At 37.4% G+C, this 67,278-nt stretch overlaps 5 protein-coding genes and 1 pseudogene across 5 annotated transcripts in view; all 6 read left to right on the plus strand.

The window, feature by feature from the left end:
* The window catches only part of LOC127430949 (G-protein coupled receptor 4-like), a 22,442-nt gene extending 193 nt beyond the window's left edge, over positions 1-22,249 (plus strand). Inside the window, exons 1-3 of the mRNA XM_051681079.1 lie at positions 1-485; positions 1,243-1,321; positions 22,122-22,249. The exon at positions 1-485 is cut by the window's left edge and continues 193 nt beyond it. Coding sequence (XP_051537039.1) covers positions 1-485; positions 1,243-1,321; positions 22,122-22,249 — 692 coding nt within the window. The remainder of the gene's footprint in view (positions 486-1,242; positions 1,322-22,121) is intronic.
* A 7,653-nt stretch (positions 22,250-29,902) lies between these two features.
* LOC127430950 (uncharacterized) lies at positions 29,903-37,733 on the plus strand. Its single transcript, XM_051681080.1, has 3 exons — positions 29,903-30,697; positions 35,556-36,024; positions 37,582-37,733. The coding sequence occupies exons 1-3, from the start codon at positions 29,903-29,905 to the stop codon at positions 37,731-37,733; spliced, it is 1,416 nt and encodes a 471-aa protein (XP_051537040.1).
* Positions 37,734-40,707: 2,974 nt separating this feature from the next.
* Positions 40,708-42,445, plus strand: LOC127430951 (C-C chemokine receptor type 4-like; annotated as a pseudogene).
* A 3,399-nt stretch (positions 42,446-45,844) lies between these two features.
* On the plus strand, positions 45,845-48,930 carry LOC127430953 (G-protein coupled receptor 4-like). The gene is made up of 3 exons (XM_051681081.1): positions 45,845-46,602; positions 48,408-48,501; positions 48,919-48,930. Exons 1-3 carry the CDS (start codon positions 45,845-45,847, stop codon positions 48,928-48,930), a joined length of 864 nt encoding a protein of 287 aa, XP_051537041.1.
* Positions 48,931-48,932: 2 nt separating this feature from the next.
* LOC127430954 (chemokine XC receptor 1-like) lies at positions 48,933-49,784 on the plus strand. Its single transcript, XM_051681082.1, has one exon. It carries the CDS (start codon positions 48,933-48,935, stop codon positions 49,782-49,784), a length of 852 nt encoding a protein of 283 aa, XP_051537042.1.
* Positions 49,785-56,515: 6,731 nt separating this feature from the next.
* On the plus strand, positions 56,516-57,364 carry LOC127430955 (C-C chemokine receptor type 8-like). Its single transcript, XM_051681083.1, has one exon. It carries the CDS (start codon positions 56,516-56,518, stop codon positions 57,362-57,364), a length of 849 nt encoding a protein of 282 aa, XP_051537043.1.
* The last annotated feature ends 9,914 nt before the right edge of the window (positions 57,365-67,278 follow it).

A 67,278-nucleotide genomic window follows, 5' to 3' on the forward strand; every position in this document is an offset into this window, starting at 1 on the left:
ACCTCAATCTCTCTGTCTGTGAGATTGGTAACTGTCTGAATAGTTTCTTGACTGTAATGGATTGTGTTCACTCGTTTTCTAGTCTCAAGGTTTTAACAAATTTCACTTTGGGACTAGCCATCACTGGTCGTCCTGTGTTTCAGTGTCTGATCTGTGTTGAGCGTTACCTTGCAGTGGTTCATCCTGTAACCTTTCTAAAGTTCAAACCTCTCAGATACAGAGTGATCTGTTCCACTGCTGCCTGGATAATTAGTCTGGGCTCCTGTTTTAGCATGTTAAGTGTAGTATCACAAAACAAATATATTAGTGTATGGTTCTTCTCTATGCAGTTCCTAATATGTATCTCTGTTCAGTTGTTTTGCCTTTTGGCTGTTCTCAGAGCTCTGAAGCAGTCAGGACCAGGAGAGAGAGGGAGAGAAAGAGAGGAGGAAAACCACATGAAGAGAAGAGCGTTTTATCTCATTCTAATAATTACTGTGAGCATGGTTGTCATATATGGACCATTTATTATCTCAGGGTTGTTTTACATTCTGACACAACAGTTTATTTCTGAGAGTTTCACTGTTGGATTTATTTGCTTTATTCTGGCTGGTTTTGTACAGCCTGTTCTTTATCTGCAGCGGACTGGAAAACTTTCATGCAGTTGTTCACTTTAAAACCTGCCAATTCAATGTTTTTCTTTTCTTATTGTGTGCATCATGTCCTATAATGTAAAAAAAAAAAAAAGTTCTGTAAGATGCATTTGTCTGTTCCAGTTTTTACTCAGTTAAAGGGATAGTTTACCCAAAAATGAAAATTCTCTCATCATTTACTCACCCTCATGCCATCCCAGCTGTGTATAATTTTCTCTCTACTGCAGGACACAAATGAAGATTTCTAGAAGAATATCTCAGCTCTGTATGACCATACAATGCAAATGATTGGTGGCCAGAATTTTGAATCTACACAAATCACATAAAGGCATAAAAAAAGTATTCCATAAAGACTCCAGTGGTTAAATTCATATATTCTGAAGTGAGATGATAGGTGTGAGTGTAAAACAGATCAATACTTAAGTCCTATTTTTCTTTAAATCTCCACCTTTGACCAGCGAGAAACCACCAGTTTGACCACCAGCAAGTGGCGATATGCACGAAGAATGCAAATCACCAAAAAGCAAAAGAAGAAGAATGTGGAAGTGAAAATGAAAGTGGAGATTCATGGTAAAAAAGGGCTTAAATATTGATCTGTTTCTCTCTGCAGTTCCTACTCCTCTTCTCCATTCAGTTGTTTTGCCTTTCGGCTGTTCTCAGAGCTCTCAAGCAGTCAGGACCAGTGTTGGGTAATGCTACTTTTAATAGTAACTTGTCAGAATGTTGCGTTACTTCTTAAAAAGTAACTAAATGAATTAAATAGTTACTTATAATGGAAAGAAAAACGTTAAGTTACTTTTGCATTTCTTTTGAGTTACTTTTTCTAATCATCACTCTTCTGCTGTGCATTCAATACAAATACAAGAGATATGTAGAGACATTACAGGTCATGCTATCTATTGTACAATACTCACGTCAAAACAACATACCAAACAGATATTTAGAAAGTCTACAATCAGTAGGTCTTCACGTCATATTTATAATAAAGACTCAATAACTGGAATATGCATGATTTGTTTCTCCATCAACATGGCAGCCAACATGAATAATGAAGAATAACCACTGTCTTACCTAAAGCAGCAAAGTCCAACACTTGAACCTGCATCATATATGTCATCAAGTGCTGTGCCCATCGACAATGCCAGAGTCAACTTGAGATGTTTTTCAAAAGTAAGGATAAAATTCAGTGGGGAATGCCAACCTAACATGTTCAAGGAATAAGACTGATGATGAATATCTCAGAAATCATCTCAGTGCACGTTTGTTTTGAGCTGATCCACGGTGTGTACAGACGCCACTGGTTGATCGCATACAACTGCAAACGCGCATGTTGATACAACTTGAATGGAATCATTTTTAATGCCACCAAATGTCATCAAAACTTTGTTTCACGAATCAAATTACTTGTTTATTATAGAACAAAAATGTCAAATATTTTTGAGAAATTAAGAAATTTTGTCTGTGTACACAAACCAGTACGTTGCTCGCAGCTGCTGATCCAGAGTCAGCTTTTCTCATCCCATTCTCCCAGTTAAGGGGAGCTGTTTCACGGAGCAGTTCAGCAGCGTAAGTCAGTAAATTGAGCGAGTATTTCACCCTGTATATCATGCCATGGCCAGTGGAAGACTAGTCTTATAATCCCTCTGCCTAAATGCGTTTACTGATTTATTAATGCAGTGTGTATTAACACATGAATCAATCACATTTCACTCAACTGAAAGTTGAATGTTAAATGCTTTAACACAGAGCAGCACGGATGCTGCTGAGAAGTAGTTACGGGTAGCTTTAAAACAAAGCAATCTGGATGCACAAACAGTCAGCGATCATTTCACGTTGTATGTATCTGTATAATCATGCTGTGGCCATGGGAAGACTTCTCTGGCTTATGCCTCTGCTATATTATACCACGAAAATGTGTGTTTACACACTTTTAAATGCAACTTACATAAATCAGTCGTGAGAATTAAAGTATCTCTTACCCGACTTTTGCCTTATGAGAGCACATTTCTTATCTCTTGCTGTGATTGTCATGACAATGGCAAAGTTTATGACGGCTTTTTAAGCTCCAGTGCATAAAAAAAATCCACCGCAGTAAATTATGAGTACAACTGGATTCCACTGAAGCATTCAGATTTACATTCCTTTACCAGAAATATTTTGCCAAACTCTCCTGCCTCAATTCTTTACAAAACTTGCAATTGTGATATTTTACAAAATTAAGTTACTTTACTCATTAATAATGTTTTTACTCTAAGGAAAAAAACAGAATTGTTTTTACACTGGGCGACAGACAGCAGCTTTTTGTGATACATTGTTTCCCGCAACTGTAATAATTCCTGTGTAAATAAACTTTTTGCACCTTTACTGCATTAAAAAGTCTTTGTAAATGTACCTTTTTTATAAACTGCTTATGCCACTACAAATGTGGCTCCAGTGTAATCCTCTGTCATTCACTTTTGAGAGAAGTCCCCCACTGCAAACTGACCTACTACAAACTGATTAAGTTTATTCTGGGTGTGTTTATCAGATATGGCTGTGAAATGGGTTTTGTGTACATATGTCTTTTGTAATGTGTGTGTATTTTATTATTTTTTTTTTATTATTTTTTTTTTTTGTGAAGTCTTGTGCTTTCAGTTCCTCTTGTTCCTGTTTCTTGTACTTATTGATTTGACACCATGGGAGAAAATTGCCATCCGTAGTTCCTGCCAGTCTACTCTGCCTTACAGGCTCCATATGTTTAGGAGTAGGGTAGGCATGGGGTTAGGGCATCTGCTGCCTGCCAGGAACAAACCGTGGCCCCAATATACAATGGGCTTGATTTGAGGTGTTTTCTGTTTGTTGTTCATCAATGTTTTATAGCCCATATGTTTGCCATTATCATTTTGTCAGTTATTGCTGTGTGTAACTTGGTTTAATTTGTAGTTTTCCTGTGTGCATTGTCTCTGGTTCTTGTTCATGGTCTTACAATTGTGTTTCGTTGTACTTTTTAGTGAACAATAAACACTGCATGTATAATTTGCTTTTGCTAGCCCATGTTACAGGGTTTTATAAAGTAGTTGCTATTTTTTTTAATCAAACACTTCATCAATGACCCAGCGTAACCTTGTTCTGTTGCCACAGATATTAATGCAGTAAGCTTGACATCCTGTCAAAACACAGATATATAGTATGATCATATTTTTTTGAATGTTGGGTCTTCATTTGTCTCAGAAAATTTGCATATCAGGTGTTGAGTGTGTGCCACCTGTGGAAGCCCAGTCTCAGATTTATAATGATCATTTGGGAAGACCGAACACTAAATTCTTTTTTTCAAAATTTACCCTGATAATTAATGCTAATAAAATATACTTTTATTCTCATAACTTTTGATAGCTAAATCTTTGGTTTTTACCCTTTAAGAAATATTGCATAATGACATTGTTCTCAAAATTAAAGCACAAAATAATTAGTACAATTCAAGACTGCAACTAAAAACAAGATGGAACGTGGAGCAATGTATTAATTCTCACAATAAGTCAAAATATTTTCTTAATCTTCACTGTTTTTTTCATGCATCATATTCCAAAAGATACTACAACAAAAACTACTAACTACTACTACTACTGCTATTATTATTTAGTTAAATTATTTTAGTAATTTTTCACAGAAGTAAAATAAATGTGTCTATTCAAATGTTTACTCGAATAGGCTTGTCTGTATTTTGAACCTTGCATTTATGTACTTTAAATATATACATATTTGGTTTTTAATGCGATGTTAGTTTAGAGTCCTTGATGAGGGGTGATTGGTGACAAGTGGTACTGATTAGAATTAGTAGTGAGTACAAGCCTGAAGGCAGATGAAGCAGAGAATGATGGAGGTGTGACACTACACATAAACAGACACATATCAAATGCAAGGTGTTTGTGATGCATGGTTAGTTTTTCTGACTATTAAAACATGAACAATACAAGATTAAAGATCAAACTCTTCAACTTTTTAATTATACGAGTGATTACAAGTCATCATAACATATTTTAAGGGTCATCATTTGTGTAAGATTAATTAGAATCCAGTTTTTGGTATCGAAAATGGACTGATACACTCTTCATCGCTCCAATGAACAGTCCTTTTTTTTTTGTCTTTTTCTTTTTTGTCTGCTTATTACATAAACATACAATGTGCTTGAAAAGACTCTTGAATGTAGCTGTTTGTGTGACGACTGATAATCGCTACTAATGTAAACAAATATGGCTGCACGCATCGAAGGAAGTTTGATGTGTTGAAGGTGCGTATATGAGCTATTAAATTTTTTATCATGGTATTTTGGTGATGAGTTGGATGTACAGTATGTGTATAAATTAAACTTATCCAGTGCTTCAAAAGACTATATGAGTAACTGTTTTAGTGAATATAAATTACAGGCGCTTGACCAGTGCAGCCTGAGTTGGCGTGAAAGCCGATTTGAAACTGCCAGCTTGTAACGTAACTGGCTGTTGCAGAAACACATACAGTGGTGGCCAAAAATATTGGCACCTTGGTTAAATATGAGCAAAGAAGGCTGTGAAAAAAACAAATCTGCATTGTTTATCCTTTTGATCTTTCATTAAAAAAAAATAAATAAATAAAAAAAAATCACAAAAATCTTTAATTGAAACAGTGGAAATATCTCATTATTAAATACATATTTTTCTCCAGCCATAATTATTGGCACCCTTTTATTCAATATTTTGCAACCTCCCTTTGCCAAGATAACAGCTCTGAGTCTTCTCTTATAATGCCTAATGAGGTTGGAGAACACCTGGCAAGGGATCTGAGACCATTCCTTCATACGGAATCTCTACAGATCCTTCAAATTCAGAGGTCCGTGTTGGTGGACTCTCCTCTTCAGTTCACCTCACAAATTTTCTATGGGGTTCAGGTCAGGGAACTGGGATGGCCATGGCAGAACATTAATTTTGTGGTCAGTGAACCATTTTTGTGTTGATTTCGATTGTTTGTTTTGGATCATTGTCCTGCCGGAAGGTCCAACCAGGGCCCATTGTAAGCTTTCTGGTAGAGGCAGCCAGGTTTTTATCTGTTGGTATTTGTTAGAGTCCGTAATGCCATATATCCGAACAAGATATCCAGGACCTCTGGCAGAAAAACAGCCCCATAACATTAAAGATCCAGCACCACATTTAACCGTGGGCATTGAGTTTTACTTCATCTCTGTGTGCACCAAACCAATCTCTGGTGTTTGCTGCCAAAATGCTCTTTTTTTTTTTTTTGTTTCATCTGACCATAGAACCCGGCTGCATTTGAAGTTCCAGCAGTGTCTGGCAAACTGAAGACACTTGAGTTTGTTGTTGGATGAGAGCAGAGGCTCTTTTTTTTTTCTTGAAACTCTTCCAAACAACTTGTGGTGATGTAGGTGATAGTCTAATAGTCTTTTTTTTTTTTTTTTACTTTCTGACCCCAAGACCCAACTAATTTATGCAATTCTCCAGCTGTGATCCTTGGTGATTCTTTTGCCATTTGGCCTCCTATCTGTGCGTGGAGACAATATAGACACACCTCCTTTTCCAGGCCGATTCTTAAGATCTCCAGTTGATTGGAACTTGTTAATTATTGCCCTGATGGTGGAAATGGGCATTTTCAATGCTTTGGCTATTTTCTTATAGCCACTTCCCATTTTGTGAAACTCAACAACCTTTTGCCACACATCAGAACTATATTCTTTAGTCTAACCCACTATGATTGATGATTAAGGGAATTTGGCCTATGTTACCTCATATTTATACCCCTGTGAAACAGGAAGTCATGGCTGAACAATTTCATGTTCCTAGTCACCCAGGTGCACTAAAAATATAAAATATGAATGGGAATATACTTCAAATATATTTTACTCATAAGAATTTCTAGGGGTGCCAATAATTGTGGTCAATGTGTTTTGGAGAAAAATGTTTATTTAATAATTATATTTCCCCTCTTTCAGTTGTTTTGCTTCATTTAAAAGACTTTTTTTTTTTTTTTTTTTTTTTTTTTAAATGAAAGATCAAAAGGATAAACAGTGCAGAGTTGTGTTTTTTTTTTTCTTTTTTTTTTTCTCCACAGCCTTCTTTGCTCATATTTACCAAGGGTGCCAATATTTTTGGCCACCACTGTATGTGTGATGCCCTTCTGCGGGGGCCCATTATTAACCGTCACATATGTGTGACGGTATGTACAACCCCAATTCCCAAAAAGTTAGGACAGTAGGAAAAATGCTAATAGAAACAAAAAGGAGTGATTTGAAAATTATATTCACACTTTTCTATATTGAAAGCACTATAACTAAACATTATATAATGTTTTACCATGTGAATTTCATTTTTTAATTATTTTTTAATTTTATTTTTTATGTACAGTAATTTCAAATCAGATGATTGCAACACTCCAAAAAAAAAAATAAAAAAGTTGAGACAGTCAAGTGTTTACCACTGTGAAACATCACCATTTCTTCTAATAACACTTATTAAGCATTTAGACACTGAAGACAAAAGTTTAAGTTTAAAAAGTGAGTGGAATTTTCCCCCATTCATCCATTATGCAGGTTTTCAGCTGCACAAATATACGGGGTCACTTGCCTAGTTTCCATCCACTATTTTGTTACAGACAAAGTGAAAATGCCTAAAACAAATTTTGTGAAATTTGCCATCTTCTGACTGTTTCCATTCAAATGGCCTTTTATCGATAAAAATGGTGTGCAAGATGACGTCATGCCTAAAAAAACACTTTGTCGCATAAGTTTTGGTTTAACGCAAAAGAAATGTGCCCTTAAGCCGTTTCCATACAGAAATGTGTGTTTAACGCTAATTTGCCTCCCAGATGTCCCTAATTTTTTCCTCTGAAATTCTGGTAAATGGGGAGAGTATTGAGACAATTCATTGAAATTAGCCAGCTTACTGTCATTTTAATTTCACAAATAAAAGCAATCAGAAGAGAAAGAATAGCAATCAAAAGGGAGCAGTTGCCCTTCTGATAGGACTGTAATATTGGTCCTGATATTGCGCCTATCGTAGGTACCGACCCGAAAGCGAATCATCATTGCCCTGTTCAAGCTGGTGACCTGCATCATGTAGTGGGAGAAACTTTTGGTCTAAGTATAAGGACCATCCATCTATGTGTATATATGCTGTGTGCACAGCTATTAAAGAAAAACTGATGCGGTGTAATATCAGGGTTTACATATGATACATTCCTGATATTCAATATGATATTTTGGACAATCATCTAATCTAAAGCATTGCCATCACAACTTCATTGTGTCCTGCATATTTGTCCAGCAACTTTTAACGACCAACTGAACTTGATTGTCATCTAAAATTAATTTTAGCATCATATTGCAATTGAAATTTTCTGAAGAAGCTCAGCAAATGCTATCCGAGGTAAAGAGGTTTAGATTTAAAATATTTAAAAGTTTTAAATGTTCAAAAGCTCTTTTTCTGAAAGTGAACTCCGCATTGGACAAATAGTTCTGATAGTTTATAGTCTTGAAAAAAGTGTAGAACATTCTGAGAACGTCATTCAGCCTACTTTTTTTTGTCTACAGAACAGAGTAAAGCCAATTTAAGTTTGTGTAAAAAGGCATATATAGGTCTATATAATTATTATTTTTTTTATTTTTATTTTTTTTTCATTTGGTAATTTATTTAATTTAATACAGGGAATTTTGCCGGCATTTTTTCAAAAGTAAGCTAAACAATAATTTAATAGAATTGGGCTATATGTTAGTGTTCCAAAAAATCACACTGATGTTTTTCTCCTAGTATTGTGTATTTATTTTTAATTTTAAATGTCTTTGTGCACAGAAATATGTTTTATTGTATTGTGGGCTAATTCTGTGACTGCCGTATGTTATTTTGAATGGTGTGAAAAAGCAACTTTAATAAATAAATTGATGGCTACCACGATTAAATTAATCATAAAGAGTGGCCATACATTTGTTCTCTGTGCACTTGTCGATGTGCATTACGAGATATTTGTGTTGGCACTCCTGGAAGTGTCATGTTTGCAGCATCGGATCTGTGCCATGCCTTTAAGATCAATCCATAATCACATACAATAAATTGGATTTTACAGATGTATACCTTGTTGTCATGATTAACACAAGCTAACTATTGGTGTAAACTCTGTCATGTGACACTACATTTTTGCATTAATGCCAATTTTCTGGACAAAAAGTGTTTCCAAACCAGTTTTTCGCAACATTTGAAGTATCGACATAAAGTTTGTGCGCTAGAGTTAAACGGAAAAATATTATGTCGACACATTAGCGTTGATTTGTGTTTCCATCAGTTTTATTTTGATGCGCTAAAACTTTTTCTGCAAAAAATCCTTGGATGGAAACGTAGTTATTGTTGCTGTGCTATGTGCGTCATAATGCACCACACATTCTCAACTGGAGATGGTCAGGACTGCAGGCAGGCTAATCTAGCACCCGCAGTCTCTGCTTATTTGGCCAATATGTGGTTTGATGTTCTCCTGCTGAAAATTCCGTGACGGCCCTGGAGAAGATTGTGCTGGATGACAGTATATGCTGCTCCAAAATTTACATACCTGTCTGCATTAATGGTGCCCTCACAGATGTGTGAGTAAACCATGCCATGGGCACTGACACACCCCTGGCCCATACAGACACTGGCTTTTGAACCTGATGCTAATAACAGCATGGATGGTCCTTTTCCTCTTTGGCCTGGAGAATACGATGGCTGTGTTTTTCAAAAATGATTTGAAATGTGGACTCATCGGACCAAAAAACATGGTTCCACTGTTCTACTTTCCATCTCAAGATGAGGCTGAGCCCAAAGAAGTCGGCAGCACTTCTTGACAGTGTTGATGTAGGGCTTCTGCTTTTTATAGTAAAATCTTAACTTGGTGGTGAATGGTGGTGAAAGTGGTGAATGGTGTTGATTAACAAAGGTTTACTAAAGTATTTCCAAGCCCATGTTCATGAATATCCATTACAGATGAATGATGTTTTTTAAGACAGTGACGTCTGAGGGATCAGAGATGGTTTTTGTCTCGCCCTTTACGCACCGAGATTTGACCAGATTCCTTGAATTTTTTAACTATTTTATGCACTGTAGAGGGTGAAATGCCCCAAATCCTTCCAATTTGTCTGTGAAGAACATTGTTCTCAAAGTGCTGGATTATTTGCTGAAGCATCTGTTGGCAAATTGACAAGTTTTGAATGATCCTTGCTCTTGAAGTACTAGGCTGTTTTTGGAGGCTCCTTATATACTATGACACGATTGCCTCACCTGTTTAACATCTCTTGTTTCACATTGCCTTGCTATTATAATTTGTAAAATTGTTATTAGTCTTAAATTGCCCCTGTCTCAACTTGTTTGGAGCGTGTTGCAATCATCTGATTTGAAATTACTGTACATAAAAAAAATAAAAAATAAAAATTCATAAGAGAAAACCATATAATGTGTAGTTGTGGTGTTTTCAATTTAGCAAAGGGTGAATATAATTTACAAATCACTACTTTTTGTTTTTACTATCATTTTTTATACTGTCCCAACTTTTTTGGAATTGGGGTTGTATGATGGTAGGCATCTTTATACATCTTAAACTAGCTAGCACAGTAAACACATGATATGCACATTTTTGACTAAGCATTTAAAATTATGAGGAGAAAATACCGTACGTACCTGTGTTATGAGAAGATATCAGGTTTGATCCAACACTCTCAATAGTAACTCTTAATATGCAAAAAGGTGATGTTGATTAAGTATTTTAATTGAAAAAACAAACTGCACACACACACACACACACACACACACACACACACACACACACACACACAATAGCAACCACTTATAACAACCATAATCTCATAAAAAAACAGAGCATGCCAAGATTAAATGACTTACCAGGTGTATTCACTTTAACAAACCACAATGACTATCATTCTGCATGATATAAAATGAATCAAAAGTTTGTCACCTGAGGAGTGAAGGCCCAGTGTCTCTCTGGTTGTATAAACTGGAAATCTCTGAACTGTGTTTTGAAGATTGACAACAAAACAGACACAAGGTTTTATGTGCTTGGCTTCATATGTACGTCATAAACATATGTCAAATAAAACAGCAGATATGGAAATATTTAAAGTAAAAATGACGTTATAAAAGACTTAAAGGGATAGTTCACCTAAAAATGAAAATTCTCTCATCATTTACTCACCATCATGCCATCCTAGGTGTAGATGAAACTGAAGACAAACAAAGACATTTAGAAGAATATTTCAGCTCTGTGGGTCCTCACAAAGCAATTGAATGTTGGCCAGAACTTTGAATCTCCAAAAATAACATAAGTCAGCATAAAAGTAATCCATAATACTCCAGTGGTTAAATCCATATCTTCAGAAGAGATATGATAGGTGTGGGTGAGAAATATTTAAGTCCTTTTTTACCATGAATCTCCACTTTCATTTTCACTTCCACATTCTTCTTCTTTTGTTTTTTGGTGATTCGCATTCTTCATGCATATCGCCACCTGCTGGTGGTCAAACTGGTGGTCAAACTGATGGTTTCTCGCTGGTCAAAGATGGAGATTTATAGAAAAATAGGACTTAAGTATTGATCTGTTTCTCACCCACACCTATCATCTCACTTCAGAATACATGGATTTAACCACTGGAGTCTTAAGGATTACATTTATTCTGCCTTTATGTGATTTGTGTAGATTCAAAGTTCTGGCCAACAATCATTTGCATTGTATGGAATTTACTGAATTTACTGTGCTGAAAAAGAATTGAGAAAATGAAAGGTAAGTGGCTTGTTTGAAGTTGCTACTGTCGGTGTTGTTTTAACTAATCGAATTAGCTATTAGCTAATGAATGAAGTATCGCTGGATAATAGTGAACCCATGTGAATGAGGCATCCAGAATTTATTTAAAATCATTCTTAAGCTTGTCATGCTCCCAGCATTTTTTCCAGGTGGAGAAAATGGATCATTCAAAAATTTCTCTCATTGAAACTTATCATATTTGATAGTGTATTGCTAAACATTTTATGGTTGTAAATTTAAAGTTACCTCTTTTATTGGAGTATTTTGTGGTAATACCTGATTTATTCTTAAAATGACCTTAAACCTGAAGACACTATGTATTTTTTTCCTTAACATGTCAGTCAGCATGAGAGCCCTGAGCCTGCCTGGGGACCACTTAATTTTGTGGTAAGTGTAAAATAATGAGGTGCTACAATAGGGTTTGAAATGTATTCTGTATAGTTTAGTCTGGCTCTTATTGTAAGTCTATTGCATGTTCATGTAAAAGAAGGTAAATGTTAATTAACTTTAATTATCTAATGCGTATCATTTGTAATAGTACATGTAAGTTTATAAACTTTTAACAGCTTGCCGCGTAGGACATGAAGAATTTGGAAAAAGTTATTAAAATGCATCACAGGTGACTGGCATGCATGCCATTTCTAGAAAGTGGGCCAAGAACAGACCTTCATTTTTAAATCACTCTGGGATTTTAAGGTAATTCAATTAACTTTTTTTTTCTTTTTTTTTTTTTCTTAATCTCATATTAACAGGTCATTGTATCCAAGTGGAGGATGTAGTGGGACGCATGTTTAGGTTGGCTGCACTCTTAATCTGCTGGAGTTACTGAGAGTAAGATGCAACCCTACAATGCTGATGGGTTTAGATCATGGTCTAGCTCAGAAACCTTAAAATCTGCCACTTTCCTGCCAAAGTTCTAATTGGCTTTAGCATAGAAAGGTTTAATTTATTTTAACCGGACAAAACATAAATGCATGCAAAGAATGCTGCATTGACCAAAATCTATTTACAGTAAACTCTCTCGACTAGTCACTAGTTGAGCTTTAAAATACTACTAATATAACTTTCATACTGTATGGATCCAGAAACTGAAAGAACAGACAGCATTGTGCCACTAACAACCACACATGCCGCTAAGTTCAGTGGCATGTGCAAATCTGTTATAAATCTGTTCTTTCAGTTTCTGGATCCATAGGGTATTAAAGTTTTATTAGTAGTTGGGTGAGTTTACTGTAAATAGATTTTGGTAAATGCTGCATTCCTACACATTCTCACGACTTTTCTAAATTTGGCTTATTCGTATGATATCGTGTGGCTGCACTCATTTGAGTTCCTACGACTTTCACTACAGCCAATGATGTCGCTGGACATCGTTTCTATCTAATATGCAACAATTACTTGCTTTTGTCACACACAACATCTTCCTATCATGTTTACACACTCTACTGATTGGTTAAGTTTAGATAAGGGGTTTGGGCAAGGGCATAATATTAATAAGTATATCCTTAACGCCTCGTGCGCTGAACTTGTGCTTCCGCTTTAGACATCCGGGAATTTGCACGTGATTAAGTCAGAGTTTATGCGAACAACATCGTGCGAGACCATACGAAATAGCCAACTCGTAAATTCTTAACGAATTTTCATGAGATCAGGTTGAGCATTCGTATTTGCATGCATTTGTTTTATCTGGTTAAAATCAATCAAACCTTACTATGGCAAAGGTTTGTGTTTAAAAACTGAATGTGCCAAGTTTCAGTAGCATTGGCACGTGCCACAAGATATAGCAGCAGGTGCCAATGGCACCAGAACGTATGATGCCATAATGAAAAATGTGTGGCACGTCTGGTAGTGACTGGCACATGCCATTGTATTTTGAGATACGTGGGTGACACTTGTGGAGTCGGCAGTTTAGACGGGCTATTTTGTTAGGGGAAAAAAAGGTAAGTGGCTTGTTTGATATTGTGTGTGTGTGTGTGGAATGCGCCGTCAGATCCAGCAGAGGTGAATGAACAGTAAGAATTCAGCTCAGTGAGCATGACCGTTCGGCACCGAAGAGAAAATCTGAATGAGTGGTTGCATACCAGCTCCTTTTATACCTGCATGTCTGGGGGAGTGGCATGCAAATACCACTCGCCAATTTTCATTGGCCTTTTATCAAAGACCAGAGGTGTCTCGGGCTCCCAAGAATGACCCCTAGTGTCACTACATCGACACAACGTCGAGTAGTGTAATGAAATTATATATAGTAATGAAAGTACTATTGACTGAATAGTATCTCAATGTAGGAATGATTACAAGTTAATTTAAAATACAGAAATCGAAGATAATTAATGTGGTTAAGTATTGGTGGCTTTAAATTTCATTTATGCAAACAATTTGGAGGAATTATAGATTAAGATATATATTTCTCTTTTGCTATTCTTTTTTACAATGTGAGAGGAATGGAAGTATACATTAAAGTATGCATTAATTAAATTGCCAGTTCATAGATGTCCAGGACACATGTGATTTCATCTGTGGGTGCCTTTCATATGTAATTCCAGACAAAGGACAAAAGGTGCCACTGTATAATCTTGTCATATTCCACATTGCTAGTCTACAAATGATCTAAGCCATACCTGAATGTAAATTATTGGTGGCAATTGTCCTTTCTCTCTCTTTAAATTTTACAGTTGTAGCCACTACTCTACATAGACTCAAAAGAATACAATTATACATTGGTGATCACAATCACATCTCTTAACCACACAAATATAATGAAAAGTTAAGCAGTTTAAATAGTTAAGCTGTCAGAGCACAGTGACCATTTTCAAAATAAAACGCTTATGTTGTTTAAGCAAAGTAATAAAAGACCAACATGAGTAATTAAATGACATTGGCTTTATTAGAAGAAAATAAAATACATTTCACGCATAACGTGCATTACAGCGGAACACGAGACAGACCTAAACAGCAGTGTAAAACAATCCATTTTGCTTATCTATTCAATTTAGGTGCGGGCAGCCTGCTAAAATCTAATGTCTGGATGCAACGTGCTTTATACAGTATGTCTGTGCACGATCACTACCGTTGACTAAACTGGCATGTATCGTTGACAGCGTCTACAATATGCCTTAAAATACAGTGGCATTTCAGTGGCACATGCCTTTAATGACCGGAAATGCCACAAAATTCAGAGGGATGTGCCACATAATCCAGTGGCATGTGCTACAACTTCTAGTGGCACATGCCACTCACAAGCGGATATGCCACCGGATGTGCCACAACTTCCAGCGGCATGTGCCAGAGGCACCAAAATGTAATATACCATACCACTAAATGTTAATACCACTTCTCAACTATAGATGGGTCCTATGCAAGAACTATTTTCATAAGGGCAAATACAAAACAGAATCAGGGTCTTTAATGCCTGGACATCAATGAATGGACCAAGCTGTCAGTTTACCTTAATGTGTTAATATCTTCTTTTCTAATGCTCTTTGATTATAGGAAAAAAATTTCACTGGCTTTTTTGTCTTCATATACTGTATTCCAACTGTAATTACTGTAAGTCATTTAGAACCTCACGAAGAGAGAAAAAAAAATCTGATCAATACTCTGTCTACCCACTATCAGAAATAATATATATATTATATATATATTATTGAAAATATAGAAATTGGGTGTGAAAAAGTTTTCAGGTGTTGTTAATATTGGTAAAGTGGCTAAATAAATAAATAAATAAATAAAATAAAATAATTTACTGTCAATTGTGAAATTAAATGGGGATCAAATGTTTTATTATTGCTAATTGCACTTATTGGTGCAACAAAATACTTTGAATATAAGCTTAGCCTATTACTGGATTCTGTCTTTTTATTTAAAGGCCCTGTATGTTGTCATCTGTAATAATAGTTATGTTTTCGTTCAATGCAACTAAAGCTATGATTTATTTATATATATATATATATATTATTTTCCACATACAAATAAACTGCATTTTATTTGCTATTCAAATATTTGAAACAATTTGAATGGAAGACCATCTGTGTTTTGTTTTTTGTTTTTTTACTTGAAATATTTGCATGAGTATTGTTTTATTTGACATGTCACATTTGATTTGCACATATAAATTTGGCACAGCTTAAGTTAGAAGTCAGAATACAAAACAGACAAGAGATTGATGTACTTCTAGACAATATGGACACTCAATCTGCAGGTGAGAAAATCTAAAAAAATCTATTTATCTATAATCTATAAATCTATAAATCTTATTTTCATGGAGTCTAAATTACAGCTCTGGAAAAAAAATAAATAAATAAATAAAAAATGAAGAGACCACTCCAAATGTTTTTTAAATCTGAATTTCTACATGTATGGCAGCCATTCCAGTGTCTGTTGAATTCCTGCTTGAATTTTTGAGCCAGGAGTGGCATAAAATCATCTAACAGCAATGTGAAAAACCGATGGAAAGCGTGCAAAAACGCATGAAAGCTGTGATTGAAAATCAGGGTTAATCCACCAAATATTGATTTCTGAACACTTCCTAAGTTAAAACATTAGTATTGTGTTATTTATAAATGAATAGGAACTTGTTTTCTTTTCATTATTCGAAGACTGAAAACACTGCATCTTTTTTGTTATTTTGACCAGTTGTCATTTTCTGCAAATAAATCCTCTATATTTTTATTTTGAATTTTTCCTCGGACACACTTTCAAAGCAAATGTTTTGTGAGCATCTGTGCTGAAAAGTCACGTAAGAAATGAATTACTCTACAGTGAACTCCACCACACCTGAAGCATCCACCATCTCCACAGCTCATTTCATTTGGCTACCAAGCAAATCAGAGATTTCTGTGTATATCATACATTTCCTGTATGGACTTCCTACCCACTCCCAGGGCCCTAGCAAGGAATTCTGGAACCCCTGACTGTATATTGTTCTGGGCCACTTTCATATGAAAATATACAGTTTAACATTTGTTGTGGGCCCCTAGAATCGTTACCACCTTTCACCCCATTAGCTACAACCCTGCCCTATATGACTTATTGATGACTGGAGTTGCATCAGGATCCTTTAGCCTAAATCTCTCTGTTTGTGAGATTGTTAGCTCTCTGAATAGTTTGTTCTTCGTACTGACATTTTGATTTCCATGTGTCAATGTGGTCGCACTGTTTGTGCAAAGTTTAGCCATCACCAGTCATCCTCTGTTACAGTGTTTGCTCTGTGTTGAGCATTACCTAGCAGTGGTTCATCCTGTAACCTTTCTGAAGTTCAAACCTCTCAGATATAGAGTGATCTGTTCCACTGTGGCTTGGATGATACCTTCTGGATCCTATTTGGTTTGCATGATTGGTTTAGTCTCACTCAACATTAATGTACAGAATGTACAAATGTGGTTCTTCTTGCTGCAGTTCCTTCTATTTCTCTCCATTCAGTTGTTCTGCTGTTTGGCTGTTCTTAGAGCTCTGAAGCAGTCAAGAGAGAGAAAGACAGAGAGAGGAAAACTACATGAAGAGAAGAGCATTTTATCTAATTTTAATAATTATTGTAAACATGTTTGTTATGTATCTCTAATGTACTTTTACCGGATTCATTGTTGTTTTGTCACAATGGTATATTCGGGCTCTTTAGTTTATTAGTTTTATTTGTTATTTGCTGTCTGGTTTTGTCCAGACTGTTCTTTAATTACACTGTGCTGAAAAATGATTCTTCCTCTGTTCTCCATGAATCTTAATGTATTGTACCATAAGTAAAATAGCCTATGTAATGTAAAAAAGTAAAAATGTTTAGTTATTTAACTTTTATAAATAGATGTCACCAAGCCAAATTGACTCACTCGTGCATCAATTCCTTGTCTGTCTCATTTATTTACATAAACATTAAGCATGTTCTAGGTGTGTTTATCAGATATGATATATGAAATGGATATTGAGAGTGGGCCATTGAGAGCTATTGCAAACTAAATCATCATGAAATCTAATTTACATGAAAAAGTCCGCATTTACAGGGCATGCAAATGGTAATTAATTTACACAGAATGGAACCCAAACCACAATTTGCAGAATATAAACTGCTTAAATCATTTGGTTTGTAACACTGCAGCAGAAGTAGATGGTAGAGGATCCATTTGCAGGATGGATTTATTAAGAATCAGGACAACAAAGCTGGCAATTGCAATAGGCAAAATAGTAACAAAGTTCAAAGGAGCATGAGGAGATTTTTAACCACCATAAGTGCAAAAAACAAAAGTTCACAGCCGTAGTAACACTGGTCATAAACAACAAAGAGCAGAATCTTAGGACAGTAAGTCCATGAACAGAACACACACACATATGCAGAGAGATAGCAAAGGTAATACTTCAAAAAGATGGACTAACCAATGGTGTTATAAAGAGGCCTAAGTAAGGGGAAGCGGAAGATGGATTAGTCTTAAAATTCAGGTGATGGCTCCCTCTGGTGAGCAGGAGGGTGAACCGCAGGCACAGATGTTACAAAATCTCCCCTTCTAGGAATGACTCCTCGTGGGACTCTAGGTCTGCCCCTAGGTCTGGGAGCGGGACAATGGGGATGACTTCTATGAAAGTCCTGGATTAGAGTCGGGTCTAATATGTCATCAGCCAGAACCCATGATCTCTCCTCCAGTCCATATCCTTCCCATTCAACCAGGCAGAGCACAAGTCGTCCACGCCTTCAAGAGTTCAGGATCTCTTTGACAAAATAAGCAGGGCTCCTGTCAATTAGAAGAGGAGGAATAGGACAAGTTTGCTTGGGAGATGCGGAGGGGTGAGCTGGTTTTAACAGTGAGACACGGAACAAAGGAGAGATTCTATAATTAGTGGGCAATTCACGGTGATATGTAACAGCATTCATACTTTGGAGAATCTTAAAAGGACCTACGTACCTAGGAGACAATTTCCTGCATGGTAGCCTAAGGTGCAGATCTCTGGTGGACAACCAAACCAATTTACCAAGCTGATAATCTGGATGAGCACATCTGCGTCTATTGGTCTGTAAGCGCTGATGTTGTATAGCCCTCTGCAGTTGAACATGGGCTGCATTCCAGGTCTCTTTGCTACTTATCCATTCATCCACTGCCGGCATCTCTGACGGTTCTCCCGACCAGGGGAACATAGGAGGTTGATAGCCCAATACACATTGGAATTGTGTTAGTCCAGTAGAATCATATGTTAGAGAGTTCTGGGCATATTTTGCCCAGGGCAGGAATCGACTCCATTCGTGATGATTTTGGCTACAAAAGGAGCAAAGGAATCTTCCAATCTCTTGATTAAGCCACTCAACTTGGCCATTAGACTGTGGGAGATAGCCTGACGTTGACAGATGTTAATATTAAGATGTTTACAAAAAGCCTTCCATACTCGTGACGTGAATTTTGGCCCCCTATCCGAAACTATGTCTTCCGGCAATCCATAATCATGAAAGACATGATTAAACAGTACCTCTGCCAACTCCATGGCGGTGGGAAGATCTTTCACTGGCACCAACTTGCAGGCCTTGGAGAACCGGTCAATGGCTGCTTTTACGATTGTGTATTTCTCAGAAGGAAGGTCAGTGATGAAATAGATGGTCACATGCGACCAAGGATGTCATGGGATGAGCAAAGGCTTGAGTAGGCCTGCAGGAAGCTGTTTGGGGGTACATGACTGAGCACAGATAGTACAACATAGTTAGTAATGTCCCGGTTCATGGTAGACCACCAGAAACAATTCTTGATTAACTTTATAGTTCGATGGATGCCTAGGTGACCAGAACTGAGGGAAGTATAAACCCAGTGCATTACCTGCCTTCTGTGTGTTTGTGGTACAAAGATCTTAACCTGTGAGCATTCTACAGGAGGGGGGTTGGTTTGATGGGCCTGTTGAATATTGTCCATGATCTGCCATCTAATGGCTGCTACAATAAGAGATGAATAAGAGAAAAAAGCACAAGAAAATAGTTTAGCTGAGTACCGTGACGTTGGGATAGGACCGCCCGATGCAACTCTGATGCATCCACTTCGACCACAAAGGCTGGGAAGGTTGGGGTCTTGATGTTTCAATATTGGGGCTGATGTAAACCTTCTCTTAACTCTTTCACATCTACGATCAAACCGGTGTAATAACACTAGGCTGGGCTCAGACGTGTTTGATCGAACCTGTGCAATCTGCATTTGTGCTGCTGTTTACAAGCAAAAGTGGGACTGAAGCAGTTGTCGTAATGAACCAGCTGCTCAAATAGTTCTTTCAACATCACAATATCTTTATTTTTATGTGTTACATTCAAACAATCACTAAATAAAAGTTTAAAGCTGTTACCGTCAGAGTGCACTGTTTTGATGCAGTGCTGCGGTCATGTTTTCTGACATCAAACAAAAAATATACAAACTAGTCATTCCACTCGAACTTTCTCCCATTCCATATGTCACAACAACTTCCGGGGCTGGGAAAGTGGAAGGGATAGGTTTTTAGAACCTTCAATGCTCCTCCTTTTGTATGCTTTTATGAAGAGACAAACTCTGAATGACATTTTGCATTGCAACAAAAATGGCGGCATGCATAGCTGACAAGCATGTATGGATTGTATCTTATCTATCATAATCAATCATTATAAACATCTAAAAAACACATTATATGTTTGATAATATACAGTATAATCTGACCTTAGGTTCACCTGCTGTGATATTATCTGTCATCCAGTGCATCTGCTGTGAAGTATAAGTTAAGATTTGTTTTAATTACAGAGTGCATTAAAGAACTCACTTGACGCTGCACAAGTCTGTGTTTGTAGTTTGCTAGCCTTCTTACCATTGTTTATTCCTCTACGTTCTTCATTTTATACTTTGCCATTTTACCATGTGCTTAGTTTTTTTTCTGCTTTTCTACTGTTTCAACTGGGTGTATATTACTGCGTGCATTAATTTTCTCCTGTTTTTTACACAGATTATTGCATCAGTCTTAAACCTCTGCTGATCAGGAACTACCACAACAACAGCAAACAATTGTGTGAGGGATTCACATCAATCTCAAACCCTCGCCGCTCAAGAACCACCACCACAACAACAACAAACAAACAATTGCAGTAAGTCATGGCATTTGCTCAAGTTATTGTTTCCTGCATTGCATGCCACATGTTTACTATAGCTTCTTCCATCAGCAAGCAACACACACACTTTGGTTCTGGCTATAAAGCAGTCTCTGTGGCATACACGCTCAGCAAAGCAACACCACTCTCCCGTTGCTGTTAGAATTTCCAATCGATTCTTCCCACTCAGTGATGCACCCACTGAGAATCATGTTGAAAGAGCCCTTGATATAGGGGATTCTATTGTAAGGAATGTGGAAATAGAGACTCCAGCCACTACTGTTAAATGCATTTCGGGGGCTCAGGTGTCTGACATCAGATCAAATTTACAAGTGCTGGCTAATTCTAAACATAGATTTTCTAAAATTGTTATTCAAGTCGGCACTAACGATGTCTGGCTTTGCCAGTCTGATATCACTAGAGATAATGTAAAAGAGGTGTGTGAACTTGCAAAAACGATGTCAGACACTGTAATATGCTCTGGCTCCCTCCCTGCTCATCGTGGTGACGAGGTTTATAGTAGATTAGTGTCACTGAATGGGTGGATTCCTGAGTGGTGTCCGGAGAAAAGTATAGTCAGTAGAATTTGAATTTGTCTCTCTTTAGCAAGTCAGTAGAACTGACTTGCTAAAAAGAGACAAATTCCATCCCTCCAGGGAAGGTGCCGCTCTCCTCTCTAGTAATTTGGCTCATAGTTTTAATAGTGATAGTATTTGACTAACTGGGGCCCAGCTCAGGAAGCAGACAGAATGGCTTAACCATCTGTCTGCAAGCTACCTTGAGACGTCACACAGGTCACATAAACTACAACACATAGACTGTAGCACCTAGATATCACATAGAGACTGTGTCTGTTCCCCGAACTACCAAACACAAACCACTCGCTAAATAATTTAAAAATAGAAAAACACTGATTAAGGTCAAACTTGAAAATAGCAAAAAAAAATTGAAGCTAAACATATAAAGATAGGGCTACTAAACATTAGATCTCTTTCAACCAAAGCACTAATTGTAAATTAAATTATTACAGATTGTGATGGAGTGGACCATCCCTGTTGGCTAAACAGCACTGGCACTCATACACACACATCAAACACTCCATTCATTCCCCTACTGCTATCCGCTTTTGGAGACATGGGTGCACATGCCGATCCTTAGTGCACAGACATTTTTTCTCACACATACATTTTCCCCTCTGTTTTCATACATTCCCGGTCATACACACACAATGTTGTTTGTTTATTTGTACTTACCTGTTTCATGTTTGTGTCAGTAGAGTCGGTCTTCCGGACTTTTCAGACTGTGTCGGTGGCTAACCCGAGCGCTCTCCAGTGGCTAACATTTATGATGTCACACCCATGTTGCGCCAATGCAGTGCCACCGGAAGCCGATGAAACCATGTCTGTGTGTTCTAAAGGGGAGAACAGTTATAGTTACCTGCAATATAAAAGATAATTAACATATATATATATATATATATATATATATATATATATATATATATATATATATATATATATATATATATATATATATATACTTACATGTGAGTAACACATTGGACATTGGTGCTATTGCGAGTTGGGCCATCATTTTTTTAAGATCCTGAATTTTTTTTTCACATCTCATAGTGGACTTTAATATCTACTGCTTCACATTTGGTGTCAGAAGTGGGATGGCCACCCACAAGATGGTGCAAAGAGGACAAGAAGCCAAAAGGGGCCAAGTGGAATCAGCTACTAAGGAGGATGTGAACTAGGATTCGGTGGAGATGTCATCATCGGAGGTGGCTAAAGACCTCCCATGCACTCCGTTTAAGTCCAGTTCACCCCAGCCCAGGCCAGTCACTGCAGAGGTGACAGCAACATCCGATGAGGGGATGGTGGCCCTGATGCATGTGTTCCTCAACTCAGAGTAGCAGAGGTAACAGAGATAACTGCTGAAGCTCCGGTGTATTTGTGAGTCCATCCTGCAGACTGTCTGGCCTGCAGCCACCCCGAGTGAGATCAAGAGCACACGGTTGGAACTCCCGATGCCAGCTCCATCAAGATCTGCTTCTGTGGAAGCTCCACCCCGAACAGCACCTGCCGATGACTCATTAGGAGATCTCATTCCAAGGAGACAACCAACGCCCAGATCCGAACCACAGATACAAGTCTTCCAGCAGGGGGAGGACATGGAGAACTTCCTACGCCAGTTCGAGCATCTGGCTAGGACCTGGATGTGGCCAGAGGAGGAGTGGAGCTGAAGACTTGTTCCATTATTAACATGACCTGCACTGGAGGCATTTCTCACATTGGACGAGGAGAAAGCTGAGGTGTACGAGGACCTGAACGAGATGCTGCTGGAAAAATTCAACATCTCACCGGAAATGTACTGCCAGTGATTCCGGGAGTCTACAGTGCCGGCTGGAGAATCACCAACGGAGTCTTATCACTGACTGCGCAACCTCCACCCTCGATGGGTTCGCGGAACAGTCATCAAAGGAGGAAATCGAAGAGTAGGGCTAAAACAATTAGTCGACGTTATCAACAATGTCGACAATAAAAAATTGTCAACAAACATTTTCGTTGTCAAATAGTCGTTTGATCTCATTTAACGTAACATGCAGTTCGTGCTTGACTGAGGAGAGGAAGAATTACACAGCTCACAGTCCAGATGCACTCTAACAGCTTCAGGTGATGTAGATCGCAAAGCCGGAACTCTTTAAAGGAAACACCCTGGTGTGACATCTTAAATGCAGTTATATTTAATGCTTTACAGCTTTATTAAAGTTCAAATAATACAAACGCAGATCATGTAAATAACTACAAACTCCGAAACTGGCATTTCTCTGTGAGGTCAGTGCCTCTTCTATGAGTTGCGCAAATGTCCCGATTTAATGGGGAGAGATTGAAACTGCACCCGGCTGATGCACACTCTAGCGCGGGTATGCTTGTCCCTCAACCGTGCACGCTTACTGCAGCTAGATTATAATGTGATGGCACGCGACTTATTGAATCATATTATATGTTTCACTGTGTATTTTGTATCATGAAGAAAACTGGCAACACGCAGCTTTATTAATAAGAGAAAGTTTGTTTTTTAGTGAGTTAAAGATGGATTGAAGTGAACAGAAAGGTGAGAGAGGTAGTCTTCGCCCTATTATACACTGCAACAAAATACATTTTTGATTTGTATTTGTTTTGTTTTTGTTTTGGCTTGTTTTCCAACATAAATATTTAAAACTCCTTTAAAACAACGTACATTTTCTTTAGCAGATATACTGCAGAAGAAAAATATTTTATCTGAGAATGTTGAATATAATATTACAAATAAAAATCTTTTTAAATATCTAAAAATCCTTTAAAAAAGATGCATTCACCTGTGAAGCAGCATATAAGATATTTAGACTAGCTTTTAGAGTATATATCTTGAATATAAATATATTTTGTCTTCAATGCACTCGCAGAAGTATAACAAAGTGAAAAAATACACTTCTAAAATGCACTTATATTTAAGAGACATTCTCTTAAAGCAAGTCTAAATAGCTTATATGTTGCTTCTTAAATAAATGTATCTTGTTTTAAGGATTTTTAGGCAATTTTAAATAGAAAACAAGACAAAAACACTTGATAACAATAGGATTTTTTGCAGTGATTTTCTTTACTGAATTAAACTTAATAAAAAGTATTTTTTGCCCTTTAATTCAGTGAATGTCATTTAGAGGTATTTTTAAAAGATGATTTTGTCCTCTTTCTTGTTAGCAAGCTCGTTTAATACAACCTTTTAAGTCAGGGCACAAGCTGAATAATCAGTTAAGAGCTACTGATTAATCATTCCAATAATCGCAGAATAGTCTAATAATTGTTCTAATAATCGTTAGATTAATCGATTATCAAAAATATCGTTAATTGTAGCCCTATCGGAGAGGCTATTATCCTGGAGCAGTTGCTACATGTGCTACCCTGGCACTGGCACATCACACTGGCAGTTGCTAAGCTGGAGCAGCAGTACGTCAATGCACACTGCGGTAGTCAACACTCTCAACCTCACCGAGGTAAAGTGCAATTATGCACCACACAAACTCGCAGACAATAAAGCTGAACTGAACTTGAACAAAAGCAAAGAACTGATTTGTAATCATTGTCAGCAGCCGGGGCACAAAGCAACAGTGTGTCCTGTTCACAAATTTAAGCTGACATGGTTCTGTTATGTCCCCAGAGAAGAGGACAATTGAGAAATTTCCATCTACTCAATTCAGACAAAACAGAGGTACAAATTATTGGACCAAAAACCTCAAAAAATAAGCTGCTAAAATATAATTTGACTCTCGATGGATGTACAGTTACATCATCTTGTACAGCGAAGAACTTAAGTGTTATATTTTACACCAATCTTTCCTTTGAAAATCAAATTTCCAATGTTTGTAGAACCTCAGAAATATTGCTAAGTTATGACACATGCTCTCTGTTGGTGATGCCGAAAAATGAATTAATGCGTTCATGACCTCAAGACTAGATTATTGTAATGCATTACTGGGAGGATGTCCTGCAAATTCAATAAATAAACTTCAATTGGTTCAAAATTCAGCAGCCAGAGTGCTGACCAGAACCAAGAAATATGATCGGATTAGCCCCATTTTATCATCGTTACACTGGCTACCTGTTAAATTTCATATTAATTTTTAAATTCTGTTAACTATGAACAGAGCTTTGAATGGTCTAGCTCAGCAGTACTTAAATCACGTTCATTACGATTGCAAAATTCTGGCCTGTTAATAGATCCTAGAATATCAAAATCCACAAAAGGAGGTAGATCCTTTTCCTATTTGTCTCCTAACCTATGGAATAGTCTCCCTAACACTATTTGGGACGCAGACACACTAAGTCTAGACTAAAGACTCATCTGTTCAGCCAGGCATACACCTAATTTATCCATCAACTCACAATTAGGCTGCTTTAGTTAGGTCTGCTGGAACCAGAAACATTTCTTATAATCTATAACTCTGCAATAAATTGAATGACATCTACGCTAATATTATTCTATTCGTTTCCCTGTCTCCCCGATTCATATCCTGAGGTTACCAGAGCCGGCCAGATCCAGCTCCGTTCCTGCTTAGTGTCGGACTACACTACTACTTGTCACTGAGTGATGACGACTAACTGCAGCCGGTGCCAGCCAGACACCACTTTAGTCTATTAAAATGGACTTCAGAGAATGATCTGATACCAACTCCGACCGTAAGACATGGGATACTTCAAATTTCACTGCCTGAACCTTGGACTTTGGATAGACCTTACTGAAATGACCTGCCAGTTGAACCGCAATGCACCTCACCAATCTCTGCCTGCATCACCTTGGTCTAATGATGGACTACACTCTTAAAATATAATACATAGACTATCAATTATTTGCCAATAAAAGCATTCATCAACCAACTAACAAGGATAATGCATTTATGTGAACTTCTGCAGTTAATCCAGGATGGACTTCAAAGACATTTGTAATTAATCTTACAGTTCATACAAAATCTTTGTTTAAACACTGACCCTTGACACTTACTTAGTTTACTAATTTTAATCCATGACTTGCACTGCACACAAACAAGTAATATTGGTATTATATTCATGCTGTTTAGCCAGAGGGGAACTGGCCCCCACAGTGAGCCTGGTTTCTCCCAAGGTGATTTTTCTCTATTAACCAACATCTTATGGAGTTAGTGTTCCTTGTCACAGTCACCTTCGACTTGCTCACTGGGGTTCTAAATACAATTATTCTTTAATTATTTAATGATTTATTTTTATTCACAATTTACAATCATATTTAACCAAACTACACAATTATGGCTCTAAGACTTTATAGATATTACAGTTTCATTTTCTATTAAAGCATGATTTTCTATAAAGCTGCTTTGAAACAATGTGTGTTGTGAAAAGCGCTATACAAATAAATACGATTTGACTTGATGCTTTTGTACTATTAAGTGGAGTAATTGTGACATTGCAACCTGAATCCTGCCAGGCTTAATCATTGAGCTATCAACATTGTGCCCTTGAGCATCACCACAGTAGCCTAGATAGTCTAGCTTTTGAGAGATTATTTTGTTTGTGCAAAAACGGTTAGACACTGTTAAGCATGGCAAGCTATAAACATGCAAAAAAAAAAAAAAAAACTCAGTTAAGTTGTGTCTGTCATTTTCACTGAAAACTCTAATAAGTTGACTCGACTCATGTGATTGAGTCGTTCCCTCAACTGAATTGAGTAATTGTGTTTCTAAAATTGTAATTAAGTCCAGTTAGCTTGGTGTTCATAGAATGAACATTGCTATATAAGTTAAGGTAACTAGATGCAAGTATACAACTCAGACTTGCTATTTAAATATAGTTGTTTCTACTATTATTAATAATTTTAATTGAATTGATTAAATTTGAGATCAAACAATAGCACAGCTCAAATAAAGATAATTACTGATTCTAGGTCAGTTATTAAAAAAAAATGTATTTCTCCACAGAAATGCATATATGCCTGTATTTCAGTTGCAGTTGTGGGTATTCCCCATAGCCTAAATTTTGTACTCAATCTTTTGAGTTATTGGGCTGTATTTTCGTAAGAGTGCAAGGCACAGCGCTACGCGCAGCGACCGTGCGCAACGTCTTATCCAATTTTCATGAGAGCGCTAATTCTAATCGCTATTTTCGTGCCAGCACAAAGCGTAAGATGGCGTGGGTGGGAGTGATTGCACTATTGTGGGAGAATGCGTGCAAACTGTGGGTGTATTGTATGTTAATGAAGTGGCTCAAAGCGCAGTTTGTTATTTTCATGAGAAATGGGTCATTGCGTTTAAACTCAGTTCTGCATTTACAGATTGGAGATCCAACCAGCATTTTTTTATTATTATTATTATGTTTAAATTTACAATTGTATTTATGGTCTAATTTGTAAGTCTAAAGGTATTTTTCCACCTGTTGTCGTAGAGTGATTTTCAAGTCACTGCAAAACGGGCCAGGGGAAGAAGTTTATGAGAGTACAATTTTTGGATTTGGTATGATTTTTTTGACCACTTCGTTATTTTGATTATATTTTAGTTTCATTTGAAGTGTAATTTCAATGTAGAAATAGTTTGGTTTATTTTTATCGTGCTTCAATAAATTAATTTAATTTATCAAAATCGACCGGTAGAATTGAAGTGCCTGCCGATACAATCACTGTTAATACTAGCCATGATTTGTGTGTCAGTAGATGAAAATGATTAAAATACTAACATTATCTGTAACTTAACAGAGCCTGCATGCAAATTCTGAGGACAATCACATTTCATGCGTATAAAAAGAGCGTGTCACTGTCATAGGAATATGCCCGACAATCATCAATGATGCATTTTAATGCACAAAAATAATGTGATTTTCAATTCTTCTAATGCATTGCATACAGTACATTTACACTACCAACTTCTTTTGTATGCGCTGTCTTTGTTTATATCGCTGGTGCTTGAGCGAGTGAACTACTGTATATAATAGGATGCAGACGGTGGAATAATAACCGGAATAAACCTCAGAATGAAATTGCACTTAATCCAGCATTTGTGCATTGTGCGTGCGATTTCGCCAAACCTATTTGCACCTAGACTTAGTGCATGCTTGCAAGAAAATACTAAAATTTCATGGCCATACCCATTGACTTTGCGCTTATGATATAGCACTGCACTTAACTCTAGCACTCTTAAAATAGGGCCCATTAACACTTAAAATCATAAGTTTATGGATTGGTAAGATTTATAAGTTCAAAGAACTTAGATATTTGAGTGAGACCAAAAGTGGACATTTCAAGTAATACTTAATTAAGACAAACTGATATTTCCAGTAATGGCAAATTTATGGTTTACAGTTCAAAATCTGAATTAAAACACCACAATGGTAAAAAATCTCTAGCCTGCCTCACCAATCGACTAGTTGGTTGTTGGAAGACTACTTGATTAGTGAACCATCCTAGCACATCCCTAATTCTGTTATTAAGTTGTGTTGACATGAGTAAACATGAGTATTTATATTTTTGTAATTTGGGTCGATATTTAGTGATATTCACTTCTGAAAGGCATATTTTCTTAATGCATTAAAGGAATATTCCAATTTCAATACAAGTTAAGCTCAATCAACAGCATTTGTGGCATAAAATTGATTACCACAAAATTTTATCTTGCCTCTCCTTTTCTTTAAAAAAAATACAATAAAAGCAAAAATCTGGGTTCCAGTGAGGCACTTATAATGGAAGTGAATGGGGCCAATCCGTAAACGCTAAAAAACTCACTGTTTCAAAAGTATAGCCACAAGACATAAACAATATGTTTGTTAACATGACCTTTTTTATTTATTTTTTGGCTTTTTTTTTTTTTTGGCTTTTTCTTTTAGTCTTGCCTGATTTAATCTCTTTCCAGCATAATTTACAAGTATCATAAGGTTTCAAATTTCTACAGAAGTGAAAAATTGTTGTTGTTTTTTTTCTATTCAAATGATTTCAGCAATTTGAATCAAAGGCCATCTATCATTTTGAACCTAATGTTCTTTTTACTTTATTTGCATAAGTATTGTTTACATAAGTACTGTTTTATGTAACAGGCCACATATATAGTCATGCACATATATCCTGACCGCTTTGAAGGTAGTCTACAAAAACAGCACATAGAATTATTTACATTTGGAGAGACTGGGCATTCACGCTTCAGGTGACAAACTCCTCTTTTTAATTCACTTTGTTTGGTTTTCCATTCGATAATATGCAAACATGTAAGTGTGATTTGTCACAGTGTAAGGTTTAGTGTGAGGGTTAAATTAGGTGTAGTGTAGGAAAATGGGACTGAGGTGAACTGTTTCACCAAGTAAAAGTATCCATTTCCTTAACCACTGAAGGGAAATTAGATGTTAATTAATTCATGTCTTTTTTTTTTTTTAAGTTTGGAACGTAATTCTTGTAATATGTATAGGTAATATGGGTATTGTGCAGAATTATGGAATGTGGTGTATTTTATCTATTATTAAAGGGATGGTTCCATCACTAATTCAGTATTGGTGTCAAACACAGATCATTAACTTTAAAAATACGAGAAACAACTTTTGCAACTTTACCTGGCTTATAATTTCTATTTGCTAACTCATTGAACTAAGCAGAACTGTCTGCGATTATTAACATGAGAGACAGAAACTGTGATCACAGTTAAAATATGATTAATTGTCCAACCCTACCTGTGCCCATCCCTAATTGCTACTAAGAATTAGAGGCCTGAATGTATTAAATGCATACATTGATTCTGTCGATTAGACTATATTTCATACAGACATGTTTTTGTGTAACATTAGCAGGTACATTTACACTTGTGTCTTCCATTTGATCACATGTGCAACTAATTATTATTTTTGTAAGATTTTGAGATGAGAAAATGGATAACTCTACAATGAACTCCACCACACCTGAAGCATCCACAAACTCCACAACTCATTCCCTTGAGATACAGAACGGTCTGGAATTTTGTGTGTACATCATAAATTTCCTGTTTGGTCTTCCTACACACTCCTATGTTATATGGCTCATCATCACAGGAAGTGGAATTGCACCAGCATTCTTCAACCTCAGTCTCTCTATTTGTGAGAGTTGTGTTTGTCTGAATTGTTTGTTCTTTGCACTGTCAATTTGGTTTTCAAGTCGTGATATATCTTACGTAGCACAGTTTTTAACAGGTCTATCCATCACTGGTCGTCCTCTGTTTCAGTGTCTGAACTGTTTTGAGCGTTACCTGGCAGTGGTTCATCCTGTAATCTTTCTGAAGTTCAAACCCCTCAGATACAGATTGATCTGTTCCACTGTGGCCTGGATTATTTGTCTTGGATCCTGTTTGCTCTGCGTGTCTTTTTCAGTCTCACCCAACCATAATGCACTTACATGGTTCTACTCAATGCAGTTCCTACTTTTCTTCTCCATTCAGTTGTTCTGCTGTTTGGCTGTTCTCAGAGCTCTGAAGCAGTCAGGACCAGGAGAGAGAGGGAGAGAGAGAGAGGACGAAAACCACATGAAGAGAAAAGCCTTTTATTTCATTCTTATAACTACTGTGAATGTGGTTATCATATATGTCCCACTTATTATCTTGGGATTCTTTATTATACTGACACAACAGTATAGTCAGGGTCTTTTGTTCACTGGTTTAATTTGTTATGTGCTGGCTGGTTTTGTACAGCCTGTACTGTATATGCACCACGCTGGAAAACTCTTCTGCCTCTTTTCTATAAAACATGTAATGTAATTCAGTATACAAAAGGACCATGTTCCTACTACTTTTTTTATATTTTGCTTTATTACTTTTGTAACTGGCTCGAAACTCTGGCATTTTACTCAAAATCAAAGTGTAAGATCCTGGAACATATTTGTGTAAACCTTTGTCATTCAATGTTTTGTTGTATTTACATATTTGTGTAAACCTTTGTCATTCAATGTACTAAGTCTTTTCTGTGTGTGTTTTTCAGATGGTCAATTTGTAAAAAAAAATTTAAATTTAAAGGGGGATGGTGGTGGGGGGGTTTGTTGTCTTTCGAAATCTTTGAAAATCTAGTTTAAAACACTTGTGTCAAGTTATTAGAAATGTAATCTTTGTGTGCAATTTCATACATTTTTGAAAAACCTTTATAGCGTTTACTACAAAAAATGTTAAACTTTAAAAATGTCATGTTGTGTAACCATAAAGTACAAAGTATTGTAATACTTTATTTATTATACATTTTATATGCTAAAAATATGAGAGTATAAACAACTTCATTGTTAATTCAAAACTGTTTTTCTAGGTAAAAGTTAAAAATATCAAGAAGTTTTCTCAGTGGGGTCCTGGGTAGCTCAGTGTGCACTGACGCTGACTACCACCCCTGGAGTTGCAAGTTCGAATCCATGGTGGGCTGAGGGACTCCAGCCAGGTCTCCCAAGCAACCAAATTGGCCCAGTTGCTAGGGAGGGTAGAGTCACATGGGGTAACCTCCTCGTGGTCGCAATTAGTGGTTCTTGCTCTCATTGTGGCACGTGGTAAGTTGGATCACGGCGAGTAGCATGAAGTGGAGGCAACTGAGACTTGTCCTCCACCACCCGGATCAAGGTGAGTAACTGCGTCACCACGAGGACCTACTAAGTAGTGGGAATTGGGCATTCCAAATTGGGAGAAAAGTGGCAAAAAAACAAAACAAAAAAAAAATGTCTAAATAAATACCAGATGTTTATATATATATACCACACTCAGTCTTGAGGGTCAGCAGGTGGTTTTACACGGGGCATGACATCCCCTCGCATTCCCCTCAACTCGAGCCCTAGTTATACATGGTTTATTGTTTCTGGGTTGTTTTTCTAATAAAACACTACATAAACCCAGTGTCACCTTTTTCCTTTTTGGCATTTGTTGTGGTTTCATTCGAGTCTTGTAGCACATATAGTTTTTTGTATTCCTAAACCTTACTTTTGACATTCTAAAGATATGTAGGTGTTCAGTTTCATGTACGTATACTGTCAGTACAGTGCCTGCTAGACATACTTTATGGCTGATGATAAAATGGCCATATGGCGGAAAGGCTACGTGTGCATTCGGTTGTTAACTGGTATGAACCCCATTATGTCAGTGGCTGAAAGAGAAATCTGTGGTCAGAGAATGGCTTCAGGAAGCCAAAAAAACAGACATTAGAGCTTTCATGATTGATTGAACTGTCACTACATCTACTCGTGTGCAGGCAAGGGGAGTTATGCTTGCGTTTGACCGTATGGCAAAAAAGGGCCTTTAAATAAAGTAGCAAGGGGAGTTATGCTTGCATTTGTTTCAAATAGTTTGAGTTTACCAACTCTGTCTTTGTAACCATGCCTTGAACTTCCCTGAAATGCCAAACTTGTAGATAGTCCAGGCTAAGTTAAATAGCCTACATTTAGACACATAAGTTAACCTTTTATTAACTTCATTTATTATTTGTTTAGTTTATTCCCATCTCACTTCATAAATGTTGTCTCAGTTTTCCAGAAGTGCTTGCCATTGGTTGAATGGGTTGTGGGAAAACACAGTTTGTGTTTGATTTTATTTGAGCTCTGTAATTTACGTCTCACCTAATTCAGTATGTGCATCAATTAATTGCGTTAAGATGATACTGTATGGCATGTGCATAGGACACATCAATACAAGCAAACTGCAATTTTATTTTTATATTAAAAGGTTTCGGCCAAAGACCTTCAGGCATTCTATTAATTTTTCTGAAGATTCTTGTTGTTGCTAGGGGGATATATTGCAGTTACAATGGACGTACCTAGAAGTTTCACCTATGATGCTGGCAATGCACTGAACTGAGCCAGATAATATTGATGGTGGTGGATCTCCTCCTGCTGGCATGAACTGGTAATTGTTTTACACTGAAGCTTAATTGCAAACCTTTTTTTAGAACCTGCAATGGCAGCAAGTTTCTCACTTTCTGACACCACTGTTGCTTAAACAGAATTTTTTAATTTGAATGCATTCAAATTGAGATTTAAAACATGTTTAAAGGTGCACTCAGTGATTTTTCCCCCATTAAAAAAAAAAAAAAAAACCCAAGAAAAAAAAAACATTCCTCTTAAAGAAATGAATTGTAATTTCGAAACATATGTATGAAATCATGACACATGAGATGAGGACTGTAGTCATATCAGTAACCTAAAAGATGCTTTATTCTACATGGGGCAGGGGCGCCTTCATGGTGGCTGCCATTTTACAATCACATGACCAGTTGAATGCTACTTGATTAATGTCAGTAACCCTCTTTTTATTAGACACTTTCACTCTTGGATTAAATTAATCATGGCTGATTGTGAATAGTGAATTTCTACAATGGCATCTGTAACTGAAAACTATTGATTTTGAAAGATTCTGCATCCACACCACTAGGTGTCAATAAGTCCAAGATGACACAAACCAAAAGTTCCTGAGTGCTTCATTTTTAAAAACCCCTTTTATTGCTGTTCCATATATATAAAGCTTTCTATTGACAAGTCTAATGCCTTCCTTATATGATGTTTTGATGAGCGTGGATTATTATAATTGTGAATGAGTGTGAATGTGCACCCTATTTACGAATGTTTCAAAGTCACTAACATACACGCCATTAACTATCAAATCTGGAACGTGCGCAGCATTTGTGAAGTTCAATTTTATGTGCAAATTACTCCAAATTTACACATATTATGAAGGTTTCATGATTAAGACCCATTGCATGGTCAGCAAGAGCTCATCTTTCTGATTTTATCTGTGTCCAGAATAACTCCATATTTTTTTTTTTTTTTTTTTGTCTATATTTGTATAAGTATTGTTTGCCTAATTAATCTTTTGTGACATGTTGTATATGAAGCCATGCATATCCTTGTGACACCTTTGAATTGAGTCTACAAAAACAGCACAGAGATGATTTTTTTACTTTATTTGTATATGCATTGTCTGCATAATTAATGTTCTGGGAAACGTGTATCCTTGTGATACCTTTAAATTGAGTCTCCAAAAAAGCACAGAGAATTATTTACATCCAGAGAGACTGGGCATTCACTCTACAGGCAACAAACCCCTGTTTTTTGATACATTTAGCTTGTTTTTCTATGTAAAAATATGCAGAAATATCAATTTGATGCAATTATTGTCTGGATAATTTTATAATTTAATAATGAATAATAATTATTTGTTATAAAACAGATAGTTCTGACTCTAAATTCTGTTTGTAGCTATGTTCAAAAATTATGATAAATGCACACATGTGACTATACATTCTTTATTAATCCACCAAGTTGCTACATTGCTTGGCAGCCGAACAGTGTCATTACACTAATGAACTATATTATCATTAAAGCATTGAACTGTAATTGTTAGAGGAATATTCAAGGTCGAATACAGGTTAAGCTCAGTCAAGAGCATTTGTGGCATGATGTTGATTGCCACAAAAAAATAATTTCGACCCGTTCCTCCTTTTCTTTAAAAAAAGCAAAAACTGAGGTTACAATGAGGCACTTACAATGGAAGTGCATGGAGCCAATTTGTGGAGGGTTCAAAGGCAGAAATGTGAAGCTCATAATTGTCATGATCCTGCCTTTTAGGTCTTGTTTTATTCTTGTTTTGGCAGGATTGTGACAGTTTCCTCCACCCATCTCTCAGGCTGTTCCATGTGCTGTTATTTTACTCTCTCCCTCATGTTTCTCACAGGTGCTGCTCAAATCAAGTCAAATCAAATCAAATCACTTTTATTATCACACAACCATATAGTGCAATAGTGTGTGAAATTCTTGGGTGCAGTTCCGAGCAACATAGTAGTCATGACAGTGATGAGACATACCAATTTACAATAAACATCAGATTTACACAACACAATTTAAAATCTAATATACACATAATTACACACAACACAATATACAAATAATAACATACAATGTACAGTATACAATACACACAATATAGAATACACGTTATACAATAAAAATAGTATATATTGTATATATAAAATATAGAGTAGTTTGAATTGTACTGTATTGACATTCAGGCTGACGGTTGATAGTAAGTTGCCAGTGTGTTGTTAAGAGAGAATATAATTTATGACAGTCTACTCTTACATAATAAGAGTAATAAAGTGCAGTGCTGATGTATTTTGATTGTGAGAGATCAAGAGTTCAAAAGTCTGATTGCTTGGGGGAAGAAGCTGTCATGTAGTCGGCTGGTGCTGGTCCTGATGCTGCGCTACCTCCTGCCTGATGGTAGCAGTGAGAACAGCCCATGGCTCGGGTGGCTGGTGCTCAGCAGCGCAATCAGCGTTGCCATGGCAGTGCTAATTCACGCTGCTCGTGATTATTGGCAGCACCTGTCCTCAATATTCCCTTGCTCTATATATTCTCTCCTTTGTCTTATCTTCCCCATCAGATCGTTGTGTTTCATTCTGTTCTTCTGTCTATTTATTCATCTCCAGCGCTTGGGTCCTTCTTCCAAAATACATGACAGAACGATCTGACCAATTATGGACCCAGCAGAGATGAATTTTTGTTTTCCCCCCAATCCCGGCTTTTCTGTTCGTCAGAGAGTGCCGCGGGTCGAGAAGCTCTACAGGTTATGGCAGGATGATAAGTCTGTGTGGGGGTATGCTTTTGAGTTTTTGGCGCTGTCCTCAAAACTGGGATACAATCAGGCCTACCTGATTGATCGTTTTAGGGAGGGTCGTAATGAGCCCATTAGGTCCTGTGTCCCAGATGAGGGTGAGGATGGAGACTTTCTCAAGACTGTCAGGCTGGCCATGAAATGGGAGGTGGTTGTTTCAGCCTGTGTCTCGGGAGGTTTCAAGTCTTCATCCCAGTCCAAGGATGACGCCATTCTGCCACCTGAGGCAGACATCTCATCCATTTCCTCCAAGTCCCGGAGGAGGAGAAAGAAACCTGGCCCGTCAGTTGAGCTGCCAGTGTCCATGGCCACGGAGGCCACCCCTCTGCCGCTGCAAGCACCCAAGGCCACAGAGGCTGTCCTGCTGCCAGAGTCCATGGCCACGGAGGCCTGTCCTGATGCTGCGATACCGCCTGCTTGATGGTAGCAGTGAGAACAGCCCATGGCTCAGGTGGCTGGAATCTCTGATGATCCTCTGAGCTTTTTTCACACACCGCCTGGAATATATGTCCTGGAGGGAGGGAAGCTCACCTCCGATGATGTGTCTGGCAGTTCGCACCACCCTTCGCAGGGCTTTGCAGTTGTGGGCGGTGCTATTGCCGTACCAGGTGGAGATGCAGCCAGTCAGGATGCTCTCTACAGTGCTGGTGTAGAACCGTGTGAGGATGTGGCGGTTCGTTTCACACTTCCTCAGCTGTCTCAGAAAGAAGAGGCGCTGATAAGCCTTCTGCACAATGGCCTCAGTGTGGATGGACCATGTGAGTTCCTCAGTGATGTGGACACCCAGGAACTTGAAGCTGCTGACTCTCTCCACTGGTGCTCCATTTATGGTGATGGGACTGTGTTCTCTATCTCTTCTCCTGAAGTCCACCACAAGCTCCTTTGTCTTACTGATGTTGAGGGAGAGGTTGTGCTCCTGACACCAGTGTGTCAGAGTGTGCACCTCCTCTCTGTAGGCTGTTTCATCATTGTCAGTGATCAGACCTACCACTGTTGTATCGTCAGCAAACTTAATGATGGCATTGGAGCTGTGTGTTGCCACACAGTCATGTGTGTACAGGGAATACAGGAGTGGGCTGAGAACATAGCCCTGCGGGGCTCCAGTGTTGAGGGTCAGTGATGAGGAGATGTTGCTGCCCATTCTAACCACCTGGCGTCTGCTTGACAGGAAGTCCAGGATCCAGCTGCACAGCGAGCTGTTTAAGCCCAGAGCCTGGATTTTCTCATCAAGCTTGGAGGGCACTATGGTGTTGAATGCTGAGCTATAGTCTACAAACAACATTCTCACATAAGTGTTCTTTTTTCCAGGTGGGAGAGAGCAGTGTGTATTGTAGATGCAATGGCATCATCAGTGGAGCGTTGTTGCGGTAAGCAAACTGCAATGGGTCTAGTGATGGAGGCAGCACAGAGCCGATGTAATCTCTGATTAGTCTCTCAAAGCATTTGCTGATGATGGGGGTCAGAGCAACAGGACGCCAGTCATTTAAGCAAGTGATTTTGGATTGCTTTGGAACAGGCACAATGGTGGACGTTTTAAAGCATGTGGGGACTACAGACAAAGAGAGGGAAAGGTTGAAAATGTCCGTGAAATCACCAGCCAGTTGGTTCGCGCACACTCTGATGACGTGGCCCGGAATGCCATCTGGACCCACGGCTTTGCGGATATTCACCCGTCGGAAAGATCGGGTTACATCCACTACAGAGATGGAGAGTGAACTAACCTCTGTAGCTTTGGCCGCTAGAGCTCTCTCTGCGAGGGCGGTGTTATTTCCCTCGAAACGAGCATAAAAAGTATTTAGCTCATCTGAGAGAGAGGCAGCGGTGTTCAGTGCTGTGGTGTTCAAAGCTGCTACACCAAGCCAAACAACCACACCAAGTCAAGAAGTCACATCTAGCTTAGCCGCCACACCAAGACAAACTGTCGTGTCTAATAAAACCATATCACTTAGGCAAACCAACACATCTAGTAATGCTGCTATATCAGTTCAAACCTTTACACCTAACCAAGCAGCCGAGTCAAGAAAAGCAGTCATGCCAGCTCAAGCCTGCTCGTCCTATCGAGCCTGCTCACCCAGTCAAGTTACCAAGCCATGTCACTTAGTCAAGCCATCGAGCATAGTTTAGGTGTTCCACCTTGTTCTATCCTGCCGATCCCATCCTGGACCATCCCACCAGCACCACCTTGGGCTGTCATGTTGGCTTTGCCTGGGTCCGTCCTGCCGGCGCCACCCTGGTCCATCCTGCCAGCGCCACCCTGGTCTGTCCTGTCAGCGCTTCCCTGGTCTGCACAACTCTGGTCCGACCCACCGGCTCCTCCCTGGTCCATCTCGTTGGCACTGTCCTGGTCTGTCCCACTGGTGTGGGTCTGTTCTGTGTCATCGGCACCGCCTTGGTTTGTCCCACTGGTGCTGCCCTGACACATTCTGCTGGGTCTTCCCTGGGCCTTACTTTATTCCCTGTTTATTTTGCTTGGACTCATGTTTTTTTCTAGTCTGCCTTGTGTCATTTAGTGCCGTCCACCTGTTTTCCCCACACTTCCTTCCCATTGTCTGTTTTTTTTGTCTAGTTTTATCTTATTTGTGGGATGCCTGGGAGTCGTCCCTTGGGGGGTGGGGGGGGGGGGGGTGTCCTGTCATGATCCTGGCTTTTTGGTCTTGGTTTATCCTTGATTTGGTAGGATTGTGACAGTTTCTTCTGCCCATCTCTCAGGCTGTCCCATGTGCTGTTGTTTTCCTTATTGGTTTGTTATCTTTATCATTTTGTCTTGTTTTATGTTTATTTCTCCCTCATGAGGGTTTTTGTTTGTATTTTGTTTTGTTAAATAAGCATTTATTCATCTCCAGCACTTGAGTCCTTCCTCCAAACTCATGACAGTAATTTTTAGAAAACATATTAATAACTTACATTAATTATTATGTTATAACTCATGTATTATTTGAGCTGTAAAGTTGTTTAAATCGTAAATTTACAGTCATTTTAGGGTTTCTTGACATTACGTCATCATGGCAACGAATTTGTAAAATTGGCTATAACTTTACACAGAAAAGGTTAGTACTTGATTTTATCACACTAAAATCATGTTAACACATTGTTTGTGTCTTGTGGCCATACTTTTGAAACTGTGAGTGTTTTTATATTTATGGATTGACCCCATTCACTTCCATTCTAAGTGCCACACTGGAACCCAGTTTTTTGCTTTTTTTAAAGAAAATGAGGGGCAAGTCAAAATAATTGTTTGTGGTGATCAATATTATGCCACAGATGCTGTCAACTGAGCCTAACTTGTATTGAACCTGGAATATTCCTTTAAACATTTGCCTCTCGAGGCTGTGCACATTAGTGAATTTACCATGGTTAGCAAAATCAAATCAAATCAAACCCTTTATTGTCACTCAACCATATACACAAGTGCAACAGTGGGTGAAAGTCTTAGGTGTTGATCCAACCAACATAGCAGTATGACAATTACAATAAACATCTGATTTACACATAACACAGTTTACACATCTTGTTACACAACATACAATATACACCTAATAATATACAATATACAGTATACACAAAATAAGAGGACTGTATACAAAAAATATATATACAATATACAGTATACACAAAATAAGAAGACTGTATACAATAAAAATACACTGCACACCCCACCCCCATGTAATCAGTGGAAATATATATGAAGTGTTGTGTTGACATTCAGCAGTCGGTTGATAGTCAGTTGCCAGTGTGTTATTAAGTGAAGTATAAAATGTGGGTCCAGTCTGAGGCTAATAAAGTGTGGTGCTGATATATGTATCGTTAGCGATCAAGAGTTCAAAAGTCTGATTGCTTGGGGGAATAAGCTGTCATGAAATCGGCTGGTGTGGGTCCTGATGCTGCGATACCTTCAATACCACCGGTTATACAAAATAACCCATCCCCTCTTGGCTTGTTGCTATAATAATTACTTGTATGCATATTATCTTTATAAAAAGGATGATTACGGCTAAAGTTCTGATTAGATTAACCATGTTTGAAGCTGTAATGCAGCTTTGCGCCATACCCAAAAACAAAATGTACCCATAGTAAAATCACTGTAACGCATCACCTCTTCTGGCTTGCTGCTTTAGAACATGTCTTTTAAGTAATCTAATATTGGAATTAGATGCAGGAACGGCCACCACCTTCTGGCTGTCAATGGCAATGGGCTTGGCTTAAAGACCAGGCTTCTTTCTCCTTCTCCGGACGATTGGAAGCAATGCTGCGGGAATGGCCATCGCCTCCAGGCAGTCGGCAGCGGGAATGGAGGTAGAAGTCTATCCCCTCCTCTGAGTAGTAGGGAGATCAGCTGCTGTGTTAACCGTTGGTGAGGGGGTATCACTGTTCCCGGGCTGGGGCGAAACAAGAGAGACTCCCGAGACACTGGCTGAGATAAAAAAAATCCCACTGAAGTGCTAGTTTTATTGTCTCGCAAAGACTCCCCTTCCCCAACTGGAATGCAGGACTCGATGGGCTAGGCCAGACCCACCACATAAAGGTCAATGAGGCAGGCCTGGTTATAGCCCAAGCCCCAGGACAAAGCTAAAATCTCGACTGCATACTCACTCACCGACTGGTCTCCCTGGCGGAGATCGAAAATCCTTAGTGTCTGGCAGATGCTGATTACTGGACTGATCAACGGCTGCTGGGGACTGGACAGGCTCATCAATGGTCTCAGGGAACTGGACAGCCTTGTCGACGACCACGGGGAACTGGAAAGACTTGTTGACAGCCTTAGGAAACTGGACAGACTCATTGACTACAGGGAACTGATCAGGCTTGTCAATGGCCACAGGGAACTGGACAGGCAGCACCAGGACAGAAGCAAGAACAGACGGCTCCAGGATGGGAGTAAGTTCAGGCAACAAGAAAACTGTCACTGGCAGTGACAAGGGAGCAACCTCAGTGGCTATGGTCACTGGCAGTGACAGGTAAACGACCTCCATGGTCGTGGTCACAGGCAGTGATAGGGGAACAGCCTCCATGTCCATGTGCACTGGCAGTGACAGGAAACGACCTCCGTGGCCGTGGGCACTGGCAGCGACAAGGGAATGGCCTCTGTGGCCGTGGGCGCTGACAGCGACGGTGGAACGGCTTCCGTGGCTGTGGGTGCTGACAGTGATGGGGGAACGGCCTTCATGGCCGTGGGCGCCGGCAGCGATGGGGGAATGGCCTCTGTGGCCGTGGGGACCGGCAGCGGTGGGGGAACGGCCTCCTTGGCAGGGGGAACTTGGTGATGCACAGAGCTGGGTTTAGAAAAAAAACATCCCCATCCCCATCCTGCTGTGTTCAAGTCTGGTCAGATAGTTATGTCAGGGGTGAGTGTAGGAGTGTGGACCCAAACGCAGGAATGAGGTAAATAAAATATTTATTTAAACAAACAATCAAACGCAGAACAAAAAACTCTTTAGGACTTCACAACTCATTCATCTGACAACCTCACAACATCTGCAGTTTGGCAAATCGGTGCAATAGAAACATTTAGGTTCATCTTCAGCTTCATATTTGGTCTTCCAACACACTCCTATGTTGTATGGCTCATGGTCAAAGGAGCAGGAAATTGAATTGCATCAGAGTTCTTCATCCTCAGTCTCTCTGTTTGTGAGATAATTTTCTCTGTGAATTCCTTGTTCATTCCATTAACAAAATGGTTACCATGTCTTATAACATTAGCAGAGTTTTTATTCAGCCATGGCATCACTGGTCGTCCTCTGTTTCAGTGTCTGATCTGTGTCAAGCGTTATCCGGCAGTGGTTCATCCTGTAACCTTTCTGAAGTTCAAACCCTTCAGATACGGAGTGATCTGTTCCACTACTATTTGGATTGTTGTTTTTTTTTTTTTTTGCTCTTGTTTGTTCTGCATGTTTACTTTTCTCTCATTTACCTTTTACATTTATGTATGGTTCTACTCTCTGCAGTTTATAGTATTCCTTTCTATTCAGTTGTTTGGCATTTCGGTTGTTCTCAGAGCTCTGAAGCAGTCAGGACCAGGAGAGAGGGAGAGAGGGAGAGAGAGAGAGAGAGAGAAGAGAGAGAGAGAGAGAGAGAGAGAGAGAGAGAGAGAGAGAGAGAGAGAGAGAGAGAGAGGAGGAAAACCACATGAAGAGAAGAGCGATTTATATCATTCTAATAACTAAGCATGGTTATCACATATGTTCCATATACTGTCACTGGAGTCCTTGTTGTTGTGACACAACAGCCTTTACAGGTCCTTTGGTCAATGAGTTTTATTTTTTTTATGCTGGCTGGTTTTGTTCAGCCTGTTCTATATCTGCACCGGACTGGGAAGCTCTCCATGCCTGTTTTCCATAAAATCTGCAAATTAAAAATTTTGTTAGTTACTTATCCTTATTTCACTTTTCATTTACATTTGTTATTGGATGTGTAATTTGTAAGTTTATTTTTATTATTATTATTATTATTATTCATTAAGTTATTATTCAGTTAGTTTCCTCTGAATTACTTTATCACACCTAAACATATTAGTGCCATTGACTGTTTTGTTTTTAATTTAAAAAGCACCACCTCAAACGGACTTGTGGATAAAATCCTTGATTGTCTTGTTTATTTATTTATACATATTTATAATGCCTTTGTATGGTTATTTATGTGAAATGGGGTGTATTAAATGATTGCGATTTTGTTTTTCCAATAAAATAATTTATATATTATAAATTTATAATTTATAAAAATATTGACTTTTTGTTAGCACATTTGTGCTATATTCTCTACAGGTGCATCTCATCTCTCTCCCTAGATTTCTATGTCGTGAGTCGTGACATATCATAAGGCACTGGTAAGGGTGCTGATCCACTAAACATTGGGACACTTATGACTCAGTTACCTGCAATGCAATTACGGGTTCATGGTTTAAAATGCAGCTGGTATTAATCAACATCATCACTGTATCAAAGACACTATCCTGCATTTCCTTGTAGATGTTGTTATGAAAGTGAAATTGCATACATTAATTGAACATATAAAAAATATAAAGGTGTGTATTGTTAATCTTCCAAAAGCTTTAATATTTAAAAGATTTTAGGATTGTTTCCCGTACATGCACATTATGGATAAAAGATAATTACGAACAAATTTTCTTTTATAGACAGAAAATAATACCTGCATAAGGGGAAACTAATGAGCAATGATGCTACTGGTTTTTACAGGGCATTCTGGGAATTTTGAACTCCATCTCTTCTCAGTCCACACTCCATTTCATCTACTTCTTTTTCTTTCTCTTTCTCTGGGGTCCTCATTATTCTATTGCTCAGGGTTTTCATATATGACCCCTTGTATGTTTGTAAAAATGTTCACACAATATGAAAATTCATAATTTATTCACTCTTATATTGTTCTAAACCTGTTTGATTGTCTTTTTTTTTTTTTTTTCATGGAACATGAGGAGAAATTTTGAAGAGTGTTGACTCTTCTAGTGACCAATGCGGCCAGTCCCTTACACTCTGCCCAACATCTCCCTTTGTGTTCCATAGAAGAGTGAAAGTCATACAAGATGTAAGGCAGAATATTTGATACTGACACTCTGAGTCACCATTCAGTTTGGTTGTATGGAAAACAAGAGCTCATCTTTCCTGACTTAATTTGTGTCCAGGACAACTTATGTGTCAAAATTTCCACAGATGTCAAAACTTATGCTTTTTTTCTATTCAAATTATTGAAACCACTTCAATACCATAAATCATTTTGAACCTCATGTAAATTAACTTTATTTGCATATGTATTGTTTGCATAAGTAATGTTTTTGTGACATGTCACCTATGAAGCCATGCACATACAGTATATCCTTGTGCATTATTGAGGTGAAAATCACCTCTTTTTGATCCATTTTGTTTGTGTTTCCATTTGATAAAATGCAAAAAACATCAGGCATAGTGTAAGGGTTATGGGCAAGTTCGATGAAACAGGTGTTGTAGTAAAATGGGACTGCGGTGTATTGTTTCACCAAATCAATATACTGTAACAGTTTCGAAACTTCTCTAAAAATATGATGAATGTACACCTTTGACTATACGTTCTATGTTAATGTGCTTGGCATAATTACATTGGCAACCAATAACAGCCAACAGTTATACTAATAAACTACATTGCTTGGCGGAAGAATTATTTAATCTGTTTATTATAATTAATATACTGAGCACATTACACATTAGTCTGTTGTATCATATTGCTGTTAATGCTGTTGCAAACTTCTTGAGGCAGTGCATTAGTGCTAAACTATAGTTAAAGGGGTTTTATCAAATATCCCTTTACCACTTTGCTCAATATAATTAGCTACAATGAAATTACAGATATAATACTGATGGTTCCAACTTTGATTGGATGTTCAACATTTAAAGCTGTTGTAAAATGCAGAAAAATTATTTATTGATGCTTGGAGTTGCTACTCCACTTCGTGTTGTGCCCAAGATCACCCTCTACCCATGGTAAAATCACTGTAATTCATGACCTCTCATGGCTTATTGCTTTAGTAAATGTTACTTCAGTCAATTAATTTTGGAATGCTGTGGTTATTTTAGATTAAAAGAAATAGAGACCTGAATGCATTAAATTCTTACAAATTATGTTGATTTTTAACTTCTTTCATGCCTTTGTGTGTGTGTGTGTGTGTGTGTGTGCAAATATATTAGGTACATTTACACTTCCCTTTTGAAATGGATCACATTTTCAGCTAATAATTATTTCTCTTAAGAATTTGAGCTGAGAAGATGAGGAAATGAACTCAACATTGAGCTCTGCCACAGCTGAAGCATCCATGAAGCATCCACAAACTCCACAACAACACAAGTCTTAAGGAGACTGGCTTTTCTCCTTAAAACCTACAAACTTTTTGTTGAATTACTCAATGATCCTTATTTCACTTGTTAATGACATTTATTATTGGATCTGAATATGATAAATTACAGTTTTTCCCTCAGCTAAATTTAGTTTCCTCTCCAAATTAGACACATGTAAGTGTGTCCCTCCTCAGTTATTGACTGTTCTGTTTATTCAGAAAGGCCCACCACCACAAGTTGACTTTATCTTGATTGTCTTATTTATTTTAACATAGTCATAAAGCTAATGTATGTTTGTTTATGTGAAATGGGGGTTTTATTTTGTTTTTCCAATAAAATAATTTCTATGACAAAAGGTTTGCAGTGATATAGAGATGATTTGATAAGAACTAAACTTAATGAACGAATGTACACGTGTATGTGAAAACATATATGACTTGTTCAGAGAACCTTTCCATTTCTCAGTCTAAAAATGTGCATATCTGCCATTTTCTGGCAGTCTTTCATTAGCACAGCTTCAGATCCATGTTGATTGTTCAAGAAGATTTGTGATTTGTTTTTCAATAAACAGCATTTTTTTTATTTTATTCACTTACTATAAATACTATATCTTTTGCAGCCCATATGCAAACAAAGGGCGTATCAGCACATTATTATTATTATTATTATTATTATTATTATTATCATCATTATTTATTTATTTTTCCATTCGAGCACTAGCAACACTAGTAAATGTGTTTTTAACTTAAATGATATTCACTTTAAATTTGCATAGCTCACATGTTGAGTGATGTTTGGAATATGAAACCATACATATACTGTGTATACTTGTGACAACTGTGAAGTCAAACTACAAAACAGCCGAGAGATTAATGTCATGCCAGAGAGACTGATCTTTCACTCTTCAGGTGAAAGAAAACTCCTCTTTCTAATTTGATTCATAGATTTTTTTCTGAGTCACTGAGGTTATCAGGCATAAAGTGGTTATGGGCATATTAGATGGGTTAATTGAGTAAACTTTGGGCTGAGCTCTGTTGGATTCTTTGAACAGTTTCTTTAAACCCATTTAAGGGGTATAAAATGATTACGTTTTCTGTATTAGCATAGTTTTTGAAATTTAACAGCACATTATTTAAATGTGTACAATTGTGTTATGGAGTTGTTTAACATTTGAATCCATTTCTTTTTTGGTTCAAACACCGGGGTGTATTAAAATGATTTCTGCCAATGTGTATTAATTAACCTTCAGATCTTGTGTCAACTGCTTCTGTTTTAATGGATTTCCAAGCAGTCTGGCCACTAACCCTAATTCTGGTATATTACACTTCTTTCTTTCCATAGATAAACAGTGCAACATTATTTGTTCATCTGCTCTTTGAACTCCTGAACTGAGAAGATGGTGGAAATGAATAACTCCATCGTGAATTTCAGGACACCTCATTCATCCATCAACCTCACAGGATCTGCATTTTGGCAAATGGGCACACTAGAAATGTCTATGTTGAGCTTCAGCTTCATGTTTGGTCTTCCTACACACTCCTATATTATATATCTTATCATCACAGAAACAGGAAGTGGAATGGCATTGGAGTTCTTCAGCCTCAATCTCTCTGTCTGTGAAATACTTTTCTCTCTGAATTCTATGTTCACTCTTTTGACAAACTGGTTTCCTAGTCTTGCAACCTTAATGCAGTTTTGTTTAGGAGAACTTATCACTGGTCATCCTCTGTTTCAGTGTCTGGTGTGTGTTGAGCGTTATCTGGCAGTGGTTCATCCTGTAACCTTTTTGAAATACAAACCTCTCAGATACAGAGTGATCTGTTCTACTGTGGCCTGGATCATTAGTTTTGGCTCCAGTTTGTGCTGCATGTTTCTTTTGGCCTCATTTAATCATTTTATTTATACATGGTTCTTCGTCATTCAATTCCTCCTGTACCTCTCCATTCAGTTGTTTTGCCTTTTGGCTGTTCTCAGAGCTCTGAAGCAGTCAGGACCAGGAGACAGAGGGAGAGGGAGAGAGGAGGAAAACAACGTGAAGAAAAGAGCATTTTATATCATATTAATAAGTACTGTGAGAATGGTTATCACATATGTTCCATTTACAGTCACAGGAGTCCTCACTGTTTTGGCACACCAGTCAATTCAAGTCCTCTGGTCAATTAGTTTTATTTGTTTTATGCTAGCTGGTTTTGTGCAGCCTGTTTTTTATTTGCACCAGACTGGCAAACTCTCATGCCTCTGTTATCCATAAAACCTGCAACTGTGCCATTGTGTTAAGTTATACTTGCATCTATTAGAAATGATAAATTAAATGTATATATTTTTTTGCAGCTAAAATTAGTTTAATCTAAATTAGTTTAACACCAGAATGTCTTAGTGGCATTTTCGGATGAAAACACTTTTAGCGCTTATCCATCACCAGGCCAAATGTTATCATTTTTTAATTGTGTCATTCTGTACCAGGGCTGGGTAAAAATATATATTTTCTGATGCATCGCAATCTTCATTTGAACGATCTCAATATTGATTCTTAAATCCCAAGATCGATCTTTTCCTCAACCTCTACAATGCGAGGAAATCACTAAAACGTGACTAAAATGTATGATTAGCCACTGGCTGGTAAATTTCACTCACCAGTGATTGAGTTTTATAGCGATGAAGTTCAGCACCGAGATTCTTTTTTTAATACCCTTTCTGGTCTTTACAGTCTGTTGTTGATAAAAAACAACAACAAAAAAAGCATTTAATTCTAATTAAGTACATATAGCATGGAGTTAGTAAAGAAGCTACGCGAGTCCACTCTCATTTATATGCGCTCATCCAAAACACTTCTGCTGAACTGGCGCTATTCTTAAAGAGACAGAACCGTTTTAGCACTTGCTCTACAAATTAATGTAAATATTTGTAAATGGTATAAATTATGCATGTAAATAATTAACATGTAACAAAATATATGTATGCATTATAATATACACCTTTTTAACCTTTTCGCACGTGAGATTCTCCTGTACTGACGGATCTTCCAATGTGAGTTCTTTACTGTGCGATGTAATAAAAAAATAAAAAAATCTTACCTTAAACTTCAGAGCAGATGCACTGGAGGACAGATTATATCACATCAGGTGCACTGAACGTAAGATTATATATTATCAAACATACAGTATAATGTGGTTTTTATATGTTAATAATAATTGATTATGGTAGATAAGATGCAATCACGGTTGTGCTTGTCGGCTATAATCACCGCCATATTTTCGTTGCAACGAAAGATGGGATTCGGAGCTCGTATCATCAAATAAGCATACAAAATGAGGAGCATAGAAGGTTCTAACAAACTAGCCCTTCCACTTTCCCAGCCCCGGAAGTGGTTAGAATGAGTGACTGATGGAATGGGAGAAGGCTTGAGTGGACTGAATAGTTGCACTCCAACGGTAATGGCTTTGTACTTTTATTTAGTGATTGTTTGAATGTTTGTAACATAAAAATAAAGATAATGTGATGTTGAAAAGACTATTTGAGCAGCTGGTTCATTACGAATACCACTTCAGTCCCTCGTTTGCTGGTAAACAGCAGCACGATGCAGATCAAACCAGTTTGATTGTAAGCGACTGAGCCCAGCCTAGTGTAATCACGCCGGTTTGATTGGACATGCGAAAGGATTAATGATGGAATACATGAAATTTCGTACTTTTTTAAAAATTATGAAAAACTAAAGATAACAATGCAATAAACCACGCTTTGAAATCATTGCATTATTCTCTTCTGTTTTTAATGTCAGCAGGTAAAAAGGCATGCATACAATGCTAGCACTCATTTGAAAAGCTGCTAAGAACAGCAGTATACTATAGAGGTATCCTATATAGCGGTATATACATGCAACGCAAAATCGAGGTAGTGGGCGAAAATCTTTGTGCCAATTGGTTTATGCTTAAACTGTTATGACCTTATCCTGATTAAAGGCGTTTACATGACCACACACGTGGTTGGCTTATTGAGGATAAACAGTGTAAGATGGTGCAGGTAAACCAGGGACGTGCCATCCATATAAGCAAGGTAAACAGTGCTTACCAAACAGAAGGGTGAAAAGAAAATGACACTATGAAAAATTTTAATATAATTGTTAATATAACTACTGTTTTTGTTCAAATTTGTCATCTTTCATCTGATCTGTGAAGTCATTCTACAAAACAGCAGTGAGATTTTTGTCTATCCAGAGGGACTGAGCATTCACTTTCAGGTGACAGACTCTTCTTTCCTATTTGTTTTCTTTTATTTTACTGAGCTATACATAATGCCTCTGTGGTTAGCGACATATTGTAGGGGTAATGGGCATGTTAAATGAATTAGTAATTGAATAAAATGGTTCTGGGCTCTTTCTTATTTTTTTTAGTTTAATTGACAACCAACACATTGTAATTACTAGAATTATAACAAGTTCTTATTCATTCATATATTGTCTGATCTTCTCAGCTGAGAAGATAGACATGGAGCTATTGGATGTCTCTACAATGAACTTCACAACACCTGAAGCATCTACAAACCTCACAACATCTACATTTAATCAAATGGGAATGCTAAACATTTGTACACTGAGCTTCCATTTCATGCTTGGTCTTCCTACACACTCCTATGTTATATGGCACATTGTCACAGGAAGAGGAAATGGAATTGCATCAGAGTTCTTCAACCTCAGTCTTTCTGTTTGTGAGATCGTTCTCTGTCTGAATTCTTTGTTCACTATATTGACAACAAGATTTCCAATTCTTTCTACACTGATGCAGTTTTTATTAGGACTAGGCATTACTGGCCGTCCTCTGTTTCAATGTCTGATGTGTGTCGAGCGTTACCTGGCAGTGGTTCATCCTGTAACCTTTCTGAACCTCAAACCTCTCAGATACAGATTGATCTGTTCTTTTGCCGCCTGGATCATTATTTTTGGCTCCTGTTTTTTCTGCATGTTTATAATCTCAGTTAAGTTTTATATTTTTATGTGGTTCTTCTCTGTGCAGTTGCTACTTTTTCCTTCCATTCAGTTGTTCTGCTGTTCGGCTGTTCTCAGTGCTCTGAAGCAGTCAGGACCAGGAGAGAGAGGGAGAGAGAGAGAGGAGGAAAACCACATAAAGAGAAGAGCGTTTTATATCATTTTATTAATTACTGTGTCCATGGTTATTATATATATCCCATCCACTGTCACAGGATTCTACAGAGTTCTGACACACCAGAATATTCCCATCCTGTGGATGATCAGTCAAATTTGTTTTTTAATGGCTGGTTTTGTACAGCCTGTTTTATATTTGCACCGGACTGGGAAACTCTCCTGCCGCTGTTCACCATAAAACCTGCAACATTGTTACAAAACCTTGCATTATAAAACTAAACCACTAAGTTACACAATAAAAACATTTTGGGTTAGTTAAGTGAATTAAAATCAGTGTCAGAAATGAGCTATTACATGAAGGGTCAATATTTCCCCCAAGGATTTGAATTTAAGGGGCATTTGTTTAACCTTTTGAGAGGGCATATTATAACAGTTAATTAATTTAATAAATTTATCAAGACAAATTCTCAAGATTGGCTATTTCTAACATCATACCCTAAGAATTAAATCAAAATTAACTTATATTTAATGCCAGCATTGTATGTATAAGTAGGACTAAAATAGAATATTATGAACCATGTCAGATGTTAACAAGGACTAAAAGCTAAATGTGTTTTATTCGGTTCGTTCTGAGCAAAAACTATATATTTTTTGTTCTGGTTCAGAAGTTCTGCAGTCTCCTTTTCAAATGGTTATTGGTTAGAACAAAATAAAAGAACGGTTAATAACGTTCTTTGTAAAATGACAGTACTCTGCGCTAAGGGGTAGGTGAAATAACAGTTGCAGTGTTGCCAAAATAAAAATAAAAATCAGCCATTAAAATCTTTCCTGTGTGGTGGATTTATCAGCATAGAAATCATAACAAGCATACAGTTAATTAACAGTTAAGTATCATTGATCAAGCATCAATCAAAACCCGGCAGCATCAAATCTGTATGAATGCTTCATATCTAACTTAATTCAGTGAAGACTTGGAAACAACTGAATATCTGGATTAGCCGTGCATGTACAGTACTAATTATACATTGTTAAAAAAGGTCTCCATTCACAGGATGCAACATCCACAAAGGGCAATTAGGCAAATAAATGTGTGATGCACAATGTCCTTCAGGATCAAAGCACATGAAGTGCAGTTCCAAAAATGTACTGTGAAAAACCCTTTGGTATTTGCTTTCATGGAAAATTATCTGAACAAAATTAACCAGTTATAACAGGTTACCAGCATTTAAAAATAACTTTCTCACTCCGGAACAATTGAAAATCACTTTATTCCCATTTTCTATTATGTTCTGCCAAAGATTTCATTCGTTTTCAGTTTTCATTATTGTTCCTTGAAACATTTTTAATCCCTGGTTACAAATAATAATACTAAAAACAACAGCAGAATAATTCATTATGAGCACATTTTTGGCCTCCACATTTTAAGTTTCCGAGGCATTTTTTCCTTTTTTTGGTGGAGTTTTTGCACTGAGCAAACTTTTTATTTCTGAACATGATTGAAATTGAACTTGTTGAATTCTTTTGGAAACTTTGTCTAATTTTTACTGGGTCTCCATTCTTCATCTGTCAGAAATGTGTTTATTAAATGTATACATGTGTCATGATTTATTTAGTGACTGTTTTTCAATAAAGTGTTATTAATAGGTTTGGTAGGACTGGGTAGGATTAAGTTGCTTTCGCAGAGTAACACTGAAAAAAAGCCACAATATTTACGATGGATTCATGCCACAAATATTGATTTGGTCACTTGACTGTTTAACAATTTAGCTAAGCATTCAATTTTAAATATTACAAATAGAAGTTAAACACATTGCTTTCTGTACAAATAATGTACAAACAATGAGTACAAACTGTTTGTCTTTTTCAAACCTCACATTTTACACTTTAAATATTTGCATGTTTTTGTTGTTTTATGTGACAAGCAACATTTGAATCTATGCACACAATAGCTGTGAAGTCAGTCTACGAAATAGCACAGATTTATGTCGATTTAGAGAGACTTTTGGCCCCGCCTGCCGGCAGGCTTTTCCCCACCTCTAGAGCTGGGGAGGGAGACAAAGGGAGGGAAAAACAAAAACAAAACAAAAAAGAGGAGAGGGAAAGGGCAAGGCAGAGCGACAGTGAGAGAGAGAGCTCTTGTTCGCCAGTTCCCAGACACGCCGTCGTCTGGTTCTCAATCACTCATCCACCCTCTGGCGGATGACAGCCGCACATCCCTGGGCGGACCGGAGCAAGTCCTCCAACCCCTGGCGGATGGAACGCCCCTCCGCGTTCTGGCGGCCGGTAGGGAGCTGCCCTTGGCAGTGGCTCCACCGCTCCAGGCGGCCGGCAGCGAGCCATTCTGGACATAGACAGATTAGTGTACAGAGTAAAACGGTTTATTAGTTTCATTAAACACTTTAATTTCATTTTCTTAAATCTTTATTTTATTGTATTTATTTATTTATTTATTTTTACACATTTTCTTGGAAAAAAGAAGCATTGTTTGTCTATCTTCCTTTGGATAATTTAGTATTTAATTATGCAGTGTCTTTAAATGTGGGAAATGTGCTAATATACCTTCATAATCTTGTTGATTGTATGATTTTAATGGTATTGTGTCACCCTTTTGCACATCTTATCTCTGTACATATGCACAAATATATATTTTTGTATTTATTTTAGAGGGACATTGAGACATTGAACTCCACTGTGAACATTGAAATCCATTGGGAACATCACCTCATCTGAGGTTCTTCTTTCTACAAACCTCACAGCACAGGACATTTAAATATTTGGATCAATATTGTAGTGGCAAGCTTCAATCTCATGTTTGGTCTTCCTACACACTCCTATATTTTGTGGTTTATTTCCACAGGAAGAGGAAGTGGAATTACATCCGAGTTCTTTATCTTTAATCTCACTGTTTGTGAGACAATTTTCTGTCTAAACTCACTGGTCAACTGTCACAAATATTTCAAAATGTTTTGATATTACAGAGGTTTTTAATTGGGCTAGCCATCACTGGGCATCCTCTGTTTCAGTGTCTGATCTTTGTTGAGCGTTACCTGGCAGTGGTTCATCATGTAACCTTTCTGCAGTTTAAACCTCTCAGATACAGAGGTACGTGTAACGCGTGTTGTGTTATCGTCTGGATTGCAAGTCTTGGCTCTTGCATGCACTGCATGTTCACCTTAATATTGTCAAACAAGTATGCGTTTGCATGGTTCTACTCATTTCAGTTCCTACTCTTCCTCTCCATTCAGCTGTTTTGCAGCTTGGCTGTTCTCAGAGCTCTGAAGCACTCAGGACATGGAGAGAGAGAGAGAGGATGGAAACCACATGAAGAGAAGAGCATTTTATCTCAATCTAATCACTACTGAGACCATGGTTATCATGTTTGTGCCTTTCATTATCATGTAATTCCTCACTGTTCTGCAACAACAAGTTGTTTCATATTAATTTTTTAATCGGAGGCAGGGAAACTCTCCTGCCTCCGATCTCTGTAAAACTTGTGTGTTTTACAAAAAAAAAAAAAAAAAAAAAAAAATATATATATATATATATATATACTGCCAACTTGTATGCTTAATTGATGTCAACTAATAAAATATTTATTATACTTTTCTTTTTAACAATTGGTACTAAATTATTATTATTATTATTATTATTATTATTATTATTATTATTATTCAGAATTGGCTTATTAATGGACAGTTCTTTTTGATTATTTCATTAAAAAGGTTTCTTTTTTTTTTCTTTTTTTTTTTGTTTAAATAATAATAATAATAATAATAATAAAACACACACATACACAAACAAGCCTCCCTGCCTCAAGTACCCAGCTCCTAAAAAAAAGAGAAACAAAACAGAAGTTAACATTCAAAACAGATGTCATTGTCAAAATTTAAAGGCAAAATAACAATTGGACACTATATTGCAAGCATTGAGTTGGCAAAACAGTGCGATGGGTAGTAAAATCTTTATCCAAAATCCAAATTAGAGCCCAACTCACCAGCACAAGAACGGAAGGGGTCCGTGCCGCCCCCGGCAAGATGCTGCCCCGGGCGGCTGCCCATGTTGCCTGTGCCTAAATCTGCCACCGAGTCAGCCAACAAAACAAGACACAGATTTATGTAGATCAAGAGAAACTCATTTCGCTCTTCAGGTGACACATTTTTGGAATCCTTTCTTAATTTTTCTGCTGAATAATACAGTATATTACAATTATTAGACATGTTGTATTTGCACTAATTTGAAAACTGTGTAGAATTACAGACAGGAACGTATTGAAAAATTAATACAATGGCAACAGACTTACATATTTACACATATCTCCTCCCATATATCACAGCTGCAACTATTTATTTTGTTTTATTCCACATCTGAGTGGCAAGACAAAGAGAAAATGAATGGCTCTATGGTGAACTCAACCACACTTGTAGCATTCACGAACTCCACAATTCGTTTTGCTTGGTCGCTGGGCAGTGTAGAACTTGATCTTTTCAGCATCCTTTTCCTGTTTGGTCTTCCTACACACTCCTATGTTGCATGGCTCATTGTCACAGGAAGAGGAAGAGGCATTGCTTTGCATCGGAGTTCTTCACACTCAATCTCTCTATCTGTGAAATATCTTATTCTTTGAATTGTTTGTTAACCCTACTGTCGACTGTTTTTCAAAGTCTCACAACATTAACCCAGTTTTCAGTAGGATTAGGCGTCACTGGTCGTCCTCTGTTTCAGTGTCTGATCTGTGTTGAGCATTACCTGACAGTGGTTCATCCTGTTACATTTCTGAAGTTCAAACCTCTCAGATACAGAGTGATCCGTTCCACTGCGGCCTGGATCATTACTCTTAGCTCCTGTTCTTTCTGCGTGCTTAGTTTAAGTTCAATCAACTATATTTCATATTTGTGGTTCTACTCACTGCAGTTCCTGCTCTTCATCTCCATTCAGTTGTTTTGCCTTTCGGCTGTTCTTGGAGCTCTGAAGCAGTCAGGACCAGGAGAGAGAGGGAGAGAGAGAGGAGGAAAACAACATAAAGAGAAGAGCATTTATCTCATTCTAATAACTACTGTGACCATGGTTGTAATATTTGTCCCATTACTCATCTCTGGATTTGTAAGTGTTTCAATTCAAAATGATATTGAGAAACACAGGACTTTTGGTTGACAGGTTTTATTCTGGGTGGCTTTGTTCAGCCTGTGCAATATCTGCGTCAGGCTGGAAAACTCTTTAGCCCATGTTCCTCATAAACATGATACTGCGATCTATTTTCTTCAAGGTGCAGTATGTAATTTTTGAGCCTCTAATCAAATGGAATTAAAAAAGTAATGATTGATTCCAAACAGGTTTCCCATGTCATACTGCCCTTTTTAACCCTGCCCTCGATCTGGCATTTTTTGACAAACAGGTAGCTCCGCTCCAAACCCATTGGCTGAGTCAGAAGCTGACATGTCGAACTGCAGAAATAAATGGACCAATGTTTTGACATTTTCTCACAGCCAGTGTAAACACTCCTTGGTAAGACAACCTACGAATGTCTTTCTTACTGTATGTTTCTCTCTTCACATTAATCTGGAATAGGACAAGATTTGTTTATTAAAATGACACATTTCACCTTTAATTTTATATATGCTACTTTCATTGGCAAACATTTGTGGAGTGGAATATCAATTTATTTTAGCTAAACTGTCTCTGTTCCTTTAGGGTTGGTGATCATGTTAATGTGGCCCTCTGCCGTTCATTATTCTGTTTATTTATAGACATTCACCACAGCAAACTGACTTTTATCTCTGTCTTTTCCAGAATTTTGTATTTTGTTTCTATTGCCTGCATTTTTCTCTTTTTCTCAATTTTATTTTCATTTATGATTTTTTTTTATTTATTTATTTTATTTTTTATTTACTAAAATAACTTCATTTATTACCAGAATTGCCATTTTATTTCAGATGAATAGTTTTTTTTTTCTGCCTCTAAACTAGAGCCCAGATCAGATGTGTACTTTCCTCTGCAACTTAGTCTGTAGTTGAAAATAGTTTTTTTGTATATTAATGTCCAAATTTTATCCTTATTATATACTGTACATTTACACTTGAAAATAAACAACATGTTCCATTTTAAAAGTTTCTTCAGACAACAGTGTGGCTTTTTGAACCATGTGTTCATCATTCTAAACTCTTGCATGTCACGTGTAAGTGAGATATTTTATGCAACCATGCTCATATATCCTGATTGCGGCAAACACAATGAAGAGTTTCATTTCACTATACGGATTGACTGGGCATTCGCTCTTCAGGTGACAAACTCTCTTAAATTGTATTTATTTTCATTAGCCTAATAATAATAGCATAATATTTAACAATATCACTGCCATTATAAGTTACATTAAACAGGTTATGGAGATTTAAGATGGATCAGCTTATTGAGTAAAATGAGACTGAGCTCTGTTTCCAAAGAAAAGCTACTTGAAGTTTTTATTTGTTTTTTCTCCACCTTTATTTTATTTTAAAAGCATCTGCTAAATGAAGGATTATAAAATAATATGCAAGTATCAAATTATTTAGTTCGATTTCCTATGTTAGGGATATTATATGTATTTTGCATTAATATATACTGCACATACTATAGCAAATTCCAGAACCAAGGACTTGAATGAAAGTGCTTGAGAAAGGATTATTTTTGCCTGTAAATATTTCATCACCTTTTATTGGATCTAGAAGGATTGTAAGACTGTATCATATTTTGGATCATTTAGTATTAAAGTGAACTGCTTCTTTAATTTTTTTATGGGGGAAATTAGCTGAAAATATAGCTTCACAATCTAATCCTTGTTGATTGTGTGTGATGTTACTAGCATTTAACTGTTTAAATATCTTGGTAGACTTCTCTCTTTACAATTACACATTTTTAATATTTGTTTTTAATATAATTATAAAATAATATAATATATTTTTACATAATTTATATAGAGAGAGGGACATTGAGGAGATGAACAACTCCATTGGGAACATCACCTCATCTGAGGTTCCTTCTACAAACCACACAACAAAGGATATTTTGATATTGGAAAGCCTCAGGATTGGTGTGGCGAGCTTCAATCTAATCATCGGTATTCCTACACATTCCTTTGTTTTGTGGCTGATAGCCACAGGAAGAGGGAGTGGAATTGCATCCGAGTTCTCCATCCTAAATCTCACTATTTGTGAGAAATTGTTCTCTCTCAATTCATTGGTTTTTCTACTGTCAAAAATGTTTCCAAGTTTACTGACATTACAGAGATTTTTACTTGGGCTAGGCATCACTGGTCGTCCTCTGTTTCACTGTCTGATCTGTGTTGAGCGTTACCTGGCAGTGGTTCATCCTGTAACCTTTCTGAAGTTCAAACCTCTCAGATATAAAATGGTCTGTTCCATTGCTATCTGGCTAATCAGTTTTGGCTCCTGTTTGGTCTGCATGATCACATTTTTGTTATCTAACATGCGTGCATTTGCATGGTTCTTCTCACTGCAGTTCATACTCTTCCTCTCCATTCAGTTGTTTTGCCTTTCGGCTGTTCTCAGAGCTCTCAAGCAGTCAGGACCAGGAGAGAGAAGGAGAGAGAGAGAGGAGGAAAACCACATGAAGAGAAGAGCATTTTACCTTATTCTAATAACTACTTTGACCATGGTTATGATGTTTGTGCCTTTAATTATCACAGGATTCCTCACTGTGCTGCAAAACCAAGCTGCTTCAATTATCTGGTTTATTAGTTTTTTTTGTTTCATTCTGGCTGGTTTTTTGCAACCTGTTCTTTATCTGCACCGGACTGTGAAACTTCTCTGCCTTTGTTCTCCATAAAACCTGCAACTGTTTTACACACACATGCACACACACACAGAACTGAAGCGTATATTTTGCTGACCTCTGTGTTTAACTGATGCCAACGGTTTTTTTTTTCTTTTTTTTTTTTTTCTTTTATTAAATGGGAAAAGTTTTAAATTCTGCTTTTTTATTACTTTCTGATGAATTTTCTCTTTCATCTAAATATGGGTTTATGATACCAGAACATGGTGTGTCTCGCAGTGTGACATTCTCTTTATTTAGAGCTGTGCGCCACCTGAAACTGACATGCTTAAAAATCCAAAATCTCCTATTTACTAAGATACAGATCAAACCTATTCTGCGTGTTTATCAGATGTTATTGTTATAAGCGGTTGCTATTTGTTTTTGGTTTCTTCTTCCAATAAAACACTTGATTAATGACCCAGTGCCACCTTTTTGTATATTGCATTCCAAAGTACACCTGTGGAATTCCAGTGTCAAATTTATAGAGATCATTTGTGAATTTGCTCTTCAGGTGATAATTTCATTATAAACTGTACAGAGTATTTTCTTTTTTTTTTTTTTTTTTTTTTTCAATTTTAATCATGCTGAAATGATTAGATTTTTTTTCTATTTTATAACTTTGGTAAATGTGTTTAGTTGTCAGTCTTTGTTAGCCTGATTGTATATGTGTGTGTATTGTATCCTATAAGATGATTTGCATTAATGTAAATACAGTATCAAACTTTCAAATATAAATTTTCCACATTGACGTAAACTGCATTTTTTTTCCATTCAATGCTTTAAATCTTACTCAGAACTTTTTAAACATCATGCTTTCCACATTTCATATTTGCATATCCTGTAGAATATGTAACGTGAGTGATGAATATGAAGGTAAGCACATGCATTGTTGTGACAACATATATATATATATATCCAAGCCGTCCAGAGATTTATGTTGAGCCAGAGAGACTAGACATTGGCTTTTCAGGTGACAAACCCCACTTTAGAATTTTGATTCATTTTCTTTTGATGAATTTGTCTGCCTGAATAATACATTACAACATCTCTGTGGTTGTGTTGCAGTTAGGCGCGTACTAAGGGTTGGGAGTAGTTGTTGGATATTACCATAAATTTGTATAATCTACTGTCCGGTTTCGCTATATACACCTATGGTGAGTCGCTGTCCTCTTCTGCACATCGTGACCCCCTTCGGCATATTGCAGTGCCGTTTTGTGGCCCTCTTCAGCCAGCCGCGGCCTTTTCGGCATAATGCAGTGGCTCGTTTCAGCATATTGCCACCCGTTCTGCCCCGTTTTGCAGCCGGCCCACCAGGAAAAGTCCCATTTCTCCCTATGGCCAGTCCACCCCTGGTGATGCGTATACTTTTATTAGACTTGGGTGGACTATTAGCTGGTCTCAAACTGTACTTGCTCCATTTAGTTTGTGAGGTAAAGTTTTGGCATCTGCAACAGACTGATCACACTATGAATTTGGCAACAATAGGTCGAAAGTTGTTCAGTTGAAATTGGTCTGTGCTTACAGAAATTAAAACCACTGCTCCTAGTGTCCAAAGCATGAAGTGTAGTTGAACTTTGGTTACATAAGAGCTCCAGTTTCCAGGTGGAAAGTCCACAGTGTGGACCACACACACACACACACACACACACACACACACACACACACACACACACACATACGTATTCAATAAATACATACATTTTCTAATCAAAATGTAGCTGGTGGCTTGTGAATAAACCACACAGAATAAAAAATATATATATATCTTTTGGGGTTTTATTCTGATGGCTGTTATTAAAAAAAAAAAAAAAAAAAAAGGTGGGGGGAGGGGGAAACAGTGGTTGATAGGGCCGTATTTAAACCACACAGAATAAAAAATATATATATATCTTTTGGGGTTTTATTCTGATGGCTGTTATTAAAAAAAAAAAAAAAAAGTGGGGGGGAGGGGGAAACAGTGGTTGATAGGGCCGTATTTAAAAAAAACAGTCATTACAAAAATGAAATATGGTTATGAAATATGACAAATGACATAGGGTAGAGGCTAATGTCAAAAGAAAATACAAAGAGAACATTAGCTTACCCACTCAGTAATTCTAATCCAATACACTTTTCTGCTGGCTGTCTGTTCTGTGGGTGGGCTGAAAAAAAAATCTAGTATTTGTACACAGCCCTGGCTCTGTAAATGGGACAAAAACAAAGTGGATCGGACTGATCCATACAACACTACTCCAGCCAATCAGCAACAGGGAGTGGTTCTTGTGCGTGCACAGGATTGGGGGTGGGGGCAAAGCAAGAGGAAAATTCATTAGAAGAGCGATGGCAAATCAGGCTGATGCGAACTTTCTAAACTTCAAGGAGGACAAATGGCTGAGAAACAGACCAAGAGAAAAAGGTCAGATGAATATAAACTAAAAAAAGAAGGATTATGATAAGTCAAGAGCTAGGAGCTGTGTCAACATCGGCAAGGCTTTTCAGCGGTGGAGAGACCTCAGAGAGGTAAAAGGAATGAATTTGCGTGCATGAATTTGGGGGCGGAGCTTCCAAAGGAGCACTGAAGGGAGGGGTGTGTTTGTTTTGGTAGTTGAGTTCGAATATCAGCAGTGTTTCTTAGGAATCGCTGAGTGCACCTTTAAGCATACATCACCTTAATGCATGCTAATATCATTCACAGCATTTTATGCACTCAAGTACTTGCTTAAATACTCACAGTATTTTCTGCATTTAACACATGTTTAAACACTCAAAGCATTCACTAAAGTTGTTTTTATATTGGACATTCGTTCGAAAATTGGCAGGCAAAGTGAGGGAGTGCCTCTAAAGTGTGAAATGGACAAAGGCTGGTGAAAAATCTGCTGAGTGTAGGTTCAGTTAGCTCTCTTAGACAGTGTGAACCTGTGAAAAGAGAGAGGCCACATCTAGGTTATAAAACCTGGCAAATGGGCTTTGCGAAGAACAACCTGCTGCTAAACATATGTCCTGTCATGCCAATGAAGAGGCCATGCCTCTGGTCGAATGCGCTTTCACACCGATGGGGCATTGCACACCCTGTAACTCATGGGCGAGGGCAATCGCATCGACAATCCAATGAGAGAGTCTTTGTTTGGAGACAGACATGTCCTTTGAGTTAGTAATCCAAATGTCATATAAGCCTTCCAGATCATTTGGAGTAAGTCCTGTAGCACAATTAACAGAGCAGGATCTTGGCAACACCAAGCGCATGGGTTCAAATCCCACATCTACAGGTTATGGTCACTTATTAAAACTGTTGATTGCTGCATATTAAATAGCAGCAAAGCAGGCTGAGATGTGGCCTAGTGGGTAGTGCAAGTGCTTTGCCATGATTCATTAAGGTAGGCATGCTGGTAACATAAGTCTGACCTGTGTCAAAGGAGGTTAATTGTTTTTTAAATATTTCAGAAATTAAAATTCATAAAAAAAATACACATTTTAAACCAAAATCCAAAATCCAAGTCGTGTAAGGTGTTTGTGAGTATAGTGTTTGTGAATATATTACAGGTGGAGTGACATCATCAGGACACATGACGAGGATGTTATACGAATTAGAACATTTCAAAAGTCGTTAAAAAAACACATAATCATATTTCCAAAATCCAAGTCATGTAAGATGTTTTATAGGTATTTGTGCATATATTACAGGTGATGTGACATCATCAGTTCACATGACCAGGAAGTTATATGGATTTGAAAATTTCAAAAATTCAGAAAAAAATACACAAAATCATATTTCCAAAATCCAAGTCATGTAAGATGTGTTATAGATGTTTTTAAATATATAACAGGTGGTGTGACATCATCAGGCCACATGACCAGGAAGCTATATGGATTTGATTATTTTAAAAATTCATAAAAAATACACAAAATCATATTTCCAAAATCCAAGTCATTTAAGATGTGTTATAGATGTTTGTAAATATATAACAGGTGGTGTGACATCATCAGGCCAAATGACCAGGAAGTTAAATGGATTTTAGTATTTTATGGAGTCCAGAAAAATACACAGAAACATATTTGATGTGTATGATTTGTAGCAGGTGTGTATACATACTTTGTAGGTAATGTGAGATTTTTATGTAAAAAAGCCATAAAGATAAATAGATTTATTTCATTAAAGCATTCAGTTTACATTAAATAGTTATAAATAATTATATATAATAATATACAATTATGATATAAATCATAATAAAATTTAAAATGATCTACATTTAACTTAATTTGTTTACCAACATAAGCATTTCACTTTTTAATGTAGTCATGGAATAATGTATCTCTTAACTGATATCTGTGCGTTTTGCACTTTTGAGACATTCCCTAACTTGGATTGCACTTGTTGGTATCACTGTTTTGCGTTTTTCACTTTTGATGCTTAAAACAATTACATTTATCAATAACATCATAATTTATTTTGCTGTTATGATTTACAGTGTTATCTGAACAAGACACAGCATGAACCACCACTATTTTGCAATTACATACCTATTAATGTTAAAAGAAGGATCGAATGTCTAACGAATATACGATATAAAAACAATATTACCACAGTAAATCATTCCATGCATTTTTAACCAGGCTTTAAGGACATGTACAACAGTTTAAAACAATAGAATTCTCATATTTTCACAAATAACACGAATCACACCCACCTGGAAAACATTCTAGGCTACAAATCATCAAACAAGACATGACCAATTCCAAATTTACATATCTAGTTCCTTGGGTGTGCATCAAAATGTGGTCAAACTCCACACATGCAATCCATACGCATCCTTCAAAAACAACCCACAACAAACACTTAACTTCAACATACGATCCCTGTGAACACAAATTCAGTGCAATTCAACAACTTTCCATGCAGAACTCCACATTCATCCAAAGATTGCCCAATCGACAAACAAAACCGGGAGCTTTCCTGCACAATGTAAACACAACTTATGCTCTCACATTCCAACCGGTACGCATGCGCAACGCGAGGAGTTCATAAAGGGGCCACATCCAATCTATGACCAAGGTCAAAATACATTAAAACTCTCCACTTAAACTCATGTGGTTCGCTCTCAGTGGGGCGCGTGGTGAGTTGTGCGTGGATGCCACGGTGGATGGCGTGAAGCCTCCACACACGCTATGTCTCCGCAGTAACGTGCTCAACAAGCCACGTGATAAGATGCGAGGGTTGATGTTCTCTAATGCGGAGGCAACTGAGATTCGTCCTACGCCACCTGGATCACTATGCCACCACGAAGACTTAGAGTGCACTGGGTATAGGGCATTCCAAATTGGGGAGAAAAAGGGAGAAAAAAAAAGGATCTGGGAATGATTTTGTGTATGACTGTTATAAGGAATTATACTGAGCATGTTATCATGTCAAACTGCATCATACGTTTTAGCTTTTTCCTACAATGCAATAATAATAATAATAATTATTATTATTATTATTATTATTATTATAATTTTGAGTTTTGAAAATTGGTCAGTAAAGTCCCAGCTCTACTTCCACGTAGTGCCGACTGGTAATATTGACTTGAGTTCTATTGCAGAAGCATATTGCAGTGGGCACTTATGTTGTTCAAGGAAGAGCTGCAATAACGTAAGGACCAAGTCAATGGCTAACAGAGCGGGCAAAAAAAATGGAAAATACTAAATCAGTATGATAACACATAATAAAGTCATGCCACGTAGCTCGTCGCATGAATGAATAAGGAGCGCATCCACTAATGATCGTCAAACAAGTTGGGGTCAAAAAGTTGGCTGTTAATTTGGCACCTCACGAGAATCTAGCGGATTGCACTGCCAAGGCTACTGTATGTCTCATAGGAGCCAGCCAGTTGAAGCACAAACATCTGCCACCAGCACCAAGTCAAGCAAAATTAGACATAGCTGGAAAGAAGTTATGTGGGCATACACCTATGCAGTAATTAACAACTTACCTGCCGCAAAGACAATGGGTGTATATAAGGTCTGGAGAGCACACAATCCATCGTTTCTTACAGACTTTGATAGTTTAAAACTCTCCAACTAACGGAGAGAAATAGAGAACATTTTTACAGCTGCTGAAATCAACAAGATGGTCACAGATATCAAGCAGCAATTAATGACTCTGCCGAGCCCTATCGAGATATGTTGGCTACACAAAATGCAAAGCAGGAGGAGGTGACTCAGCATCCAATGGAATCACATGAATCAATGACACTGATCGATATGGAGTTAAAAATCAGACAGAAACTCTGTGAAAGTCTATTACATCACAGAGTGGAAAGGTGTTTGCAAAATCAGCCCTGATAAGCAGCTAGGTGAAAAATTACAAGCTGCAAACTTGGCCCTAACCAAGATCAGTAAGGACTAACACCTCAACCTTACAGAGCTCAACCAGCTGATCTACGCCACAGCTGCAGTCATAGCTGGCGAGATCAAACCGAGGACTTTAAGAAAGGGTCGACATCAATTGAACGAGGACCCCTGATGGAAGAAACAATTAAAAACCAGGATTGATTCCCATCGGAAAGAGATTTCGGTACTGAGTGAGCTCGTAAATGGAGTTGCAAACCATAGGGGGCACATGAAGGCAGACAGAATTATGAGCACATTCAAACAATGCACATTAGCTGAAGTAATTCAAATACTCAAAATGAAGCTCCGAGCAAAAGCGCAAAGATTGAGGAGGTACACAAAACGGTCTGATCATTTCCATCTAAACAGACTATTTCAAACAGACACCAAAATGTTCTACAGAGAGCTAAACCAAAAGCAAGCACCTATAATAGAGCCAGGCTCACAAGAGTGCATCGAAAACTTTTGGAGAAATATCTTGGAAGAAGAGAGACCACATAATACCCAGGCTTCCTGGATAAAACTTGAATCCCAAAACTTCCAAAATATAACACCAGAAGAGTGTTTCTCTTCAGAGGAAATTTGCCGGCCATTAAGGATCTCCCCTAACTGGAAGTCTCCAGGTCCAGACAAGGTCCAAAACTATTGGATCAAAAGCTTTGATGCTTTGCACCAAGATCTTGCAAAAGCCATAAGTGAGGCAATCAAAGATCCAAGAAAGTTACCAGACTGGTTCAACACAGGAGTGACACACCTCCTACCCAAAAACAAGAATCCAATGGATCCAAAGAACTATCACCTGATCACGTGCCTCCCAACTGTGTACAAGCTTCAAACGACCCTGATCTCTGACAGACTTTATAACCATCTTACCGCCAATAACATCTTGCCAGCAGAACAGAAGGGCTGTATGAAAAAAAAATGCAAGGATGCAAAGATCAGCTCCTCATAGACAAGGCAGTAATTGAGAATGTAAAAAAGAAAAAGAGGAAATTGAGCATGGCATGAATCGACTACAAGAAGGCATTTGATAGTATCCCACATAGTGAATCATTACATCATTACGAACATACCAAGTAAGCCTAACCTAAAGTGCTCTGTTTTGGTGCTGCTACTCCTTTAAGACTTGACAGTTAACACCCACTGTTTTGACTGGCTCTCTGCTCTTGACTGACCTGCCATCTCACTGCTCACTGCTACTGGGCGGGGCTACGGATGTGATAAGGTAAAGTAGTCATTGATGTGTTGTTGTGGAGGTGGTCAAATGCAAATGATTACCACAGTGTGACATCACAATGTGGAGGAAGTAGTTTGGCAGTGTGGTTTAAAAAAAAAATTATCTTTTTGCAGTGAGGAGGAAGTTTAAAGTTCTGAAAAATACAGTATGTTTTTATAGTACAACAGTGCATTTTTATTGTATACAGTCTTCTTATTTTCTGTATACTGTATATTGTATATTATTAGGTGTATATTGTGTTGTATAACAAGATGTGTAAACTGTGTTATGTGTAAATCAGATGTTTATTGTAATTGTCATACTGCTATGTTGCTTGGAACTGCACCCAAGACTTTCACCCACTGTTGCACTTGTGTATATGGTTGAGTTACAATAAAGGGATTTGAAGTGTGTCAAAACTAAATGAAGCAATTTTTAAGTATTACTCTTACATTTATAGATCTATTAATAAAATATGCCTTCTATATGTCTTTTCATATTAATAGCCTAATAATAATAATAATACTATACATTTATTATTTAAAAAAATATTATTGTATTCTTTTTTTCTTACCAGACTAAGCTGAATTTGTAGGCTACATTAACTGTGTAATGTGTTGTGGTTTCACCTGGTATTTCAGATATTAATATCTGCATGAAACAGAATTTTCATTTATCTGTGCATGTATAACAACATTATTTTGGAGGCAAGAGGTGTCAAGCAAAATGTGAAATGTCAAGCACATATTTTTGCAGTTAATAGTAAATACAAATTCAAACATTACATTTTTTTAAATAAAATCAATATAGCCTACAAACAGGTGAAAGTTCCGTAAGTCTATCAGGAATTTTTACGATAGGACACCATTATTTAGATAAATAATAATAATAATAATAATAATAATAATAATAATAATATTTAACATTTATATATTATAATATAATATAATAATATAAGAACACTTAACATTTTCATATTTAGCATAGTTTAAAGAAGAAGAAGAAGAAAAGCAAGTTTCAGTTTCTTCGTTTTACATAAGGAGGAATATTCCTACTAGATGAAAACTCTATGTAGCATTTAAACATTTATGGAGCATTTTAACTTTTTTTTTTTTTTTTTTTTTTCAGAATAAAGTCATAACCAGTTAATGACCTTAATCGCTAATGTGAATATAAATGTGGTCAACTTTAAGAGATGGCTAGACGAGCTCTGATGTGGAATTATCACTTCTGGTCAGGAATTTAACATCGCGCTCAGGTTTAGGTTATAAATAAATACACGGGAATCACGTGTGAATCATGTGATACATTAACATAGACATTTCAAGAAGTGGAAAGTGTATATGATGTCATATCTTAGTTAATGTTACACTTGGTAAGCTCCAGACATGCACAATTAACAGAGACCGCAAACGGAGTCGAGACCGCGCCATTCTGATCTGAAATCACAACGTGTGCATTTTCATTCTTAAGGTTTACACTTTAGAAATATTAGCTGCACAGATTCCTAAATTCGTTGTAATTTTGGATATATTTATTTAAAATGTTGTTTTATCCTTGTGCTTTTTGGATAATTAGTCAAACTAATATTTTTAATATTATTCGTATGAATCCAATTTGCGTTTTGAAGTCATTATCCGCGCCTTTCTGAATAAGGTATTTGGCTTTGGGCACATCCCTAGTACAATGACCTCTTCAATGTTAAAAGATCAAGGAAAATATGATTACTTATGTATGTCACATCGCATCAAAATCTCCAAAATGTATGTTTAAGCACTTCTCAGCAGCAGCAAGTGTCGCTATATTTCTGATGTAAACCTTAACAACTGTTTTCAATCCTTCTGATATGCAGGTGTGCGCTGACGGTTTTTCGCTCGTGAGTGTGTGCGTAATGCGTATAATGTATGTGTGTCTACGTGTGTGGGAGTGTGTGAGAGGGGGAGAGGAAGCACGAGGATGTTTCCCACAGATATTTCAGATAATATAGAAGTTTTATTGATCAAGTGTATCTAGCTCTGATACAGCTCAGGCCTTCGTTGCTAGTTTGAAAATGTCACTTTAGAACTAGCAACGGAGGATGCACTGCTTTTTGGCATTGGAGCAACAAGGTAGTGTGTGTGTGCGAGCAAGAGAGAAGGGGAGGGGTAGCACGGTGCATTCCATTATAGCTATGTGAGTCTGATTAAGGCGAAATACACTGAAACATAAAAAGTTTCACATATTAAAAGTTATTTTGAATAAGAGAAACTGTTATATTGATCAAGTCACTGGGGTTGCGGCTCTATTTGTTGGTTGTGACATGAGTCTCAATATGTGTGTGTGTGTGTGTGTGTGTGTGTGTGTGTGTGTGTGTGTGTGTGTGCAT

Source organism: Myxocyprinus asiaticus, chromosome 40 (assembly GCF_019703515.2).
Source record: "Myxocyprinus asiaticus isolate MX2 ecotype Aquarium Trade chromosome 40, UBuf_Myxa_2, whole genome shotgun sequence".
In the NCBI taxonomy this organism is placed as follows: Eukaryota; Metazoa; Chordata; class Actinopteri; order Cypriniformes; family Catostomidae; genus Myxocyprinus; species Myxocyprinus asiaticus.

What these genes read in the sequence shown, in the direction of transcription:
- LOC127430955 (XM_051681083.1), top strand. Translation starts at nt 56,516, where the DNA reads ATGAACAACTCCATTGGGAACATCACCTCATCTGAGGTTCCTTCTACA.
- LOC127430954 (XM_051681082.1), top strand. Translation starts at nt 48,933, where the DNA reads ATGGAGCTATTGGATGTCTCTACAATGAACTTCACAACACCTGAAGCA.
- LOC127430953 (XM_051681081.1), top strand. Translation starts at nt 45,845, where the DNA reads ATGGTGGAAATGAATAACTCCATCGTGAATTTCAGGACACCTCATTCA. An exon ending in CAGTCAATTCAAGTCCTCTG is followed by an intron (nt 46,603 to 48,407) that starts GTCAATTAGTTT and finishes TCCTGATTAAAG; the next exon opens with GCGTTTACATGACCACACAC.
- LOC127430950 (XM_051681080.1), top strand. Translation starts at nt 29,903, where the DNA reads ATGGATAACTCTACAATGAACTCCACCACACCTGAAGCATCCACAAAC. An exon ending in TGGCTGGTTTTGTACAGCCT is followed by an intron (nt 30,698 to 35,555) that starts GTACTGTATATG and finishes TCTGTTCGTCAG; the next exon opens with AGAGTGCCGCGGGTCGAGAA. An exon ending in GTCCATGGCCACGGAGGCCT is followed by an intron (nt 36,025 to 37,581) that starts GTCCTGATGCTG and finishes CATATCACTTAG; the next exon opens with GCAAACCAACACATCTAGTA.